Here is a 69,844-nt window from a genome sequence, read left to right on the forward strand (position 1 = left end):
TTTTCGTCCGTAGAATAACAGTTAGTTGGAATGCTGTTAACAGCATTCCCACTAAATAATAATAAGTTTCATTTATAAAGTACTTCATATTTGATTTCAAATCCCGAAGTGCTACAAGCAGTGAGCATGAACAGTATAAATACACATTACACAGCACGGTATAATTAATAAAAAGCAATAAAAAACAAACAATAGAAATACAAATAAAATCAAATAAAAGGGTGGTAAAAAGGTCTAGGCAAAGGCTCTACTCAAAAGATGGGGTTTGAGGCCTTTTTTAAAAGCCTCCACGGTCTGTGGTGCTCTCATGTGGTCGGGGAGAGCATTCCACAGACTGAGAGCAGCCGAGCAGAAGGCCCGGTCTCCCATATGTGGCGGTGTGGTGCTTGTATAAAATGTTCGGTTTGCTGACAACGCCACCTGGGGGAGTTTCGCCCCCAGGAAATTACTAAAAACTAAAGTTATCCAATTTAAAAAGGCAATCAGGTTCGTTTGAACACCACGGGCAGAGACATTGTAAAGGATATCACCACAATGGTTATTTTATTTATACATTTCTAATAATAAACAATATTACATTACATTACATTTGGCTGACGCTTTTATCCAAAGCGACTTACAATTACAGGGACATTCTCCCTGGCGGGATTTGAATTCACAACCTTCCGATCTTCATAAAAATGTAAAGTCACATTTTGACTGATGTTTAGACAGGATATCATTTTTACATAAAAACTCCTTTACTTGTTCACTCACTAGGCGTTCGAGTACCTTCGCCAGAACTGACAACTTAGAGATTGGCCTATAGTTATTTAAAATAGTTGCCTCCCCTCCTTTTAGTAAAGGCAAGACACAAGCTAACTTCCATACTTTTGGAAATGCATTTGTGCTGAGAGAGAGGTTAAAAAGAGTAGTGAGAGGAAGAGCAATAAAATCTGCAGCTATCTTTAAAAAGAAAGGTTCTACGTTGTCCGGGCCAGCCGGTTTCTTAGGATCTAACTTGGTTAATGCTTCATGAACAACATCAACAGTAAAAGGAGTAAAACTGAAAGAATTTCCCAGACCACATTGTTCAGAGTCACGGATTGGAGTGTTCACAGAAGCAGAGTTAGAAACAGAATCAAACAGAGAGCCACAGGACACAAAATGCTTATTAAAGCAATTTAACATGGTGGCCCTGTCAGATATAGTGTCAGATGCTGTGGTAAGGCAAGGAGGTAGCCCATTACGGATCTCACTGGCAGTGGTGGAGCTGGGGGGTGGCTGGGAGTGGCCATGGCCACCCCCAGCTGAATCCTGGCCACCCTATTGGCCACCCCAAACACCCTCACCACGGGGGCCCAAACAATTTTAGAACATTAAGAAAAAAATGTTTAAGTAACCTTTCATCATTCATCAATAATTAACATTAATATAACTTTATATTGATAATGCACTCACTAAACTTACAATTCATTTAACTTATTTTCTTCCAAAAGTTAATTATCCAAAGCCTCTGTACACCCCCCTCTATTTACATGTAATGGTTTGGTGCCGCCTCCGCCTCCTAACGGCACTTTCTAGCAGAGAGTGAGAGCTTGTGAGCAGGGATGCTAGTACTTACGTGTGTGCCATTGCGACAGACAAGACTAGTCTATTCTGAGAGATAGATGTATCCTACTGTATGGGCTGATTGTGCGTTAATCTGTTGGTAATGCCTTGGGGTTCCAGTGGGACGGATAACTGCGCTCTTCCTCACTCGATTCAGACGAGCGAAGGCGGGAGCTGCGTGATTGTATGTCTTCACTTCTCTCACTCACTATTTCCCTTTTTAAGGTAATTACAGTATACAAAGCACTATACATCTATCAACCCATGTTATATATGTCATCTGTATTACATCACCGTGGTTCGTTGTGAGAGGAAAGTGTTTATTTTGCACTTTGTTGTATTGTCTGAAGTTTCTTGCTAACTTGCTAACTTTGTGGTCATTGAAGCTAGCTGCTGTATACCTTGTGGTGCCGCTGAATCTGACCGTTTGTCATGTTATTAGCAGCTAAGCTAGGCACTGTTGCATTCACATGTCCATACATATGTTTTTTTACCACTGTTAAAGAGCTAAAGATAAAGGAGAATTTAGTCATAATTATTGGTCCTGAAATTTGAGTGTATTCATTGTAAATGTGCAAGCTTCATTTTAAAGATGGCTCGATTCAGACGAGTGAAGGCAGGAGCAGTGTGATTGTATGTCTTCACTTCTCTCACTCTCTATTTCCCTTTTTAAGGGTACAACACCATGTCTCAATGACTCACAAAGTCAGGCTTTCAAAAAGAAAAGAAAGGAGAGAAAGAAAAGAGAGAGGGACTAAAGGAAGACAGTATGTCACCCAGTATTTCAAGAGAAAAGGTGAGTGTGGTCCATGAGTGGTGGAAATTAGTCTGTTAGCTAAGCGTAGTCCATTTTAAATAATATTTTTTATGTTTTGTTTTTTACGAAGCTGACATTAAGTAATGTTAATATCTATATAGAAAATGCAGAGGTTTTTAATTTCACTTTGAAGGAGGTGAGCAACATTGTGTTGAATTACATGCCACAATAACATATCTGAAGGGAGACTGGAATACAATATATATATATATATCAAAACAAAAAGCTAACATCTCATTTCAATTATACATTTCAAACACAGTATTTTCCCACATATTTAAGTTATATTTATTTGGATTGATGCATTCGTTTTGAGAATGTTCCATTCAAAAATGTTATTATTAAAAAGGCATTTACACCAGAAAAGATGACTATTGAGATCTATTGTCAGGAATGTTAGTCTTATATGTATGCTCCAGAGGGCAGGACCTATAAACACATTTACTACCCAATAGCATTGTGAGGCTGAACAAAAGGACCTTTTGACTATGTAAATGTAGTCTTTTAAAAAAACAAAAACATTTACTGACTTTTTTGGATAGCTTAAAGTAATGTTGTAAGATTACAACCGGGGTCCTTCAGGGTTAAGGGCTATAGTTTATTGTTATTTACTTTAATATGTTTATTCTTAACCAATAATTGAATTTAAAAACTCTTATTTAAATGATGTGTGTGTGTCTCTGTATTCCTGATGATACACTGAGAGAATGAGCTCATAGGGCTGCTGATCACCATAAGCTAAACAGTCTGTATATTGCACTACATTTGTATAATGTAAGCTTCGTTGATACTTTACCTTCGGGAATACGAAAAAAATAGTTAGATATACTGAATATGATTTGATCTATTCCACCACTTAATCCCAAATAATGTAGAGCTGTTGTTGTAGGTGCCTTAAATAATCCCTTGTTTGTATTTTTATGTTCATATAATAGTGATTGCAATGCCACCCCAAAAATGATCACTGGTTCCATCCTGGCCACCCCACTGAAAATATCCTGGCTCCGCCACTGCTCACTGGTGGATATCGATTTTATGGCTCTTTTCATTCGCAAATACTCCCACAGATGAGTATTTATAGGGAACATTAGTTAGAATGAGATCAATTAGGGAGGATTTATTAGGTGGCTTAATGTTAGGGCGAGTAGGACTGTCAACAATCTGAGTAACATTTAAGGAGATAAAAAGGTTTTAAAAACTGATACTGCAGTTAACCAGTCCCAGTTAAAATCTCCAAGTAGCACTATTTCTTTGTAGTCTAGCAGTGATAAAAGACTTGCTAGCAAAGACAAGGAGTCCTTGACAGCTGAGGGGGGTCTGTAACAGCCCACCACCATGAGCTGTTGCCCCTTTGCCACTTCTATATTTAAGGCTAAAAATTCGAATTGCTTACTGATAGATTTGGAAACTAATGTGGATACACTTAACTTATTATTAACATAAATGGCAACGCCACCACGTTTAGTAGGCCGGTCGGTACGATACACATTATAACCATTTAAGGCAATGTCAGAGGCCAAAATAGATTTATTTAGCCGTGTTTCTGATAAAACCATGACTTCAGCGTCAGTCGAGCTTGCCCAAATGCGGATAAAATCTAGTTTACCTAACAGACTGCGCACATTCAAATGGATGAAACCCAACCCAGACCTAGCTTTAAAATCAGCAGGAGTAGCGATCTGACTACTACTAGAGGGCGGACCAGGGTTAGGTTGTACATTTCCTGACAGTAATAGCAACAAAAAAACAGGCATCTTTTCCTCTTAATCGACACACATACATTGTCATCTACTTTAGAAACACCGGAAAAGTCTGTGAGAGTGTGATTTGAGCTTAAGAAGCAGTCCTAAAGAACCATCATCGCAGGAAAACAAAAAAGACAAACATATTTTGTCGAGCAGATTGTCTGTGACAAGGCAACCGGTAATTGTTTGTGCAACACATCCGAACCTTTGCAGGGGATGCCCACTGCGGTTGGCAGAACCGACCTGAATCCAGTAGACTTCTCAGAATGACTTGAGATCTTCTCATAGTCCAAAACAGTTAACAGGCACAGCAGAATCCCGATATGGGACATTTTCCCAGACCAGCACACAGTATCCGCGATATTCCTGGAGCAAATCAGCACAGCAGCAAAGGAGCAAAGGACAGGCGAAAGCAGCAGCGTGGAAGCGCTCCGGTTCCTCCGTGGTATCCCCGGGGTGAAAGCAGGCCTCTGCAACAGCAGAACCAGGACAGGTGGAAAGCAGGCCCCAGCCGTGGTAAAATCCTCCTCCGCCATAAATTACGTTTTTGTTTACTTTTTAGAAGTCTCAAATATCCACTCTAAATCCATATCAATAGCAATGTATCACAAAAATAGCTCTCTTCCTTATTAGTGTGTAACGTTAACTATATTATGCTAGCTTGAACTCCAAAATGGATATCCTCATTTCACCACCTCCATCCACTACAATCACACGCCCCAATGTTATATTTAACTCCCTCCACCCCGCATAAAAGCACGTTAAGAAGCCCTTTCTCTCTAATTCCACAACGTTGGACGGAATAAATATTAAGAGAACGGATTAATAGGCTGTTCATGGTTAACGTGTGTTGCTAACTTTATCCGGTCCTAGCCTAATCTGTTTAGTTGTCCGGTTGAAAATTCAATCTCGAGGATTCTGGCTTCCAAGCCAATATTTCAAGGATGCTACGTCATCGAGTGGACTGTTCCAATCTCCAGCATACTTGGAATTCCAGCGAGGCCGCGTCCTTGGTTTGGGGGAAATTTCGAGGCTGCACATGGGTAGACTTCGCGTCCTTAAAATCCCCACAATGCTTTGCGCACGGACCAATTTCAAAAACCCTTGCGGAGAATTGCTGAACCGACGCAGCATACATTTAAATGTAAGTATGTAGTGGCGTAGAACATGTGTTGGTAAATATGTTACTTTGTTACATTTGTTTGTTATCACCAAAAATGTGTTCCGTGAAAGTACTGTAAAGGAAGTTCATAATTAGATAGACATTGTGAAGTATTTATTTTCGGTACAGTTTATGTTGAAACCGTTAGAAAGAGTGGCACACTTGTTAGCCTGTTCCATTCTTCTTCGTTTTCCGAAGCCATGGCTTGGAAGCATACTTGCTTCGTTTCTGAGGGAAGTGACTTGGAAGTACGCGACTACCAAGCCAGCATCCTCGTGATTGAGAAACACCCTGAGTGTGTGGCACGAGCCATTTTGTGTGCGTGCGCGAGCGAGAGAGAGCTCACGCACCGGTGGGTATCTACCGGAGATCGTTGTGGTTAGCATCTGGTGCTAGCTAGCCAAGCTAACGGATAAAAGGAGCTTTTTCAACAACAAGGTGGAGGGAGAACTCTCTCCTGTCAGACTGAGTCTCCGATAACCTCAGCTCAGGTGAAGTAAAGGACTCTGTGTTTAGTTAACTTTAGTCTAGTTATCTCAGTGGGTCTCAAACGGTTTGTTTTAAAAGGGGAGTGATTTGTAAAATATCTATAAAGAAATAGAAAATCTGTTTCATATGTATGTTGAGAGATGTATCCATAGATCTCTTAATTTTGCTCTCAAAGTGCACCAGATTGATGCCTTTAACTTCAATATTTAAAAAAAAATCTTCCCGGACCCCACTAGAGGAGGTGAGGACCCTCCTAGAGGAGGTGGAGTCCACTCGCCACTTGTAAAAATAGCGCTTTACCCCTGCCTACAACTATATGCCGTGAGCTGATTACGGAGCCTTCATTGTAACAGTCGTGGGTACACTGTGTGGGGAGTGTTGCAGTAGAAAATTCAACTGTAGCGCTGGTGCATTAATGGGAAACCCTTAATGTTCGAGCACCCTCTATGAAACGTCAAGCTACCCCACAGCACCCCCTAGAGAAAATCTCTGGCGCCGCCACTGCTCTTGAGATGTGTTATAATAAATAACGCGGTGATGAATGGCTAAACTTGAACTGCTGAGATTATTCACCTTTCTGCTGCAGGAGACAAAAGGTACAAGTCTAAATCTGCTAACACTGCCCTCAAAAAAACTAGTTACTTTATTAGTTACTAAATTATAAAACTAGTAACAAGTTACTTTACTTAAAAAATAACACAGCAAGACAATACTTTGTCCTGCGCACAGTTTACATTTGACCGTAATACTTTTTGCGTCCTTTATCCCCACAAGTTGAAAATAGTGGTTATATCTCCAAGTTGTAAACGCGCTGCTGCTCTCGCTGATACTTGCATCTGCCAGAGTGTGTGTGTGTGTGAGTGTGTGTGTGAGCATTAGCAAGTTTTCATGTGTGTATTTTCCCCATAAGGCAAGACCCGCCCAGTTCTGTCTCTGATTGGCTTACATTGAAATGTTACCCCGCGTTAACCAATCACTCCTCTCTGGTTACTTCCACTTTTCCATGGTGATGTGCGAGGACATCACTGTATTCACCTGGAAGTTACATCCGCAGGGAGATTCGGTTCAGTTCCATCACATAATGTAACGCACCCATTTAAATCACAATAACTATAACGGCGCTACTTAATGGGAATAGGTAACTAGTAATGCTATTAGTTACCGCAAAAAGTAGTTGCGTTACTTTGTAACGCGTTAGTCCCAACACTGGTTGTAGACAATAGAAGCACAAATGTTACAGTGATGTCACTGTTTCTGAAGTAAAGGAGTCCGAGTGTGTGTGGGGGGGTGTACAAGAAACCCCCTCTAAAAAGGAAACGTTGTGATTGTTACCTTTGCACACCAGAACACAGGGAACATCAAGAAAAGCATAATGGGGCATCAGATTTGGATAATCACCGTTTAAATTAAGCTCCTCGATGCACTTGCAAGTATGAGTGAAGGTCAAGAGGCCAGTGAAAAAGATGAAAATTTTAATTTAAACCTACCACAAGTCAAATATTAGGATACATATTTGAAATAATTTGTCAATGTTTAACAGCATGACAAATAATTGAATATGCATATTTTAATCAGTGCTCATCTGCTGTCCTTTTACCTGTTCAATATTAACAGGTTTCAATTTAGCGTCTTTCAGTATCAAAATACAAATGAAGTTATATATATATTTTTAATGCTCACTCCAGGCAGTCTCCAACAAATGCATAAAGTAGGCATTTTTTGAGTTTCAACAAGAATATGAATTTAAAATAGGCGCACAGTTTTGGAAAGGCATTGTTCAAGCCTCATGAGACTAAAGTTCAAGGTGCAATGTTATGATGAAGCAGTATGTCTGTATTGTATGCCTATTGCATGAAACAGTACACACAGGCAGTTGCTGTACAGTACATACTACATTTAAATATGTGATTTGGAATGGAGAATCATTTGGACCTCCCCATAACCATAGAAAACACATTCGATGGAAAAAACCTCCAATATTCACAAGAAAATACTACAAGTGTGAATTATTTTTTATATATTGTATTAGGACTTTACTTAGGGGCTCATTATAATGATGGGTCCTGAAGTCACGCTTTTGAAACCAGGGCCATCTGAAACTGCAATTTTTGATCTGTGGGAGAAAAAAAAAAAAAAATATCTCAGCCACTTTATTCAAAAGCCATTGTCCCATTTTATAATTTGAGCCAACACGTGTAAACCTTATTGTACATTAATGGATAATGAAATCAGCATGTATGAGAGCATACCCTTCATCGTGTTGTCCTGGTCTGAACACTGCACATTACAAGCTGCATCCACTGGATTTCTAGATCACTGATGACCACCTCACAGTGGACAAAGACCTACAAGATATTAATAGATTTAAGGGTTTGTTATAGACAGCGTACTTTCTTTTTCCAAACTCTGAAGCATCTAAAAATAAAAACAAGACTATTTATTCTTATGACGGATAGTACCTGGCGGTTCAAGTTATCCATGTCTTCGGCGAAGGCAAACATCGGGACCTCAAACCGCTTGAAGTTTGAAGGATAATGAACTCTGCCCTTCGGCAAAACAGAGTGGAAGATCACTGGGTGCGGGTCCCTTGAGTTTGCACAACTGAGGGAGAGAAAAAAAAGTTATTTTATTTGGGTAAAGATGTCCAAAAGTCTGCTAAATGAGCACCCTACTGTATGATTTTAAACCATCCCTTTTGTTGAGTTTGACAAACAGTTCATTGGGACAAGAAAAAATATATACAAGTTACCCGTTAACAATGAGGTCCCATCGAGGGAGGGACATCTTGTCCTCCTCCAGCGTTGCCCAGCAGTATGCCAGCTCAAGAGATACTTTAGGGTTGTTAGATCCCATCAGTTCCACCTCGAAATACAGCGGCTGTTGTAGGTAATGTGTGATGGGATTGTCCCCAACGCGCTGAAACACACTGTAGGTGTCGTCTGAAGTGACGCAGAACATGTTGACACAAATTATTAAGGATTCAGACAGGAATAGAAACGGCCTGTACACAGAACATTAAGGTGCATAATGCAAAAGAGTTTAACTTGGATGTAAATAGTCAACATCCCAGGTGCCAACTCAGTTCATTGGTTTAAAGATTAACTTTATGAAAAAAACCTTCCAATTACTTAAAGCAACTAGATTCATATAATAAGTTTCCTTTATAACAAAGTATACAAATAAACAGTACACAACACGGTAGAATGAATAAAAAGCAGTAAAAAAATAAATAAAAGGGTATAATAAATAAGATAAAAGGTCTAGGAAAAGGTTCTATTGAACAGATGGTTTTTGAGGCCTTTTTTTAAAAGCCTCCACGGTCTGTGGTGCTCCCATGTGCTCGGGGAGCATTCCACAGTCTGGGAGTAGCCGAGCAGAAAGCCCGGTCTCCCATAGTACGGAGCTTGGTCCTCGGGGGTTTGAGGAGGTTGGTATTGCTGGAGCGAGAGGTCCGCAAGGCAATATGAGGGGTGAGGAACTCCTTGAGGCAGGGGAGGGGGCAGTTCCATGGATACACTGGTGAGTGAGGAGGGAGACCTTGTATTAAATCCTCAGTTCTACAGGGAGCCAGTGTAGTGTTTTAAGGATGGGGTGATATGATTGTATTTGCGCACCCTCATCAGGATCTTAGCAGCGCTGTTTTGAATGTACTGGAGCTTCTGGATGCTTTTGTTAGGGATCCCAATGAGGAGTGCATTGCAATAGTCCAGCCTGGAGGAGACAAAGGCGTGGGCTAGCTTTTCGTCGTCAGACAGAGTGAGTGTGTTGAGAGTGAGTTTGGAGATATTCCTGAGGTGATAGGAGTTCTTGCACAGCTGTTTAATATGGGCCTCAAGGTCAGATGGGCGTCCATTTTATAGATAGAATTGGGAGGGATGGAAACCCTCTTTTAATGGTCACACATGTAGAGCACAGTGAAATGTGGTCTCTGCATTTAACCCATCCTAGTACCAGGAGTCTAGTACTAGGAGCAGTGGGCAGCTATTGTACAGCGCCCGGGGACCAATGGGAGCGAGGGGGGGAGGGAAGGGTGGTGTCTGGTGCCTTGCTCAAGGACACCAAGGCAGGGCAGGAGGTGAACTGGGACCTCTCCAAGTAGCAGTCCACACTCCATATCTTAGGTCTGTTTTCCAGACTCCTTCGTGTGTGGTGGTCTCGCGATGCTCTCCGTGTTTCCATGCAGCGGTCTTGCGATGTTTGACGCGCTTTGACCCCGTCGTGACCGGGCTCTGATGACGCGTCAGATGTGCGACACGACGGAGTGGATGGAATTTCTGTATCTCCGTGCTGGGAATATACAGTTTGAACTGTCTCCAAGTTACCCAAAATCCTGCATTTTGATAGAAAGTGTTAGCCTCTTAAGCTTTTTCAACATGTTGATATGATGGAAAGAACTCTTATTTTTAGCTTTGGGAGAGTTTCCAAATACTTAAAAAAAAAAAAAGAAAAAAAAAACTAATCCTTAGCAAGCATGCGAGAAAAAAACAAACCACACAAGGCATGAAGAACTTTCTTTACCCAAAGCAACTCTCATTTCAACCTGCATCTCGCCTCGTGCATCGTCAGCGTACGGTTCACTCCTGTGAGGTCGGGTGTTGAAGCCAATAGCCTGGTTAGTGTTGATGTCATAGTAACAGAACACCTTAAGCCTGAAAGAAGAAAACTCTTAAGTGGGAACACTTAGAACGTTCAATTGTTACCCATTGGCACCGTTAACATCTGGGATTGCACCATAGAAGGATTTATGGCGTACCAGTTGACTTCTGATAAGGAAAATATAATTTAAGAGTCTTTAAAGTTTTGTCACACGGTTAGCCTACAAAGTCTCTGTATTTGTTTTAAAGTTGTCGTCAGACTGTTAGTTTACGTAATGGTGAACATGAATGTTTACGGCTACAAATAACTGATTTTTGAAATGTATTTTTTTAAAGTTTTCCCGTCGAGTTACAAATTAGGTTTTTGTAACTGAAAATAGGCCGCCTTTAACCGTTTTGCTCCAAAAACATGCAACTGTGAATAATGTCCAAGCTGAGAATTTTTCTTTTCTGACCAAAAGTCTAAAACCCAATGACCTGAAGTGTATCATGTTAAGACAAACAGAAAGCATTAAAAAGCTGACATTTAGAAAACCGCAAGCACTTTGTTAATTAATCTTCCATGTCATTTTTCAAGCAACAGCTTTGATAATAAATTAATCATCCAACCTTCAGCTTGGTGATTCTAAGTCTCGAGATACTCACTCAAACTCCGGCTCCTTCGACTGTGAGAGCTTTCTCAATTCAAGTTCATCTGTGATGGAGATTTCATTCTCATACAGCATCATATTGGGCAAAAACTAAGAAAAGAAAAAAATTGAATCAAGTCGTTTCTCAGTTTGAATCCTATCGCAATCAGCAAGCTGTTCAGCAGCATGCTTTACCTTCCTGGTTGTCCCACAGGAGTTTGCAGTGAAGACAAAATAAGCGTACTGGTCGTTGCTGTATGTGGGGCCACAGGCGGGGTTTCTGAGGGTGAGCCGTCGGGGGTTCAGACTGGGAACAGACTCCAGGGTTATAGCCAGAGCCGTGATGGTCCCATTAGGGAAACACTCTGAAAAAGACGATCAGACATTTGTATGCATTGGAGATTTAAGCCTACATAAGAACACGTATTCTCTTTAACAAACCAATCAGCTTTGTGACGAAGTTGCAAGCCAAGGAGAAGTCTTGGATAGTTTTGTTGGTCTTCAGATATCTCAGAGTCACATCCAGTCTGCTCTTGATGGATGACGACTCAACAGCCTGAGAAGTTTTCAGAAACAATACATTATGATTTAAAGAGGACTATGATCTTGACAAATGTTGCCAAATCCCTGCACATTTAAAACTTTGGTTAAGATTCATACCTCGACCGTAGCATCAGCTGCAGAAAATGGTACAATCAAACTGAAATGTGTGTAGTTGCCCATCACGCCGTACTGCTGAGCCAGGCTCCCGGTCAGCATTCGTTTTCCAATTATGGTCTGAAAGTTGAATCCTTTGGTCCCGTATTTCACGAGGACATAGAAATTCTTATCATCACAGCGTCCTGAGACAGAGGGAGGAGCTGCAGAGGGAGGAGCTGCAAAGAGAGGAAAGTACTTTGCAACAACTGTGCACGTTTTGTTATGAATTCCTCTTATCCATGGGTACAGACCTATGTCTTCCAGTTTAGCTCTCAGATAAGCAGTGGCAGTAAATGGAGCATGCTTTGGCAGGACCAGGAAGCCAAAGGTCAGATGAAGGGTGTACATTGTAACCCCCATTTCTTTCTGTTGGGAGAAACAGATAGTTATTAGCCGACAAAAAAAGAAATAAAGAAAAAAATGCATTTCATTTCCCACGTTGAGTGTAAGGCTCACCCTTTGTCCTACGACACGGTCCGTGAAGGGCACTTCAACAGTATAGACCTTGGAGCAGCCGTTAGGGGACATTTTGTCAAAGACTTTAAAGCCTCTGGCAAAGCAGTCGGCCAAGGACAAAACCTCAGAGGGGGACCTGATGTTCTTTAGCATTACTTCAGAGCCCACCGGCCCAATCAACACCTTAAACATCATCTCCTTGGGAACAGTGGCTGTGGGTCAAAAATGAAGAAATTAAGGCAGGTTGCAATTTATGTAAAAAAAAAGTAGCATGAGTACCAAGATAATATGACTCACCGTCAATGACTTGTGGAGGTTGAAGCTGCAGGGGGGTCTCGACGGGGAGGAAGACTTTGTATCTTGTGTCCTCATTAGCGTCGTCTTCAGTCCAGAGCAACTCGAGCATCAGCTCAATCATATAAGAAGTGAAGTACTGACCATCCTGGGCATGACTCTGCATAAACAAACATCCTGAGTAAGGTCTTTCCTGAATAACATTATCAGCTACAGATTAAAAGAGAAAGGGAAATTTGTCTGGCAATGAAGCTCTAGATGTTGCAACAGTCAAACATACTCACACGATCCGTTTACATTTGTTTTGCACATACCAAAAGGATTTCAGTAGTTTTATTTTCCATGAAACAACAAAGTGTGATTGCTTGTTACACTGTGTCTCTAAAGTCTAAAATGACTTTAATATACAATTTAACTACGCTGATTTCTTCAGTGTTGTGAGAAATTCTTTAAATCCAAGAAATATAAACATCTACATTTAGCCCTTTTGTTGTATTTTAGATGTTTTTTTTGCATAGCTGCACTAAATTGTTTTATCTAACCTTGATTTGGCAACCAGCAGTCCCAATAGGAATTTCAACAATGACATAAAGGTCATCGAGAGTCAGGGAATAGCTTCTGGCCGACATCTCTGTAGCTTCGAGCTTCCTCCCATCGACGCCCATGTTCACCTCCAACAGTCTGAAGTGTTTCGAGTAAATCAGAGGGTCAATGCGCCTCGGCAGGAACCAGCGGATTGAGGTTTCAGTAAAGGAAACCCCACCTGTACACCAAAAAATCAAATAAATACAGCACTTCTTCCTGGATACAAATTCTGGTTTGTTAAATATTTTTGGCTCCATTTTTAGAAAAGTTTGATATTTTAAAAATGCTGGAATCCAAAATAATACTGGCAGATGTCTTTTTTAAATTCCTGACAGTAAAAAGTGCCCCAAATTCCCAGTGAAAAACACTACAAGACATGACATCAGTGAGTCTCTTTAAATTACCCTGAGCTTGAGGACAAGCGGCTCCTGCATAAAGTTGAGACGTCAGCTTAGTCTTCTCAAATATAATTGAGGTGCTGAGCACAGTCATCGGCACACCTGCTACCTGTGGGGGGAGATTACACAACATGTGGATGTAAATGCATACTGTGGTAACATAATAATTTCACTCCTAAAAATCTGGGGGGATATGAATAAGAACTCACTGATTTAAGAGTGCCAAGTGGATTCCAGACAAAGTAATCCATTTGAAAGGCAGTCTGGTTACATTATTTTATCTATGGCTGTAAATGTAAGCAAGTACCTAATGGGCTGCTTTAGTGATTTAACAAGTCTGCCTGAGGGGACGATATCAAGTGAGAGTTGTTTGAATCTCAGACAAACTGCAATCCACTTACATCCTTGGTGTATGTTTCACGTGAAGGATTTGGGCTTCGCAGCACCAGCCTGGTAGGAGTGCTTGAGATCCCATAACCATTTCTCTGGGCTTCGTCCACCTGCATGACCCTCTCCTCAGGAGTGAAGAACACCACTGTGGTGATTCTGAAGCCTGCGTCCATGGGTTGCTGTGAGGCAAATATCAAGACATTACATACAAGATGTTTCTAGAATAAGAAAGGAAAAAACAGCAAAATGAGCCAATCTTACCTCAGCAGCTTTTCGGGGATGCGAGTCGGGGTATGCAGGCAGGTTATAATCATTTGGAGCTGCTTTTTTCACAGACACCTAGAAATGAGGCCACTCCATAAGTGATAATCAATCTCTGCAGTGACATGAAATGTACCGGCCTTGACACTCATATGAGGTATCAAGCCACTAATCATATAGACTGGAACATGGCATGCTGCGTTCACTTGCCTCCATGTAGTTGGGTTTACAGATAATTTCCCGGGAGGCCCATGAAGAGTAGTAGCAAGTTTCTTCCACCAGGTAAAACTTGTCTTCAATCACATTGTCAGACTGTAGCCGCAGACCTAGTTTTGTTGTGAATGCTTTATCATCCTAAAAACACATGGAAACAACTCTCAATTAATTGCCACGTCAAAAGAAACATTTGGTGCTGCGTCAAAAACTAGCATTCAGTCGTTTTTACCACATTTTGAGCAAAACAGTTTTGGACGGAGGCATAGATCACAGCGTTTCCCAGGTGGTATTTCTTGATGGTGAAGCCACACTGAGAAGATAAACTTGGTGTGAGGATGATTGAAGAGTTATCTGAGGAAACAAACAAGAAAAGTTTGAATAAAAAATTAGATTAAGTTAAGAAAAAGCAATATACTTGAAATGTCAGCTTACTTATGACAGCGGACACTTCAAGAGAACTTCCTCCAAGTCGACTGACATCCACACGCAGCAAGTTTCCAAGGCATTGAGAGTTGATTTCTGGGATTAAACATTTATATTAGATAGCAGCGCACAAGTGTGTTGAAAAATATCACAAAATGGTAAAAACATACTTATTGTGGGCTTATTTTGTGCCTCAATGTTAACAACTGCAACAAGGAGAATGAACCACCTGAAAAAGATTGAATACCTTTTAAATGTAAAGAAAAATAAACCTTAATTTAAAATATATACATAAGAAACAAAACTACAAACCCCAATCCAGCTAAACAACCCATGGCAAGTTGTGGCAGACTGGTGAAGGTCCCTGGTTTTTGCACTTTTTAAATGAAGTTGTTGAGGATGAGGGAGGGTCCTGCTCAGCAGATATAACCACACACAGGTGGATCACATTAATGCCTGATGAGGTGATTGAGCAGGCCTGTGTGTGTATAGAAATATCGTTCATTAAAAAAGAAGCTGAAGCAATAATACTGAAGCATGGCCAAAGCAGTCGGATGAAGTTAAAAATGACTGAGAACAGCTAAATCTGTTAATCAGCTACCTAGTTTAGAGATTAGTAAGTATTTGGCATGAACATTTTGGCCCAGGGCTGCCAACATTTGAGTTCAGTTTGGAATGAGATTTGTGTTTTTGGTGAACCGAAAAAAGAAAGTTCATGTGTTACAAATGTATTGGGGGGTCCTCACCTCCTCTAGGGGGGTCCGGGGACACGCTCCCCCGGGAAGATGTTCTTTTTAAATATTGAAGTTAAATGCATCAACCTGGTGCATTTTGAGAGCAAAATGAATTTATGGATACATCTCTCAACACCCATATGAAACAGAACTGTAAACAGATGTTCTTTTTCTTTATGGATATTTTACAAATCACTCACCTTTTTAACTGTATTTTTGTTTTACTGTCATATAGTATTTCATAACTGTTTTTCATTTACTCTCATAAATGGTGACCAAAACGTTTGAGACCCACTGAGATAACTAGACTAAAGTTAACTACCGTATTTTCCGGACTATAAGTCGCTCCTGAGTATAAGTCGCATCAGCCAATAAATGCGTCGTGAAGAGGAAAAAAACGTATATAGGTCGCACCGGACTATAAGTCGTATTTATTCAGATATTTATTTTCAAATCCAAGCCAATAACAGACATTTACGGTAAACTGGAAAGGGAAGTTATTAACTACACAGGTCCGGTATGTTAACGCAACACATACCTTCTACCTGGAGGCCGGCTCTGCGAGTCGGGCTAGGGTGGCATGCTTCTACCCCTTGACGCGCTCCGACGGAGGACTGCTGGGACAGACGGGGCATCTCGGACGCACCCACTGAGCATTCGGCCGCTGGGCTGGTAGGGGTGGACCCTGCGCCGCACCGGACACAAGACGGCGGGCTAACAACAGACGGCTAACAAGCTAACAAGACGGCTAACAACAGATGGCTAACAAGCAGCTAACCCGGAAGAACCGTCCGCTCTCTTCTTCGTTTTTTTCAGTGGTACAGGAGCAGCATATAGTTGTCACAAGCCGAGAGCGCACTCTCACGGCTGTAGACAGTTCTTGTCAAAAAGTATGAATTCGCATTTATTCAGACATTTATTTCACACTTAACAATTTAACACAAACGGTTATTCAGTTAATTTAACACAGAACAGGCTGAATGTCCGGTATGTTACCGGTAATTTAACACAAACAGTTATTCAGTTAATTTAACACAGAACAGGCTGAATGTCCGGTATGTTAACGTAACATATGTACAGTTATTCAGCTACACAATAGCATAAGGAACATCGCTGGGAGGCTGAAAAAAAGAGGCTAAATTAACACGACGAGCCAAGTCTCGGTAAGCAAGTTAACGAAGCTCCCGATCTCATTCCACTTCACTGAATCCATTGAATTCTTCATTCTCGGTGTCGCTGCGGAACAACTCCGCCAACTCCGGAGGAAGACGAAGCACTGTCTCCTCTTCTGCGGGGCTGTCGTCAGACGCAGCATTATTTCCCGTTATCCCAGCCTTTCTGAATCCGGACAGTATGGTTTCGGTTGTCACAGAAGTCCATGCTTTGTCGATCCATCCAAGGACTTGCTGGAAAGTTGCATGGCGCATCCTTCCCGTTGCCGTGAAGCTGTGCTCTCCATCCACCATCCACTCCTCCCACAGGCGACGCAAGACAGCCTTGAAGCTCCGGTTCACGGAGATGTCGAGTGGCTGGAGTACTTTTGTTAAGCCTCCAGGGATGATGACAGGTATGGAGTTGCAAGCTTTTATTTTATCTTTGAACAGTTGCGTTATGTGCGCTCGCATACTGTCCATCACAAGCAGGGCTTTGCGTGTTTTAAAGAAGCCGTCGGGACGCTTAGTGTAGCACTTTGTAAGCCAAACATTCATCATTTCTGTATCCATCCATCCTTTCTCATTCACGGCCACGGCAATTGTGGGGGGGAAGTCGTCTTTTGGCATGGTTTTGCGCTTGAAAATGACCATCGGTGGTAATTTCGATCCGTCTCCACAACATGCAAGCACCACGGTGAAGTGTGATTTCTCATGACCAGTTGTCACTATATTCACACTTTTCTGCCCTTTCTCTGCGACACTTCGGCCCATGGGGATGTCAAACGTGAGGGGGACTTCATCCATGTTTATAATGTGATCCGGTGACACGTTGTGTTCAGTCACCTGCTTTGCAACAAACTCACGGAAACTGTCGATCTTGGCCTGAAAATCTGCTGGCAGTTTCTGACATACAGTTGTCCGTGCTCTGATAGAGAGCCGGTTCCGTTGCATGAAACGGTAACACCAGGACGGCCCGCCTCTGAAGTCGTTTATATTCATGTCTTTGGCAACTGCCAGGGCGTGGAGACGTACATGCACCGTTGACATGCCTCTCCCGGCAGCACGTTGCTCTAAAACCCATCTATATAGTCGTTCCTCCAGCTCTGGCCATCTCGCCCTCAGCCCGCGATTCGCTTTTTTTGTTTTTTTCATGGCGGCAAGAGCAACCTCTGCTTTTCTCCAGTCTCTCACAAGTTTCTCGTTGACTCCAAACTTTCTCTCTGCTGCTCTATTGCCGTTTTCGGATGCATATTTCACAACCTGCAGTTTGTAATCTGCAGCATACGATTTTCTTTTTGGAGGCATTTCGATTTTGTTCAGTCTTTCTTTTCTTTTAATGTTAATGTTATTTTTTTCGGTGGTACAGGGGCAGCATATAGTTGTCACAAGCCTAGAGCGCCCTCTGGTGGCTGTAGACGGTTCATGTCAGTCAGCATGAATTGACATTTAAAACATATATACGTCGCTCCTGACTATAAGTCGCAGGACCAGCCAAACTAGGAAAAAAAGTGCGACTTATAGTCCGGAAAATACGGTATCTAAACAGAGTCCCTTACCTCACTGAGCTGTAGTTATCTCTCTCAGTCTGACAGGACAGAGCTCTCCCTTTCCTTGTTTTAGAAACAGCTTCTAGTATCCGTTAGCGCAGCTAGCTAACCAGATGCTAACAACAACAATGCAAATAGTGAGTTTGGTAAAAATATACTGTATAATAGTAAAGTTATTTAAGATGATGCCATATTTATTGAAGATGATACATTATCGATATTCCCCAAAATTATTCAAAAGCATATTCTTCCAAACTCCTTGCTGTAGTATCAATCAATCAATGTTTATTTATATAGCCCAATATCACAAATGTTACATTTGTCTCAGTGGACTTCACAGTTTGTACAGAATATCAGTATGACAATACGACACCCTCTGTTCTTAGACCCTCACATCGTACAAGGAAAAACTTCCAGAGAAAACCCACAGTTTAAAGGGAAAAATGGGAGAAACCTCAGGGAGAGCAACAGAGGAGGGATCCCTCTCCCAGGACGGACAGACGTGCAATAGATGCCGTGTGTAAATTGAAAAGATAATGGATGGAAATGCATGTGTGTATAATAGGAAGATGAATCCACGAGGATATCCATCCAGGACTTATGATCCAGGACCACAGCCAAGACTCAAGATCCAGGACTCGCGATCCATGAAACAGGACCGCAGGATCATCCATGACTCCGGATCCCGGCGTATATAGACACCAAAAAGAAAGAAATTTGGGGAAGCTGGGTTAATCGGAACATGAGAGTACACAGGTATAGACAGAGAGAAGGAAGAAGTAAGATGTCCCCCGACAAACTAAGCCTATATCAGCAAAACTAGGGGCTGAATCTAATCAGCCCTAACTATAAGCTTTATCAAAAAGGAAGGTCTTAAGCGCACTCTTAAAAACGGATAGGGGGTCTGCCGTCCGAACACAAACTGGAAGCTGATTCCACAAAAGTGGAGCTTGATAAGAAAAGGCTCTGGCTCCCATTGTACTTTTAGAGACTCTAGGAACAACCAACAACCCTGCATTCTTGGAACGCAATGCCCTAGTGGGACAATAGGGTATAATGAGTTCTTTAAGGTAAGATGGCGCCTGCCCATTAAGGGCTTTGTAGGCGAGAAGAAGAATTTTAAATTCTATCCTGTGTTCTATAGGGAGCCAGTGTAAGGCAGCCAGAACAGGAGTAATGTGGTCCCTTTTCCTAACTCTGGTTAGTACACGAGCTGCAGCATTTTGAATCAGCTGAAGCGACTTGACTGACTTCTTGGTACACCCTGATAATAAGGAGTTACAATAATCCAGCCTTGAAGTAACAAATGCATGGACTAGTTTCTCTGCATCGTTTTGAGGCAAGATATGCCTGATTTTTGCAATGTTACGTAGATGGAAGTAGGCGGTCCTTGAAATAGATTTTATGTGGTTGTTAAAGGATAAATCCTGATGAAATATAACACCAAGATTCCTTTCAGTCTCACTGGAGGCCAAATTAATGCCATCCATAGTTAGTATATCTTTAGATAATTTGTTTCGTAGATTCTTCGGGCCAAGTACAATAACTTCAGTTTTGGTCGTGTTTAACATAAACATTTTTAAGGTCATCCACGTTTTTAAGTCCTTGAGGCAGTCTTGAATTTTATTTAGATGATTAATTTCATCAGGCTTGATTGATAAATATAGTTGAGTATCATCCGCATAACAATGAAAGTTTACAGAATGATTCCTTATAATATTGCCGAACGGAAGCATATATAGTGTGAACAAAATAGGTCCAAGCACTGAGCCCTGTGGCACTCCATGGCTAACTTTGGTTTGCATGGAAGATTCATGACATAGTATGACACACAGGAGACTATTGATGTGTGTAGTGAGTTTGGTAGTAGAATATAACAATTCAAAATAAAATACCTTTGAAGTCTCATATATGAGCTATCATCCCTGTCCCCAAAGGTCTTTTATTTTGAAACTACATCAGAAGGTCCTGATTTTTTCTGAGTGACTACATGGGGTGTCCTGCTATCACCCTGGAGTGAGATGGATCTATGATACTGGACAGTTTTTGTTTTATTCTCATTTAAAAACAGGGATGATAGCTCATATATGAGACTTCAAAGGTCTTTTATTTTGAAACTGTACATCAGAATGTCCTGATTTCTTCTGAGTGACTAGATGGAGTGTCCTGCTATCAACCTGGAGTGAGATGGATCTATGATACTGGACAGTTTTTGTTTTATTCTCATCTAAAAACATGGATGATAACTCATACAATAGAGATTTCAAAGGTATTTTATTTTGAAACTCTACATCAGAATGTCCTGATTTTTTCTGAGTGACTAGATGGGATGTCCTGCTATCACCCTGAAGGGAAATGAGTCTTTGATACTGGACACTTTTTGTTTTATTCTCATCTAAACACAGAGGGAGGATTTTTTTTGACTCTACCGTAATGCATAGGATATTCGCGCATCGCAATATCACGTGAGGGCTGGCTTGACTAGGTTTTTCCGAGTGGAGGCTGGCTTGACCGCAGTCTAAACTAGAGAGAGAATCGCTGTCAAGGGGGCTACAACTACAACAAGATGAACATATTTGACCGTGATTTAATTGTAATACACGTTTCAAAATGATGCCGAAGTAACAACATACTGATACCAGATAGTAAAAACCATGAATTAAGGCTTTGACAAGTCTGCAGACAGACGGCAGGCGAAAAACCTTTTAAAATGCGTGTTTTCTAATGGAGATTTGGCTAAGCTAACGTTGTAAATGCTCCGACCGTCCACACTCACAACGGCCTATACAGACATAAATAAACCAGCGACTGTATTCGCCATGACACAGACAGTATGTGGTTTGTACTTGTTTAACTTTTGTCTAGTTTCTGAACAGATATGAAGAGCTGTGAGCTCCGAGTGCTAAGAGCTAACGGCTGTGTTGTTTTTCTGGGCAGCTCATTGAAGATGACGTCACGGCTCCGCCTACACTGCGTTACTATAGATACTACCCCAGTTCCTCACGAGTCTAAAAAACAACTCACGTCAACGCACGTAAGCGCCGATATTTGACGGCGCTGATTGGCTGAAATTATGTTTCGGCGGCACAGTTTACTATTGAGACTTTTGCAACGTGCTGGTTGCTGCTGTTTGGCTCGGGTGCAGCGCCCCGTAATGATAAACTAATGCCAGGGGCTAGGCCAGGCAGGAAACATGTGACTTATCAGTAACTTTAGACATCGTAACACAATTTTAAACAAGATTTTATTGTAGATTATACATTTTACTGATACCAATTGTATGATATTTACCTTGTTCATTAAAAATAAAAAATAAAAATATTTTTGAAATATATATATATATTGGAATGTGGGAAGAGGTGGGGCGGCGCCCCTAGCGCCCCTATGGGTCGGCCGCCACTGCTCAGAGTCCCTTACCTCACTGAGCTGTAGTTATCTCTCTCAGTCTGACAGGACAGAGCTCTCCCTTTCCTTGTTTTAGAAACAGCTTCTAGTATCCGTTAGCGCAGCTAGCTAACCAGATGCTAACAAAAACAATGCAAATAGTGAGTTTGGTAGAAATATACTGTATAATAGTAAAGTTATTTAAGATGATGCCATATCTATTGATTATACATTATAAATATTCCCCAAAGTTATTCAAAAGCATATTCTTCCAAACTCCTTGCTGTAGTATGACACACATTAGACTATTGATGTGTGTAGTGAGTTTGGTAGTAATAAGCTGTATAATAGTGATTGAATATTATTGTATTCTCTTTTTTCGGAGTTGCACTTTGCAGACGGTCCCTGAGCACTCGTTTCTTCTCCGGCTGCGGATAGAGACCAATGTAATGTGCCCAGCTCGGAGGACGGCGCGTATTGGCTTTTTTAAAATCAAAATGTGATTGATTGATTTGAGATTACAAGTTGTAAATGCGCTGCTGCTCTCGCTGATACTTGCATCTGCCAGTGTGTCTGTGTGTCTGTGTGTGTGCTGGTGGTGGTGAGCATTGCCGTGTGTTAGCATTAGCAAGTGTTCGTGTGTGTATTTTCCCCATAAGGCAAGACCCGCCCAGCTCTGTCTCTGATTGGCTTACATTGAAATGTTACCCCGCGTTAACCAATCACTCCTCTCTGGTTACTTCCACTTTTCCATGGTGATGTGCGAGGACATCACTGTATTCGCCTGTAAGTTACATCCGCAGGGAGATTCGGTTCAGTTCCATCACATAATGTAACGCACCCATTTAAATCACAGTAACTATAACTGCATTACTTAATGGGAATAGGTAACTAGTAACGCCATTAGTTACCGCAAAAAGTAGTTGCGTTACAGTAACGCATTACTGTGTGTACTCTGTGTTAGTCCCAACACTGGTTGTAGCCAATAGAAGCGCAAATGTTAGTGATGTCACTGTTTCTGTAGTAAAGGAGTCCAATGGAGTGTGTGTGTGTGGGGGGGGGGTTTGTACAAGAAACCCCCTCTAAAAAGGAAACGTTGGGATTGTTACCTTTGCACACCAGAACACAGGGAACATCAAGAAAAGCATAATGATTTGGATAATCACCGTTTCAATTAAGCTCCTCGATGCACTTGCAAGTATGAGTGAAGGTCAAGAGACCAATGAAAAAGATGAACATTTTAATTTAAACCTACCACAAGTCAAATATTAGGATACATATTTGAAATAATTTGTCAATGTTTAACAGCATGACAAATAATTGAATATGCATATTTTAATCAGTGCTCATCTGCTGTCCTTTTACCTGTTCAATATTAACAGGTTTCAATTTTAGTGTCTTTCAGTATCAAAATACAAATGAAGTTATATATATATATTTTTAATGCTCACTCCAAGCAGTCTCCAACAAATGCATAAAGTAGGCATTTTTTGAGTTTCAACAAGAATATGATTGTAAAACAGGCGCACACTTTTGGAAAGGCATTGTTCACGCCTCATGAGACTAAAGTTCAAGGTGCAATGTTATGATGAAGCAGTATGTCTGTATTGTATGCCTATTGCATGAAACAGTACACACAGGCAGTTGCTGTACAGTATATATTACATTTAAATATATGTGATTTGGAATGGAGAACCAGTTTGGACCTCCCCATAACCATAGAAAACACAATAGATGGAAAAAACTTCCAATATTCATAAGAAAATACTACAAGTGTGAATTATTTTAAAAATATTGTATTAGGACTTTACTTAGGGGCTCATTATAATGATTGGTCCTGAAGTCACGCTTTTGAAACCAGGGCCATCTGAAACTGCAAGTTTTTGATCTGTGGGAGAAAAAAAATAAAAAAAATATATCTCAGCCACTTTATTCAAAAGCCATTGTCCCATTTTATAATTTGAGCCAACACGTGTAAACCTTATTGTACATTAATGGATAATGAAATCAGCATGTATGAGAGCATACCCTTCATCGTGTTGTCCTGGTCTGAACACTGCACATTACAAGCTGCATCCACTGGATTTCTAGATCACTGATGACCACCTCACAGTGGACAAAGACCTACAAGATATGAACAGATTTAAGGGTTTCTTATAGACAGCGTACTTTCTTTTTCCAAACTCTGAAGCATCTAAAAATAAAAACAAGACTATTTATTCTTATGACGGATAGTACCTGGCGGTTCAAGTTATCCATGTCTTCGGCGAAGGCAAACATCGGGACCTCAAACCGCTTGAAGTTTGAAGGATAATGAACTCTGCCCTTCGGCAAAACAGAGTGGAAGATCACTGGGTGCGGGTCCCTTGAGTTTGCACAACTGAGGGAGAGAAAAAAAAGTTATTTTATTTTGGTAAAGATGTCCAAAAGTCTGCTAAATGAGCACCCTACTGTATGATTTTAAACCATCCCTTTTGTTGAGTTTGACAAACAGTTCATTGGGACAAGAAAAAATATATACAAGTTACCCGTTAACAATGAGGTCCCATCGAGGGAGGGACATCTTGTCCTCCTCCAGCGTTGCCCAGCAGTATGCCAGCTCAAGAGATACTTTAGGGTTGTTAGATCCCATCAGTTCCACCTCGAAATACAGCGGTTGTTGTAGGTAATGTGTGATGGGATCGTCCCCAACGCGCTGAAACACACTGTAGGTGTCATCTGAAGTGAAGCAGAAAATGTTGACACAAATTATTAAGGATTCAGACAGGAATAGAAACGGCCTGTACACAGAACATTAAGGTGCATAATGCAGAAGAGTTTAACTTGGATGTAAATAGTCAACATCCCAGGTGCCAACTCAGTTCATTGGTTTAAAGATTAACTTTATGAAAAAAAACATTCCAATTACTTAAAGCAACTAGATTCATATAATAAGTTTAATTTATAACAAAGTATAAAAATAAAAACAGTACACAACACGGTAGAATGAATAAAAAGCAGTAAAAAAACAAATAAAAGGGTATAATAAATAAGATGAAAAGTCTAGGAAAAGGCTCTATTGAACAGATGGCTTTTGAAGCCTTTTTTTAAAAGCCTCCACGGTCTGTGGCGCTCCCATGTGCTCGGGGAGCATTCCACAGTTCGGGAGCAGCCGAGCAAAAAGCCCGGTCTCCCATAGTACGGAGCTTGGTCCTCGGGGGTTTGAGGAGGTTGGTATTGCTGGAGCGAGAGGTCCGCAAGGAAATATGAGGGGTGAGGAACTCCTTGAGGTAGGGGGGGAGGGGGCAGTTCCATGGATACACTGGTGAGTGAGGAGGGAGACCTTGTATTAAATCCTCAGTTCTACGGGGAGCCAGTGTAGTGTTTTAAGGATGGGGTGATATGATTGTATTTGCGCACCCTCATCAGGATCTTAGCAGCGCTGTTTTGAATGTACTGGAGCTTCTGGATGCTTTTGTTAGGGATCCCAATGAGGAGTGCATTGCAATAGTCCAGCCTGGAGGAGACAAAGGCGTGGGCTAACTTTTCGGCGTCAGACAGAGTGAGTGTGGGGCAGAGTTTGGAGATATTCCTGAGGTGATAGGAGTTCTTGCACAGCTGTTTAATATGGGCCTCAAGGTCAGATGGGCGTCCATTTTATAGATAGAATTGGGAGGGATGGAAACCCTCTTTTAATGGTCACACATGTAGAGCACACAGTGAAATTTGGCCTCTGCATTTAACCCATCCTAGTACCAGGAGTCTAGTACTAGGAGCAGTGGGCAGCTATTGTACAGCGCCCGGGGACCAATGGGAGTGAGGGGGGGGAAGGGTGGTGTCTGTTGCCTTGCTCAAGGACACCAAGGTTGGGCAGGAGGTGAACTGGGACCTCTCCAAGTAGCAGTCCACCCTCCATATCTTAGGTCTGTTTTCCAGACTCCTTCGTGTGTGGTGGTCTCGCGATGCTCTCCGTGTTTCCATGCAGCGGTCTTGCGATGTTTGACGCGCTTTGACCCCGTCGTGACCGGGCTCTGATGACGCGTCAGATGTGCGACACGACGGAGTGGATGGAATTTCTGTATCTCCGTGCTGGGAATATACAGTTTGAACTGTCTCCAAGTTACCCAAAATCCTGCATTTTGATAGAAAGTGTTAGCCTCTTAAGCTTTTTCAACATGTTGATATGATGGAAAGAACTCTTATTTTTAGCTTTGGGAGAGTTTCCAAATACTTAAAAAAAATAAAATAAAAAAAAAACCTAATCCTTAGCAAGCATGCGAGAAAAAAAAAAAAAAACCACACAAGGCATGAAGAACTTTCTTTACCCAAAGCAACTCTCATTTCAACCTGCATCTCGCCTCGTGCATCGTCAGCGTACGGTTCACTCCTGTGAGATCGGGTGTTGTAGCCAATAGCCTGGTTAGTGTTGATGTCATAGTAACAGAACACCTTAAGCCTGAAAGAAGAAAACTCTTAAGTGGGAACACTTAGAACGTTCAATTGTTACCCATTGGCACCGTTAACATCTGGGATTGCACCATAGAAGGATTTATGGCGTACCAGTTGACTTCTGATAAGGAAAATATAATTTAAGAGTCTTTAAAGTTTTGTCACATGGTTAGCCTACAAAGTCTCTGTATTTGTTTTAAAGTTGTCGTTAGACTGTCAGTTTACGTAATGGTGAACATGAATGTTTACGGCTACAAATAACTGATTTTTGAAATGTATTTTTTTTTAAGTTTTCCCGTCGAGTTACAAATTAGGTTTTTGTAACTGAAAAAGGCCGCCTTTAACCGTTTTGCTCCAAAAACATGCAACTGTGAATAATGTCCAAGCTGAGAATTTCTCTTTTCTGACTTAAAGTCTAAAACCCAATGACCTGAAGTGTATCATGTTAAGACAAACAAAGCATTAAAAAGCTGACATTTAGAAAACCGCAAGCACTTTGTTAATTAATCTTCCATGTCATTTTTCAAGCTACAGCTTTGATTATAAATTAATCATCCAACATTAGGCTTGGTGATTCCAAGTCTTGATATACTCACTCAAACTCCGGCTCCTTCGACTGTGAGAGCTTTCTCAATTCAAGTTCATCTGTGATGGAGATTTCATTCTCATACAGCATCATATTGGGCAAAAACTAAGAAAAGAAAAAAATTGAAAGAAGTCATTTCTCAGTTTGAATCCTATCGCAATCAGCAAGCTGTTCAGCAGCATGCTTTACCTTTCTGGTTGTCCCACAGGAGTTTGCAGTGAAGACAAAATAAGCGTACTGGTCGTTGCTGTATGTGGGGCCACAGGCGGGGTTTCTGAGGGTGAGCCGTCGGGGGTTCAGACTGGGAACAGACTCCAGGGTTATAGCCAGAGCCGTGATGGTCCCATTAGGGAAACACTCTGAAAAAGACGACCAGACATTTGTATGCATTGGAGATTTAAGCCTACATAAGAACACGTATTCTCTTTAACAAACCAATCAGCTTTGTGACGAAGTTGCAAGCCAAGGAGAAGTCTTGGATAGTTTTGTTGGTCTTCAGATATCTCAGAGTCACATCCAGTCTGCTCTTGATGGATGACGACTCAACAGCCTGAGAAGTTTTCAGAAACAATACATTATGATTTAAAGAGGACTATGATCTTGACAAAAGTTGCCAAATCCCTGCACATTTAAAACTTTGGTTAAGATTCATACCTCGACCGTAGCATCAGCTGCAGAAAATGGTACAATCAAACTGAAATGTGTGTAGTTGCCCATCACGCCGTACTGCTGAGCCAGGCTCTCGGTCAGCATTCGTTTTCCAATTATGGTCTGAAAGTTGAATCCTTTGGTCCCGTATTTCACGAGGACATAGAAATTCTTATCATCACAGCTGCCTGAGACAGAGGGAGGAGCTGCAGAGGGAGGAGCTGCAAAGAGAGGAAAGTACTTTGCAACAACTGTGCACGTTTTGTTATGAATTTCTCTTATGCATGGGTACAGACCTATGTCTTCCAGTTTAGCTCTCAGATAAGCAGTGGCAGTAAATGGCGCATGCTTTGGCAGGACCAGGAAGCCAAAGGTCAGATGAAGGGTGTACATTGTAACCCCCATTTCTTTCTGTTGGGAGAAACAGATAGTTATTAGCCGACAAAAAAATATAAAGAAATTAATGCATTTCATTTCCCACGTTGAGTGTAAGGCTCACCCTTTGTCCTACGACACGGTCCGTGAAGGGCACTTCAACAGTATAGACCTTGGAGCAGCCGTTAGGGGACATTTTGTCAAAGACTTTAAAGCCTCTGGCAAAGCAGTCGGCCAAGGACAAAACCTCAGAGGGGGACCTGATGTTCTTTAGCATTACTTCAGAGCCCACCGGCCCAATCAACACCTTAAACATCATCTCCTTGGGAACAGTGGCTGTAGGTCAAAAATGAAGAAATTAAGGCAGGTTGCAATTTATGTAAAAAAAGTAGCATGAGTAGAAGATAATATGACTCACCGTCAATGACTTGTGGAGGTTGAAGCTGCAGGGGGGTCTCGACGGGGAGGAAGACTTTGTATCTTGTGTCCTCATTAGTGTCATCTTCAGTCCAGAGCAACTCGAGCATCAGCTCAATCATATAAGAAGTGAAGTACTGACCATCCTGGGCATGACTCTGCATAAACAAACACCCTGAGTAAGGCCTTTCCTGAATAACATTATCAGCTACAGATTTAAAAGAAAAAGGGAAATTTGATTGGCAATGAAGCTCTAGATGTTGCAACAGTCAAACATAATCACACGATCCGTTTACATTTGTTTTGCACATACCAACAGGATTTCAGTAGTTTTATTTTCCATGAAACAACAAAGTGTGATTGCTTGTTAAACTGTGTCTCTAAAGTCTAAAATGACTTGAATATACAATTTAACTACACCGATTTCTCCACTGTTGTGAGAAATTCTTTAAATCCAAGAAATATAAACATCTACATTTAGCCCTTTTGTAGTATTTCAGATGTTTTTTTTGCATAGCTGCACTAAATTGTTTTATCTAACCTTGATTTGGCAACCAGCAGTCCCAATAGGAATTTCAACAATGACGTAAAGGTCATCGAGAGTCAGGGAATAGTTTCTGGCCGACATCTCTGTAGCTTCGAGCTTCCTCCCATCGACGCCCATGTTCACCTCCAACAGTCTGAAGTGTTTCGAGTAAATCAGAGGGTCAATGCGCCTCGGCAGGAACCAGCGGATTGAGGTTTCAGTAAAGGAAACCCCACCTGTACACCCAAAAAAATCTAATAAATAAAGCACTTCTTCCTGGATACAAATTCTGGTGACTTAGATACTTTTGGCACCATTTTTAGAAAAGTTTGATATTTTAAAAATGCTGGAATCCGAAATAATACTGGCAGTTTAAATTCCTGACAGTAAAAAGTGCCCCAAATTCCCAGTGAAAAACACTACAAGACATGACATCAGTGAGTCTCTTTAAATTACCCTGAGCTTGAGGACAAGCGGCTCCTGCATAAAGTTGAGACGTCAGCTTAGTCTTCTCAAATATAATTGAGGTGCTGAGCACAGTCATCGGCACACCTGCTACCTGTGGGGGGAGATTACACAACATGTGGATGTAAATGCATACTGTGGTAACATAATTTCACTCCTGAAAATCTGGGGGGATATGAATAAGAACTCACTGATTTAAGAGTGCCAACTGGATTCCAGACAAAGTAATCCATTTGAAAGGCAGTCTGGTTACATTATTTTATCTATGGCTGTAAGTGTAAGCAAGTACCTAATGGGCTTTAGTGATTTAACAAGTCTGCTTGAGGGGAAGATATCAAGTGAGAGTTTTTTGAATCTCAGAAAAACTGCAATCCACTTACATCCTTGGTGTATGTTTCACGTGAAGGATTTGGGCTTCGCAGCACCAGCCTGGTAGGGGTGCTTGAGATCCCATAACCATTTCTCTGGGCTTCATCCACCTGCATGACCCTCTCCTCAGGAGTGAAGAATACCACTTTGGTGATTCTGAAGCCTGCGTCCATGGGCTGCTGTGAGGCAAATATCAAGACATTACATACAAGGTGTTTCTAGAATAAGAAAAGAAAAAACGGCAAAATGAGCCAATCTTACCTCAGCAGCTTTTCGGGGATGCGAGTCGGGGTATGCAGGCAGGTTATAATCATTTGGAGCTGCTTTTTTCACAGACACCTAGAAATGAGGCCACTCCATAAGTGATAATCAATCTCTGCAGTGACATGAAATGTACCAGCCTTGACACTCATATGAGGTATCAAGCCACTAATCATATAGACTGGAACATGGCATGCTGCGTTCACTTGCCTCCATGTAGTTGGGTTTACAGATAATTTCCCGGGAGGCCCAGGAAGAGTAGTAGCAAGTTTCTTCCACCAGGTAAAACTTGTCTTCAATCACATTGTCAGACTGTAGCCGCAGACCTAGTTTTGTTGTGAATGCTTTATCATCCTAAAAAAACATGGAAACAACTCTCAATTAATTGCCACGTCAAAAGAAACATTTGGTGCTGCGTCAAAAACTAGCATTCAGTCGTTTTTACCACATTTTGAGCAAAACAGTTCTGGATGGAGGCATAGATCACAGCGTTTCCCAGGTGGTATTTCTTGATGGTGAAGCCACACTGAGAAGATAAACTTGGTGTGAGGATGATTGAAGAGTTATCTGAGGGAACAAACAAGAAAAGTTTGAATTAAAAATTAGATTAAGTTAAGAAAAAGCAATATACTTGAAATGTCAGCTTACTTATGACTGCGGACACTTCAAGAGAACTTCCTCCAAGTCGACTGACATCCACACGCAGCAAGTTTCCAAGGCATTGAGAGTAGATTTCTGGGATTAAACATTTATATTAGATAGCAGCGCACAAGTGTGTTGAAAAATATCACAAAATGGCAAAAACATACTTATTGTGGGCTTATTTTGTGCCTCAATGTTAACAACTGCAACAAGGAGAATGAACCACCTGAAAAAGATTGAATACCTTTTAAATGTAAAGAAAAATAAACCTTAATTTAAAATATATACATAAGAAACAAAACTACAAACCCCAATCCAGCTAAACAACCCATGGCAAGTTGTGGCAGACTGGTGAAGGTCCCTGGTTTTTGCACTTTTTAAATGAAGTTGTTGAGGATGAGGGAGGGTCCTGCTCAGCAGATATAACCACACACAGGTGGATCACATTACTGCCTGATGAGGTGATTGAGCAGGCCTGTGTGTGTATAGAAATATCGTTCATTAAAAAAGAAGCTGAAGCAATAATACTGAAGCATGGCCAAAGCAGTCGGATGAAGTTAAAAATGACTGAGAACAGCTAAATCTGTTAATCAGCTACCCAGTTTAGAGATTAGTAAGTATTTGGCATGAACATTTTAGCCCAGGGCTGCCAACATTTGAGTTCAGTTTGGAGTGAGATTTGTGTTTTTGGTGAACCGAAAAAAGAAACGTTCATGTGTTACAAATGTATTGGGGGGTCCTCACCTTCTCTAGGGGGGTCCGGGGACATGCTCCCCCGGGAAGATTTTATTTTTAAATATTGAAGTTAAATGCATCAACCTGGTGCATTTTGAGAGCAAAATGAATTTATGGATACATCTCTCAACACCCATATGAAACAGAACTGTAAACAGATGTTCTTTTTCTTTATGGATATTTTACAAATCACTCACCTTTTTAACTGTATTTTTGTTTTACTGTCATATAGTATTTCATAACTGTTTTTCCTTTACTCTCATAAATGGTGACCAAAACGTTTGAGACCCACTGAGATAACTAGACTAAAGTTAACTATCTAAACAGAGTCCCTTACCTCACTGAGCTTTAGTTATCTCTCTCAGTCTGACAGGACAGAGCTCTCCCTTTCCTTGTTTTAGAAACAGTTTCTTGTATCCGTTAGCGCAGCTAGCTTACCAGATGCTAACAACAACAATGCAAATAGTGAGTTTGGTAGAAATATACTGTATAATAGTAAAGTTATTTAAGATGATGCCATATTTATTGAAGATTATACATTATAAATATTCCCCAAAATTATTCAAAAGCATATTCTTCCAAACTCCTTGCCGTAGTATCAATCAATCAATGTTTATTTATATAGCCCAATATCACAAATGTTACATTTGTCTCAGTGGACTTCACAGTTTGTACAGAATATCAGTATGACAATACGACACCCTCTGTCCTTAGACCCTCACATCGTACAAGAAAAAACTTCCAGAGAAAACCCACAGTTTAAAGGGAAAAATGGGAGAAACCTCAGGGAGAGCAACAGAGGAGGGATCCCTCTCCCAGGACGGACAGACGTGCAATAGATGCCGTGTGTAAATTGAAAAGATAATACATTTGCAACATAGGTAGTCCAAATGTTTGGAAATGCATGTGTGTATAATAGGAAGATGAATCCACGAGGATATCCATCCAGGACTTATGATCCAGGACCACAGCCACGACTCAAGATCCAGGACTCGCGATCCATGACACAGGACCGCAGGATCATCCATGACTCCGGATCCCGGCGTATATAGACACCAAAAAGAAAGAAATTTGGGGAAGCTGGGTTAATCGGAACATGAGAGTACACAGGTATAGACAGAGAGAAGGAAGAAGTAAGATGTCCCCCGACAAACTAAGCCTATATCAGCAAAACTAGGGGCTGAATCTAATCAGCCCTATCTATAAGCTTTATCAAAAAGGAAGGTCTTAAGCGCACTCTTAAAAACGGATAGGGTGTCTGCCGCCCGAACACAAACTGGAAGCTGATTCCACAAAAGTGGAGCTTGATAAGAAAAGGCTCTGGCTCCCATTGTACTTTTAGAGACTCTAGGAACAACCAACAACCCTGCATTCTTGGAACGCAATGCCCTAGTAGGACAGTAGGGTATAATGAGTTCTTTAAGGTAAGATGGCGCCTGCCCATTAAGGGCTTTGTAGGCCAGAAGAAGAATTTTAAATGCTATCCTGTGTTCTATAGGGAGCCAGTGTAAGGCAGCCAGAACAGGAGTAATGTGGTCCCTTTTCCTAACTCTGGTTAGTACACGAGCTGCAGCATTTTGAATCAGCTGAAGCGACTTGACTGACTTCTTGGTACACCCTGATAATAAGGAGTTACAATAATCCAGCCTTGAAGTAACAAATGCATGGACTAGTTTCTCTGCATCGTTTTGAGGCAAGATATGCCTGATTTTTGCAATGTTACGTAGATGGAAGTAGGCGGTCCTTGAAATTGATTTTATGTGGGTGTTAAAGGATAAATCCTGATCAAATATAACACCAAGATTCCTTACAGTCTCACTGGAGGCCAAATTAATGCCATCCATAGTTAGTATATCTTTAGATAATTTGTTTCGTAGATTCTTCGGGCCAAGTACAATAACTTTTTGAAAAATAACGTTTTGGTCGTGTTTAACATAAACATTTTTAAGGTCATCCACGTTTTTAAGTCCTTGAGGCATTCTTGAATTTTATTGAGATTAATTTCATCAGGCTTGATTGATAAATATAGTTGAGTATCATCCGCATAACAATGAAAGTTTACAGAATGATTCCTTATAATATTGCCTAACAGAAGCATATATAGTGTGAACAAAATAGGTCCAAGCACTGAGCCCTGTGGCACTCCATGGCTAACTTTGGTTTGCATGGAAGATTCATGACATAATATGACACACAGGAGACTATTGATGTGTTTAGTGAGTTTGGTAGTAGAATATAACAATTCAAAATAAAATACCTTTGAAGACTTATATATGCTATATTCCCTGTCCCCAAAGGTCTTTTATTTTGAAACTGTACATCAGAAGGTCCTGATTTTTTCTGAGTGACTACATGGGGTGTCCTGCTATCACCCTGGAGGGAGATGGATATATGATACTGGACAGTTTTTGTTTTATTCTCATCTAAAAACAGGGATGATAGCTCATATATGAGACTTCAAAGGTCTTTTATTTTGAAACTGTACATCAGAATGTCCTGAATTTTTCTGAGTGACTACATGGGGTTTCCTGCTATCACCCTGGAGTGAGATGGATCTATGATACTGGACAGTTTTTGTTTTATTCTCATCTAAAAACATGGATGATAGCTCATATGAGAGACTTCAAAGGTCTTTTATTTTGAAACTACATCAGAATGTCCAGATTTTTTCTGAGTGACTAGATGGATTGTCCTGCTATCAACCTGGAGTGAGATGGATCTATGATACTGGACAGTTGTTGTTTTATTCTCATCTAAAAACATGGATGATAACTCATACAATAGAGATTTCAAAGGTATTTTATTTTGAAACTCTACATCAGAATGTCCTGATTTTTTCTGAGTGACTAGATGGGATGTCCTTCTATCACCCTGAAGTGAAATGAGTCTTTGATACTGGACAATTTTTGTTTTATTCTCATCTAAACATAGAGGGAGGATTTTTTTTGACTCTACCGTAATGCATAGGATATTCGCGCACCGCAATATCACGTGAGGGCTGGCTTGACTAGGTTTTTCCGAGTGGTGGCTATGATGCCGAACCATCATAGCCGCCTTCTCCCACAGCTGGCCACGAAAGAGGGAACTAAAAAAAAGCAGCAAGAGTTGGGACTACCTGAGCATAGTCTCATAACGGTAAGCTTGGCAAATCATTATTCTATCCAAATTATAGGCTATCCTGTCCTTTGCTTAGGTTAGGTTAATAAGGATATGTAATGTTTGTGGTGCACAATAATGAAGAGATGGTGGTTTTATATCAGAACGTTTACTGAGTGTAGTTCAAGGTCACATTACACAACACAACTGTCAACTGTCAAACCTGCTCGTAACCTAGGCTACTGCCTGTGACGTGATGGCGTCACTGCCTAGTACAGTAGTTTGGATTACTACAGGATACACCTCTAATTATTTGTTATTAATAATTATAATTTATAGCTTACATGCTTGCTTGCTTGCTGTAACTATGCATGCTTCTGTTATTAGCTTATATTATTAGGCTATTATTATTATAGGCCATTATTAATACTATATTTCCATGTGCAGGACTGCCCTACTCGCTGGGGTTCGAAGCAAAAAATGATTAGTCGGATCATTGAGCAAGCTCGAGCCATTCGACAGGTGCTGGCAGATGACAGACGGGCATCAATCCACCTGACATGGCAAGACGTTGATGTCCTTAAAGCGGTCAACGATGGACTAGAACCAGTGAGCACATTCACAGATGCGCTGTCGGGTGATGCGTATGTGACCAGCTCATCCATCCTCCCCATTCTCCAACTCCTAAAGGAGGACATTCTGGCTCCATCGGAAAGTGATGTGGAGTTGACCGCTCAGCTGAAGTCGGGGATGTTGGCAAAGCTGGAGGCCAAATATGCCAATGACTCTGTGCAAAAACTGCTGCGAAACTGCACCTTTGTAGACCCCCGCTACCGTGAATATTACAGCAATGTGGATGAGACAAAAAGGGAGATTGAGACGGAGATGATAGTGCTGGGAAGGCAGACGAGTCAAGTTAAAATCAGAGTGGAGGAAGGAGAGAGCACGTTTGCGCAACAAGATGCGGGAGAAGAGCAGCCGGCCAAGAAGAAGAAAGCAACGCTGGCCAGTCTGCTGGCAAGAAGAGCGGTTGCAGCGAGACCAGTCCTCACTGTAGTGGAGCGAGCACACGCAGAGCTGGTTGTCTACACACAGGAGGACGCAATCGATACGGGGGAAAACCCGCTTCAGTGGTGGAAAGTAAATGAGACACGCTTACCGTTGCTTTCCATGGTGGCCCGCAAATACCTCTGCATATGTGCGTCTAGTGCAGCGTCTGAGCGTATTTTCAGCACCGCAGGGAACACGGTGACACCACAACGCGCACAAATAAAGCCAGACAAAGTAAATATGCTTGTCTTTTTAGCAAGGAACCTAGATTGAGGTCCGCGAGATAGATGCGCCAAATGTGAATTTGATTTGCCTTTTCATATTCGGCTACAAACCATATGCCTGCTTGTAGGCTTACATTTTTTGTTATTCAGCCTTTTTATCAGGCGGCGGCCGACGGGCCAAGTTAAGCTGTCCTCATAGCCTAAATTATTTCCAGTTGTATCCTAGTTTATTCCCCTTATTTTCATTCTCCGTTGAGAACATTTATGCCATTGATTTATTGTTTTTAATATTAGGCTACAAACCGCCCTATTTATAGGCTAAGGGGATTTCATTTTTAATTAGGGCCTAAGTTTAAGTTATTCAGCCTTTTTATTTGTATAATTAGGCGGGCCCTATTTTTCTATCTTGCTTGTTCAGCCAAAAGTGCCATTTGTACTATTTTGCCCTTATTGATAGGCAAGTAATTTTCATTCTCCGTTGAGAACATTTGAACATGTGTTTGCATCTGTGTAAATAAAGTTATCTGAAACATATAGAAGTTGCAACTGTGTTTTAATTGATCGAAAAATTTGACGAATTTATTACAACGGGGAAAAAATTAAAATGAAACGAATTTATTACAACAGGGATGATTTAAGAACTATATTATGTACACTGTGCAGTAGCCTACCATATACGATATGGCATATCCAATATCTTTTTTAAAAATTCTTTATGTATGATGATATATTGTTAACTTAGCTCACAATGGAAACAACGTCGGACATCTACACAAACGCGTCCTGTATCCGATCTCAAAATGTGCCATTTGCACAATGTGTCATGTACACAGCACTTGTTTTGCACTTGCGTGCACGTCGCGGCACTTTGCAAGCGTCTACCGGCTCGGGCTGCATATAATATCCCGTTCGAATTTTTTTTTTTGCCGCCGTTCGAACGCTACCTCACTCAAGTCGACCCAAGTCATACCGTCATATACCGTATACCACGGTATGAAAAAAATGATACCGCCCATGCCTACTGTGAGCTCTGAGTGCTAAGAGCTAACGGCTGTGTTGTTTTTCTGGGCAGCTCATTGAAGATGACGTCACGGCTCCGCCTACACTGCGTTACTATAGATACTACCCCAGTTCCTCACGAGTCTAAAAAACAACTCCCGTCAACGCACGTAAGCGCCGAGTGAGCGCCCTCGTGACCAAAATATTTGACGGCGCTGATTGGCTGAAATTATGTTTCGGCGGCACAGTTTACTATTGAGACTTTTGCAACGTGCTGGTTGCTGCTGTTTGGCTCGGGGGCAGCGCCCCGTAATGATAAACTAATGCCAAGGGCAAGGCCAGGCAGGAAACATGTGACTTATAAGTAACTTTAGACATCGTAACACAATTTTAAACAAGATTTTATTGTAGATTATACATTTTACTGATACCAATTGTATGATATTTACCTTGTTCATTAAAAATAAATATATATATTTTTGAAATATATATATTTATTAATATTTTTTTTTGTATGTGGGTAGAGGTGGGGCGTGGCCCCTAGCGCCCCTATGGGTCGGCCACCACTGCTCAGAGTCCCTTACCTCACTGAGCTGTAGTTATCTCTCTCAGTCTGACAGGACAGAGCTCTCCCTTTCCTTGTTTTAGAAACAGCTTCTAGTATCCGTTAGCGCAGCTAGCTAACCAGATGCTAACAATGCAAATAGTGAGTTTGGTAGAAATATACTGTATAATAGTAAAGATATTTAAGATAATGCCATATCTATTGATTATACATTATAAATATTCCCCAAAATTATTCAAAAGCATATTCTTCCAAACTCCTTGCTGTAGTATGACACACAGGAGACTATTGATGTGTGTAGTTTGTTTGGTAGTAATAAGCTGTATAATAGTGATTGAATATTATTGTATTCTCTTTTTTCGGAGTTGCACTTTGCAGACGGTCCCTGAGCACTCGTTTCTTCTCCGGCTGCGGATAGAGACCAATGTAATGTGCCCAGCTCGGAGGACGGCGCGTATTGGCTTTTTTAAAATCAAAATGTGATTGATTGATTTGAGATTACAAGTTGTAAATGCGCTGCTGCTCTCGCTGATACTTGCATCTGGCAGTGTGTCTGTGTGTGTGTGCTGGTGGTGGTGAGCATTGCCATGTGTTAGCATTAGCAAGTGTTCGTGTGTGTATTTTCCCCATAAGGCAAGACCCGCCCAGCTCTGTCTCTGATTGGCTTACATTGAAATGTTACCCCTGGTTACTTCCACTTTTCCATGGTGATGTGCGAGGACATCACTGTATTCGCCTGTAAGTTACATCCGCAGGGAGATTCGGTTCCATCACATAATGTAACGCACCCATTTAAATCACAGTAACTATAACTGCATTACTTAATGGGAATAGGTAACTAGTAACGCTATTAGTTACCGCAAAAAGTAGTTGCGTTACAGTAACGCATTACTGTGCGACGCGTTAGTCCCAACACTGGTTGTAGCCAAGAGAAGCGCAAATGTTAGTGATGTCACTGTTTCTGAAGTAAAGGAGTCCAATGGAGTGTGTGTGTGTGGGGGGGGGTGGTGTACAAGAAACCCCCTCTAAAAAGGAAACGTTGGGATTGTTACCTTTGCACACCAGAACACAGGGAACATCAAGAAAAGCATAATGGGGCATCAGATTTGGATAATCACCGTTTCAATTAAGCTCCTCGATGCACTTCCAAGTATGAGTGAAGGTCAAGAGACCAGTGAAAAAGATGAACATTTTAGTTTAAACCTACCACAAGTCAAATATTAGGATACATATTTGAAATAATTTGTCAATGTTTAACAGCATGACAAATAATTGAATATGCATATTTTAATCAGTGCTCATCTGCTGTCCTTTTACCTGTTCAATATAAACAGGTTTCAATTTTAGTGTCTTTCAGTATCAAAATACAAATGAAGTTATATATATATTTTTAATGCTCACTCCAAGCAGTCTCCAACAAATGCATAAAGTAGGCATTTTTTGAGTTTCAACAAGAATATGAATGTAAAACAGGCGCACACTTTTGGAAAGGCATTGTTCACGCCTCATGAGACTAAAGTTCAAGGTGCAATGTTATGATGAAGCAGTATGTCTGTATTGTATGCCTATTGCATGAAACAGTACATACAGGCAGTTGCTGTACAGTACATACTACATTTAAATATATGTGATTTGGAATGGAGAACCAGTTTGGACCTCCCCATAACCATAGAAAACACAATAGATGGAAAAAACCTCCAATATTCACAAGAAAATACTACAAGTGTGAATTATTTTTAAAATATTGTATTAGGACTTTACTTAGGGGCTCATTATAATGATTGGTCCTGAAGTCACGCTTTTGAAACCAGGGCCATCTGAAACTGCAAGTTTTTGATCTGTGGGAGAAAAAAAATAAATATATATATCTCAGCCACTTTATTCAAAAGCCATTGTCCCATTTTATAATTTGAGCCAACACGTGTAAACCTTATTGTACATTAATGGATAATGAAATCAGCATGTATGAGAGCATACCCTTCATCGTGTTGTCCTGGTCTGAACACTGCACATTACAAGCTGCATCCACTGGATTTCTAGATCACTGATGACCACCTCACAGTGGACAAAGACCTACAAGATATGAACAGATGTAAGGGTTTGTTATAGACAGCGTACTTTCTTTTTCCAAACTCTGAAGCATCTAAAAATAAAAACAAGACCATTTATTCTTGTGACTGATAGTACCTGGCGGTTCAAGTTATCCATGTCTTCGGCGAAGGCAAACATCGGGACCTCAAACCGCTTGAAGTTTGAAGGATAATGAACTCTGCCCTTCGGCAAAACAGAGTGGAAGATCACTGGGTGCGGGTCCCTTGAGTTTGCACAACTGAGGGAGAGAAAAAAAAGTTATTTTATTTGGGTAAAGATGTCCAAAAGTCTGCTAAATGAGCACCCTACTGTATGATTTTAAACCATCCCTTTTGTTGAGTTTGACAAACAGTTCATTGGGACAAGAAAACATATATACAAGTTACCCGTTAACAATGAGGTCCCATCGAGGGAGGGACATCTTGTCCTCCTCCAGCGTTGCCCAGCAGTATGCCAGCTCAAGAGATACTTTAGGATTGTTAGATCCCATCAGTTCCACCTCGAAATACAGCGGCTGTTGTAGGTGCTGTGTGATGGGATCATCCCCAACGCGCTGAAACACACTGTAGGTGTCATCTGAAGTGAAGCAGAACATGTTGACACAAATTATTAAGGACTCAGACAGGAATAGAAACGGCCTGTATACAGAACATTAAGGTGCATAATGCAGAAGAGTTTAACTTGGATGTAAATAGTCAACATCCCAGGTGCCAACTCAGTTCATTGGTTTAAAGATTAACTTTATGAAAAAAACATTCCAATTACTTAAAGCAACTAGATTCATATAATAAGTTTAATTTATAACAAAGTATAAAAATAAAAACGGTACACAACACGGTAGAATGAATAAAAAGCAGTAAAAAACAAATAAAAGGGTATAATAAATAAGATGAAAAGTCTAGGAAAAGGCTCTATTGAACAGATGGCTTTTGGGGCCTTTTTTTTAAAAAAGCCTTCATGGTCTGTGGTGCTCCCATGTGCTCGGGGAGCATTCCATGGATACACTGGTGGGTGAGGAGGGAGACCTTGTATTCAATCCTCAGTTCTACGGGGAGCCAGTGTAGTGTTTTAAGGATGGGGTGATATGATTGTATTTGCGCACCCTCATCAGGATCTTAGCAGCGCTGTTTTGAATGTACTGGAGCTTCTGGATGCTTTTGTTAGGGATCCCAATGAGGAGTGCATTGCAATAGTCCAGCCTGGAGGAGACAAAGGTGTGGGCTAGCTTTTCGTCGTCAGAAAGAGTGAGTGTGGGGCGGAGTTTGGAGATATTCCTGAGGTGATTGGAGTTCTTGCACAGCTGTTTAATATGTGCCTCAAGGTCAGATGGGTGTCCATTTTATAGATAGAATTGGGAGGGATGGAAACCCTCTTTTAATGGTCACACATGTAGAGCACAGTGAAATTTGGTCTCTGCATTTAACCCATCCTAGTACCAGGAGTCTAGTACTAGGAGCAGTGGGCAGCTAGTGTACAGCGCCCGGGGACCAATGGGAGTGAGGGGGGAAGGGTGGTGTCTGATGCCTTGCTCAAGGGCACCAAGGCAGGGCAGGAGTTGAACTGAGACCTCTCCAAGTAGCAGTCCACACTCCATATCTTAGGTCTGTTTTCCAGACTCCTTCGTGTGTGGTGGTCTCGCGATGCTCTCCGTGTTTCCATGCAGCGGTCTTGCGATGTTTGACGCGCTTTGACCCCGTCGTGACCGGGCTCTGATGACGCGTCAGATGTGCGACACGACGGAGTGGATGGAATTTCTGTATCTCCGTGCTGGGAATATACAGTTTGAACTGTCTCCAAGTTACCCAAAATCCTGCATTTTGATAGAAAGTGTTAGCCTCTTAAGCTCTTTCAACATGTTGATATGATGGAAAGAACTCTTATTTTTAGCTTTGGGAGAGTTTCCAAATACTTAAAAAAAAAAAAAAAACACCTAATCCTTAGCAAGCATGCGAGAAAAAAACAAACCACACAAGGCATGAAGAACTTTCTTTACCCAAAGCAACTCTCATTTCAACCTGCATCTCGCCTCGTGCATCGTCAGCGTACGGTTCACTCCTGTGAGATCGGGTGTTGAAGCCAATAGCCTGGTTAGTGTTGATGTCATAGTAACAGAACACCTTAAGCCTGAAAGAAGAAAACTCTTAAGTGGGAACACTTAGAACTGTTCAATTGTTACCCATTGGCACCGTTAACATCTGGGATTGCACCATAGAAGGATTTATGGCGTACCAGTTGACTTCTGATAAGGAAAATATAATTTAAGAGTCTTTAAAGTTTTGTCACGTGGTTAGCCTACAAAGTCTCTGTATTTGTTTTAAAGTTGTCGTTAGACTGTCAGTTTACGTAATGGTGAACATGAATGTTTACGGCTACAAATAACTGATTTTTGAAATGTATTTTTTTTAAGTTTTCCCGTCGAGTTACAAATTAGGTTTTTGTAACTGAAAAAGGCCGCCTTTAACCGTTTTGCTCCAAAAACATGCAACTGTGAATAATGTCCAAGCTGAGAATTTCTCTTTTCTGACTTAAAGTCTAAAACCCGATGACCTGAAGTGTATCATGTTAAGACAAACAAAGCATTAAAAAGCTGACATTTAGAAAACCGGAAGCACTTTGTTAATTAATCTTCCATGTCATTTTTCAAGCTACAGCTTTGATTATAAATTAATCATCCAACCTTCAGCTTGGTGATTCCAAGTATCGAGATACTCACTCAAACTCCGGCTCCTTCGACTGTGAGAGCTTTCTCAATTCAAGTTCATCTGTGATGGAGATTTCATTCTCATACAGCATCATATTGGGCAAAAACTAAGAAAAGAAAAAAATTGAAAGAAGTCATTTCTCAGTTTGAATCCTATCGCAATCAGCAAACTGTTGAGCAGCATGCTTTACCTTTCTGGTTGTCCCACAGGAGTTTGCAGTGAAGACAAAATAAGCGTACTGGTCGTTGCTGTATGTGGGGCCACAGGCGGGGTTTCTGAGGGTGAGCCGTCGGGGGTTCAGACTGGGAACAGACTCCAGGGTTATAGCCAGAGCCGTGATGGTCCCATTAGGGAAACACTCTGAAAAAGACGACCAGACATTTGTATGCATTGGAGATTTAAGCCTACATAAGAACACGTATTCTCTTAACAAACCAATCAGCTTTGTGACGAAGTTGCAAGCCAAGGAGAAGTCTTGGATAGTTTTGTTGGTCTTCAGATATCTCAGAGTCACATCCAGTCTGCTCTTGATGGATGACGACTCAACAGCCTGAGAAGTTTTCAGAAACAATACATTATGATTTAAAGAGGACTATGATCTTGACAAAAGTTGCCAAATCCCTGCACATTTAAAACTTTGGTTAAGATTCATACCTCGACCGTAGCATCAGCTGCAGAAAATGGTACAATCAAACTGAAATGTGTGTAGTTGCCCATCACGCCGTACTGCTGAGCCAGGCTCCCGGTCAGCATTCGTTTTCCAATTATGGTCTGAAAGTTGAATCCTTTGGTCCCGTATTTCACGAGGACATAGAAATTCTTATCATCACAGCTGCCTGAGACAGAGGGAGGAGCTGCAGAGGGAGGAGCTGCAAAGAGAGGAAAGTACTTTGCAACAACTGTGCACGTTTTGTTATGAATTTCTCTTATGCATGGGTACAGACCTATGTCTTCCAGTTTAGCTCTCAGATAAGCAGTGGCAGTAAATGGCGCATGCTTTGGCAGGACCAGGAAGCCAAAGGTCAGATGAAGGGTGTACATTGTAACCCCCATTTCTTTCTGTTGGGAGAAACAGATAGTTATTAGCCGACAAAAAAAAATAAAGAGATTAATGCATTTCATTTCCCACGTTGAGTGTAAGGCTCACCCTTTGTCCTACGACACGGTCCGTGAAGGGCACTTCAACAGTATAGACCTTGGAGCAGCCGTTAGGGGACATTTTGTCAAAGACTTTAAAGCCTCTGGCAAAGCAGTCGGCCAAGGACAAAACCTCAGAGGGGGACCTGATGTTCTTTAGCATTACTTCAGAGCCCACCGGCCCAATCAACACCTTAAACATCATCTCCTTGGGAACAGTGGCTGTAGGTCAAAAATGAAGAAATTAAGGCAGGTTGCAATTTATGTAAAAATAGTAGCATGAGTAGAAGATAATATGACTCACCGTCAATGACTTGTAGAGGTTGAAGCTGCAGGGGGGTCTCGACGGGGAGGAAGACTTTGTATCTTGTGTCCTCATTAGTGTCGTCTTCAGTCCAGAGCAACTCGAGCATCAGCTCAATCATATAAGAAGTGAAGTACTGACCATCCTGGGCATGACTCTGCATAAACAAACATCCTGAGTAAGGTCTTTCCTGAACAACATTATCAGCTACAGATTAAAAAGAAAAAGGGAAATTTGTCTGGCAATGAAGCTCTAGATGTTGCAACAGTCAAACATACTCACACAATCCGTTTACATTTGTTTTGTACATACCAACAGGATTTCAGTAGTTTTATTTTCCATCAAACAACAAAGTGTGATTGCTTGTTACATTGTGTCTCTAAAGTCTAAAATGACTTTAATATACAATTTAACTTTCCACTGTTGTGAGAAATTCTTTAAATCCAAGAAATATAAACATCTACATTTAGCACTTTTGTAGTATTTCAGATGGTTTTTTTGCATAGCTGCACTAAATTGTTTTATCTAACCTTGATTTGGCAACCAGCAGCCCCAATAGGAATTTCAACAATGACATAAAGGTCATCGAGAGTCAGGGAATAGCTTCTGGCCAACATCTCTGTAGCTTCGAGCTTCCTCCCATCGACGCCCATGTTCACCTCCAACAGTCTGAAGTGTTTCGAGTAAATCAGAGGGTCAATGCGCCTCGGCAGGAACCAGCGGATTGAGGTTTCAGTAAAGGAAACCCCACCTGTACATCAAAAAAAATCAAATAAATAAAAGCACTTCTTCCTGGATACAAATTCTGGTGAGTTAAATATTTTTGGCTCCATTTTTAGAAAAAATTGATATTTAAAAAATGCTGGAATCCGAAATAATACTGGCAGATGTCTTTTTTAAATTCATGCCACTAAAAAGTGCACCAAATTCCCAGTGAAAAACACTACAAGACATGACATCAGTGAGTCTCTTTAAATTACCCTGAGCTTGAGGACAAGCGGCTCCTGCATAAAGTTGAGACGTCAGCTTAGTCTTCTCAAATATAATTGAGGTGCTGAGCACAGTCATCGGCACACCTGCTACCTGTGGGGGGAGATTACACAACATGTGGATGTAAATGCATACTGTGGTAACATAATAATTTCACTCCTAAAAATCTGGGGGGATATGAATAAGAACTCACTGATTTAAGAGTGCCAACTGGATTCCAGACAAAGTAATCCATTTGAAAGGCAGTCTGGTTACATTATTTTATCTATGGCTGTAAGTGTAAGCAAGTACCTAATGGGCTGCTTTAGTGATTTAACAAGTCTGCCTGAGGGGAAGATATCAAGTGAGAGTTTTTTTTAATCTCAGACGAACTGCAATCCACTTACATCCTTGGTGTATGTTTCACGTGAAGGATTTGGGCTTCGCAGCACCAGCCTGGTAGGAGTGCTTGAGATCCCATAACCATTTCTCTGGGCTTCGTCCACCTGCATGACCCTCTCTTCAGCAGTGAAGAACACCACTTTGGTGATTCTGAAGCCTGCGTCCATGGGCTGCTGTGAGGCAAATATCAAGACATTACATACAAGATGTTTCTAGAATAAGAAAAAAAAAAAAAAGGCAAAATGAGCCAATCTTACCTCGGCAGCTTTTCGGGGATGCGAGTCGGGGTATGCAGGCAGGTTATAATCATTTGGAGCTGCTTTTTTCACAGACACCTAGAAATGAGGCCACTCCATAAGTGATAATCAATCTCTGCAGTGACATGAAATGTACCAGCCTTGACACTCATACGAGGTATCAAGCCACTAATCATATAGACTGGAACATGGCATGCTGCGTTCACTTGCCTCCATGTAGTTGGGTTTACAGATAATTTCCCGGGAGGCCCATGAAGAGTAGTAGCAAGTTTCTTCCACCAGGTAAAACTTGTCTTCAACCACATTGTCAGACTGTAGCCGCAGACCTAGCTTTGTTGTGAATGCTTTATCATCCTAAAAAAACATGGAAACAACTCTCAATTAATTGCCACGTCAAAAGAAACATTTGGTGCTGCGTCAAAAACTAGCATTCAGTCGTTTTTACCACATTTTGAGCAAAACAGTTTTGGACGGAGGCATAGATCACAGCGTTTCCCAGGTGGTATTTCTTGATGGTGAAGCCACACTGAGAAGATAAACTTGGTGTGAGGATGATTGAAGAGTTATCTGAGGAAACAAACAAGAAGAGTTTGAATTAAAAATTTGATTAAGTTAAGAAAAAGCAATATACTTGAAATGTCAGCTCACTTATGACAGCGGACACTTCAAGAGAACTTCCTCCAAGTCGACTGACATCCACACGAAGCAAGTTTCCAAGGCATTGAGAGTTGATTTCTGGGATTAAACATTTATATTAGATAGCAGCGCACAAGTGTGTTGAAAAATATCACAAAATGGCAAAAACTTACTTATTGTGGGCTTATTTTGTGCCTCAATGTTAACAACTGCAACAAGGAGAATGAACCACCTGAAAAAGATTGAATACGTTTTAAATGTAAAGAAAAATAAACCTTAATTTAAAATATATACATAAGAAACAAAACTACAAACCCCAATCCAGCTAAACAACCCATGGCAAGTTGTGGCAGACTGGTGAAGGTCCCTGGTTTTTGCACTTTTTAAATGAAGTTGTTGAGGATGAGGGAGGGTCCTGCTCAGCAGATATAACCACACACAGGTGGATCACATTACTGCCTGATGAGGTGATTGAGCAGGCCTGTGTGTGTATAGAAATATCGTTCATTAAAAAAGAAGCTGAAGCAATAATACTGAAGCATGGCCAAAGCAGTCGGATGAAGTTAAAAATGACTGAGAACAGCTAAATCTGTTAATCAGCTACCCAGTTTAGAGATTAGTAAGTATTTGGCATTAACATTTTAGCCCAGGGCTGCCAACATTTGAGTTCAGTTTGGAGTGAGATTTGTGTTTTTGGTGAACCGAAAAAAGAAACGTTCATGTGTTACAAATGTATTGGGGGGTCCTCACCTCCTCTAGGGGGGTCCGGGGACATGCTCCCCCGGGAAGATTTTATTTTTAAATATTGAAGTTAAATGCATCAACCTGGTGCATTTTGAGAGCAAAATGAATTTATGGATACATCTCTCAACACCCATATGAAACAGAACTGTAAACAGATGTTCTTTTTCTTTATGGATATTTTACAAATCACTCACCTTTTTAACTGTATTTTTGTTTTACTGTCATATAGTATTTCATAACTGTTTTTCATTTACTCTCATAAATGGTGACCAAAACGTTTGAGACCCACTGAGATAACTAGACTAAAGTTAACTATCTAAACAGAGTCCCTTACCTCACTGAGCTGTAGTTATCTCTCTCAGTCTGACAGGACAGAGCTCTCCCTTTCCTTGTTTTAGAAACAGCTTCTAGTATCCGTTAGCACAGCTAGCTAACCAGATGCTAACAACAACAATGCAAATAGTGAGTTTGGTAGAAATATACTGTATAATAGTAAAGTTATTTAAGATGATGCCATATTTATTGAAGATTATACATTATCGATATTCCCCAAAATTATTCAAAAGCATATTCCTCCAAACTCCTTGCTGTAGTATCAATCAATCAATGTTTATTTATATAGCCCAATATCACAAATGTTACATTTGTCTCAGTGGACTTCACAGTTTGTACAGAATATCAGTATGACAATACGACACCCTCTGTCCTTAGACCCTCACATCGTACAAGGAAAAACTTCCAGAGAAAACCCACAGTTTAAAGGGGAAAATGGGAGAAACCTCAGGGAGAGCAACAGAGGAGGGATCCCTCTCCCAGGACGGACAGACGTGCAATAGATGCCGTGTGTAAATTGAAAAGATAATGTTTGGAAATGCATGTGTGTATAATAGGAAGATGAATCCACGAGGATATCCATCCAGGACTTATGATCCAGGACCACAGCCACGACTCAAGATCCAGGACTCGCGATCCATGACACAGGACCGCAGGATCATCCATGACTCCGGATCCCGGCGTATATAGACACCAAAAAGAAAGAAATTTGGGGAAGCTGGGTTAATCGGAACATGAGAGTACACAGGTATAGACAGAGAGAAGGAAGAAGTAAGATGTCCCCCGACAAACTAAGCCTATATCAGAAAAACTAGGGGCTGAATCTAATCAGCCCTAACTATAAGCTTTATCAAAAAGGAAGGTCTTAAGCGCACTCTTAAAAACGGATAGGGTGTCTGCCGCCCGAACACAAACTGGAAGCTGATTCCACAAAAGTGGAGCTTGATAAGAAAAGGCTCTGGCTCCCATTGTACTTTTAGAGACTCTAGGAACAACCAACAACCCTGCATTCTTGGAACGCAATGCCCTAGTAGGACAGTAGGGTATAATGAGTTCTTTAAGGTAAGATGGCGCCTGCCCATTAAGGGCTTTGTAGGCCAGAAGAAGAATTTTAAATTCTATCCTGTGTTCTATAGGGAGCCAGTGTAAGGCAGCCAGAACAGGAGTAATGTGGTCCCTTTTCCTAACTCTGGTTAGTACACGAGCTGCAGCATTTTGAATCAGCTGAAGCGACTTGACTGACTTCTTGGTACACCCTGATAATAAGGAGTTACAATAATCCAGCCTTGAAGTAACAAATGCATGGACTAGTTTCTCTGCATCGTTTTGAGGCAAGATATGCCTGATTTTTGCAATGTTACGTAGATGGAAGTAGGCGGTCCTTGAAATTGATTTTATGTGGGTGTTAAAGGATAAATCCTGATCAAATATAACACCAAGATTCCTTACAGTCTCACTGGAGGCCAAATTAATGCCATCCATAGTTAGTATATCTTTAGATAATTTGTTTCGTAGATTCTTCGGGCCAAGTACAATAACTTCAGTTTTGGTCGTGTTTAACATAAACATTTTTAAGGTCATCCACGTTTTTAAGTCCTTGAGGCAGTCTTGAATTTTATTGAGATGATTAATTTCATCAGGCTTGATTGATAAATATAGTTGAGTATCATCCGCATAACAATGAAAGTTTACAGAATGATTCCTTATAATATTGCCTAATGGAAGCATATATAGTGTGAACAAAATAGGTCCAAGCACTGAGCCCTGTGGCACTCCATGGCTAACTTTGGTTTGCATGGAAGATTCAATACATAGTATGACACACAGGAGACTATTGATGTGTGTAGTGAGTTTGGTAGTAGAATATAAAAATTCAAAATAAAATACCTTTGAAGTCTCATATATGAGCTATCATCCCTGTCCCCAAAGGTCTTTTATTTTGAAACTGTACATCAGAAGGTCCTGATTTTTTCTGAGTGACTAGATGGGGTGTCCTGCTATCACCCTGGAGTGAGATGGATCTATGATACTGGACAGTTTTTGTTTTATTCTCATCTAAAAACAGGGATGATAGCTCATATATGAGACTTCAAAGGTCTTTTATTTTGAAACTGTACATCAGAATGTCCTGATTTCTTCTGAGTGACTAGATGGAGTGTTCTGCTATCAACCTGGAGTGAGATGGATCTATGATACTGGACAGTTTTTGTTTTATTCTCATCTAAAAACATGGATGATAACTCATACAATAGAGATTTCAAAGGTATTTTATTTTGAATCTCTACATCAGAATGTCTTGATTTTTTCTGAGTGACTAGATGGGATGTCCTGCTATCACCCTGAAGTGAAATGAGTCTTTGATACTGGACAATTTTTGTTTTATTCTCATCTAAACATAGAGGGAGGATTTTTTTTGACTCTACCGTAATGCATAGGATATTCGCGCATCGCAATATCACGTTAGGGCTGGCTTGACTAGGTTTTTCCGAGTGGAGGCCGACTTGACCGCAGTCTAAACTAGAGAGAGAATCGCTGTCAAGGGGGCTACAACTACAACAAGATGAACATATTTGACCGTGATTTAATTGTAATACACGTTTCAAAATGATGCCGAAGTAACAACATACTGATACCGGATAGTAAAAATCATGAATTAAGGCTTTGACAAGTCTGCAGACAGACGGCAGGCGAAAAACCTTTTAAAATGCGTGTTTTCTAATGGAGATTTGGCTAAGCTAACGTTGTAAATGCTCCGACCGTCCACACTCACAACGGCCTATACAGACATAAATAAACCAGCGACTGTATTCGCCATGACACAGACAGTATGTGGTTTGTACTTGTTTAACTTTTGTCTAGTTTCTGAACAGATATGAAGAGCTGTGAGCTCCGAGTGCTAAGAGCTAACGGCTGTGTTGTTTTTCTGGGCAGCTCATTGAAGATGACGTCACGGCTCCGCCTACACTGCGTTACTATAGATACTACCCCAGTTCCTCACGAGTCTAAAAAACAACTCACGTCAACGCACGTAAGCGCCGATATTTGACGGCGCTGATTGGCTGAAATTATGTTTCGGCGGCACAGTTTACTATTGAGACTTTTGCAACGTGCTGGTTGCTGCTGTTTGGCTCGGGTGCAGCGCCCCGTAATGATAAACTAATGCCAAGGGCAAGGCCAGGCAGGAAACATGTGACTTATCAGTAACTTTAGACATCGTAACACAATTTTAAACAAGATTTTATTGTAGATTATACATTTTACTGATACCAATTGTATGATATTTACCTTGTTCATTAAAAATAAAAAATAAATATATTTTTTAAATTTATATATATATATATATATATATATATTTTTTGAATGTGGGAAGAGGTGGGGCGGCGCCCCTAGCGCCCCTATGGGTCGGCCGCCACTGCTCAGAGTCCCTTACATCACTGAGCTGTAGTTATCTCTTTCAGTCTGACAGGACAGAGCTCTCCCTTTCCTTGTTTTAGAAACAGCTTCTAGTATCCGTTAGCGCAGCTAGCTAACCAGATGCTAACAACAACAATGCAAATAGTGAGTTTGGTAGAAATATACTGTATAATAGTAAAGTTATTTAAGATAATGCCATATTTATTGAAGATTATACATTATAAATATTCCCCAAAATTATTCAAAAGCATATTCTTCCAAACTCCTTGCTGTAGTATGACACACATTAGACTATTGATGTGTGTAGTTTGTTTGGTAGTAATAAGCTTTATAATAGTGATTGAATATTATTGTATTCTCTTTTTTCGGAGTTGCACTTTGCAGACGGTCCCTGAGCACTCGTTTCTTCTCCGGCTGCGGATAGAGACCAATGTAATGTGCCCAGCTCGGAGGACGGCGCGTATTGGCTTTTTTAAAATCAAAATGTGATTGATTGATTTGAGATTACAAGTTGTAAATGCGCTGCTGCTCTCGCTGATACTTGCATCTGCCAGTGTGTCTGTGTTTCTGTGTGTGTGTGCTGGTGCTGGTGAGCATTGCCGTGTGTTAGCATTAGCAAGTGTTCGTGTGTGTATTTTCCCCATAAGGCAAGACCCGCCCAGCTCTGTCTCTGATTGGCTTACATTGAAATGTTACCCCGCGTTAACCAATTACTCCTCTCTGGTTACTTCCACTTTTCCATGGTGATGTGCGAGGACATCACTGTATTCGCCTGTAAGTTAAATCCGCAGGGAGATTCGGTTCAGTTCCATCACATAATGTAACACACCCATTTAAATCACAGTAACTATAACTGCGTTACTTAATGGGAATAGGTAACTAGTAACGCTATTAGTTACCGCAAAAAGTAGTTGCGTTACAGTAACGCATTACTGTGTGTACTCTGTTAGTCCCAACACTGGTTGTAGCCAATAGAAGCGCAAATGTTAGTGATGTCACTGTTTCTGAAGTAAAGGAGTCCAATGGAGTGTGTGTGTGGGGGGGGGAGAGGTAGTGTAAAAGAAACCCCCTCTAGAAAGGAAACGTTGGGATTGTTACCTTTGCACACCAGAACACAGGGAACATCAAGAAAAGCATAATGGGGCATCAGATTTGGATAATCACCGTTTCAATTAAGCTCCTCGATGCACTTCCAAGTATGAGTGAAGGTCAAGAGACCAGTGAAAAAGATGAACATTTTAGTTTAAACCTACCACAAGTCAAATATTAGGATACATATTTGAAATAATTTGTCAATGTTTAACAGCATGACAAATAATTGAATATGCATATTTTAATCAGTGCTCATCTGCTGTCCTTTTACCTGTTCAATATTAACAGGTTTCAATTTTAGTGTCTTTCAGTATCAAAATAAAAATGAAGTTATATTTATATATTTTTAATGCTCACTCCGGGCGGCACCAAAGTTGTTCTGGAAAACTGTCCGACACCTCAGGAGGGGGAAGCAGGGAACCATCCAAGCTGTGTACAGTAAGGATGGGACGTTGTTGACCTCAACTGATGGAGTGTTAGGGCGTTGGAAGGAGCACTTTGAGGAACTCCTGAACCCGACAACTCCGCCCTCTATGTTAGAGGCAGAGTTGGAGTATGAAGGGGGATCGACACCAATCTCCCGGGGGGAGGTCACTGAGGTCGTCAAACAACTTCACAGTGGCAAAGCCCCGGGGGTGGATGAGATCCGCCCAGAAATGCTGAAGGCTCTGGGTGTTGAGGGACTGTCATGGTTGACACGTCTCATCAACGTTGCGTGGAAGTCGGAAACAGTACCGAAGGAGTGGCAGACCGGAGTGGTGGTCCCCCTTTTCAAAAAGGGGGATCAGAGGGTGTGTGCCAATTACCGAGGAATCACACTACTCAGCCTCCCCGGGAAAGTTTACTCTAAGGTACTCGATAGGAGGGTCAGGCCGATTGTCGAACCTCAGATTGAGGAGGAACAATGCGGATTCCGTCCTGGTCGTGGAACGGCGGATCAGCTTTTTACTCTCGCAAGGATCCTGGAGGGGGCCTGGGAGTATGCTTATCCAGTCTACATGTGTTTTGTAGACTTGGAGAAGGCGTATGACCGGGTTCCCAGGGAGTCACTGTGGGAGGTGCTGCGGGAGTATGGGGTGAGGGGGTCTCTACTCAGGGCCATCCAATCTCTGTACTCCCAAAGCGAGAGCTGTGTCCGGGTCCTCGGCAGTAAGTCGGACCCATTTCAGGTGAGGGTTGGCCTCCGCCAGGGCTGCGCTTTGTCACCAATCCTGTTTGTAATATACATGGATCGGATTTCGAGGCGTAGTCGTGGGGGAGGGGGTCTGCAGTTCGGTGGACTAAGGATTGCACCACTGCTTTTTGCAGATGATGTGGTTCTGATGGCTTCATCGGTCTGCGACCTTCAGCACTCACTGGATCGGTTCGCAACCGAGTGTGAAGCGGCTGGGATGAGGATCAGCACCTCCAAATCTGAGGCCATGGTTCTCAGCAGGAAACCGATGGACTGTCCACTCCAAGTAGGGAATGAGTCCTTACCCCAAGTGAAGGAGTTCAAGTATCTCGGGGTCTTGTTCTCGAGTGAGGGAACAATGGAGCGTGAGATGGGTCGGAGAATCGGAGCAGCGGGAGCGGTACTGCAGTCTCTTTACCGCACCGTTGTGACGAAAAGGGAGCTGAGCCAGAAGGCAAAGCTCTCTGTCTACCGGGCCATTTTCGTTCCTACCCTCACCTATGGTCATGAAGGATGGGTCATGACCGAAAGAACGAGATCGCGGGTACAAGCGGCCGAGATGGGTTTTCTCCGCAGGGTGGCTGGTGTCTCCCTTAGGGATAAGGTGAGAAGTTCGGTCATCCGGGAGGGACTCGGAGTTGAACCGCTCCTCCTTCGCGTCGAAAGGAGCCAGTTGAGGTGGTTCGGGCACCTAGTTAGGATGCCACCTGGGCGCCTCCCTAGGGAGGTGTTCCAGGCACGTCCAGCTGGGAAGAGACCAAGGGGTAGACCTAGAACCAGATGGAGGGATTATATCTCTTCTCTGGCCTGGGAGCGCCTTGGGATCCCCCAGTCAGAGCTGGTTGATGTGACCAGGGAAAAGAAAGTTTGGGGCTCTCTGCTGGAACTGCTACCTCCGCGACCCGACCACGGATAAGCGGGAGAAGATGGATGGATGGATGGACTCCAGGCAGTCTCCAACAAATGCATAAAGTAGTCATTTTTCGAGTTTCAACAAGAATATGAATGTAAAACAGGCGCACACTTTTGGAAAGGCATTGTTCAAGCCTCATGAGACTAAAGTTCAAGGTGCAATGTTATGATGAAGCAGTATGTCTGTATTGTATGCCTATTGCATGAAACAGTACACACAGGCAGTTGCTGTACAGTACATACTACATTTAAATATATGTGATTTGGAATGGAGAACCAGTTTGGACCTCCCCATAACCATAGAAAACACAACAATAGATGGAAAAAACCTCCAATATTCACAAGAAAATACTACAAGTGTGACTTATTTTTAAAATATTTTATTAGGGCTTTATTTAGGGGCTCATTATAATGATTGGTCCTGAAGTCACGCTTTTGAAACCAGGGCCATCTGAAACTGCAAGTTTTTGATCTGTGGGAGAAAAAAGAAAATATATATATATATCTCAGCGACTTTATTCAAAAGCCATTGTCCCATTTTATAATTTGAGCCAACACGTGTAAACCTTATTGTACATTAATGGATAATGAAATCAGCATGTATGAGAGCATACCCTTCATCGTGTTGTCCTGGTCTGAACACTGCACATTACAAGCTGCATCCACTGGATTTCTAGATCACTGATGACCACCTCACAGTGGACAAAGACCTACAAGATATGAACAGATTTAAGGGTTTGTTATAGACAGCGTACTTTCTTTTTCCAAACTCTGAAGCATCTAAAAATAAAAACAAGACTATTCTTAGGACTGATAGTACCTGGCGGTTCAAGTTATCCATGTCTTCGGCGAAGGCAAACATCGGGACCTCAAACCGCTTGAAGTTTGAAGGATAATGAACTCTGCCCTTCGGCAAAACAGAGTGGAAGATCACTGGGTGCGGGTCCCTTGAGTTTGCACAACTGAGGGAGAGAAAAAAAAGTTATTTTATTTGGGTAAAGATGTCCAAAAGTCTGCTAAATGAGCACCCTACTGTATGATTTTAAACCATCCCTTTTGTTGAGTTTGACAAACAGTTCATTGGGACAAGAAAACATATATACAAGTTACCCGTTAACAATGAGGTCCCATCGAGGGAGGGACATCTTGTCCTCCTCCAGCGTTGCCCAGCAGTATGCCAGCTCAAGAGATACTTTAGGATTGTTAGATCCCATCAGTTCCACCTCGAAATACAGCGGCTGTTGTAGGTGCTGTGTGATGGGATCATCCCCAACGCGCTGAAACACACTGTAGGTGTCATCTGAAGTGAAGCAGAACATGTTGACACAAATTATTAAGGACTCAGACAGGAATAGAAACGGCCTGTATACAGAACATTAAGGTGCATAATGCAGAAGAGTTTAACTTGGATGTAAATAGTCAACATCCCAGGTGCCAACTCAGTTCATTGGTTTAAAGATTAACTTTATGAAAAAAACATTCCAATTACTTAAAGCAACTAGATTCATATAATAAGTTTAATTTATAACAAAGTATAAAAATAAAAACGGTACACAACACGGTAGAATGAATAAAAAGCAGTAAAAAACTAATAAAAGGGTATAATAAATAAGATGAAAAGTCTAGGAAAAGGCTCTATTGAACAGATGGCTTTTGAGGCCTTTTTTTTAAAAAGCCTTCATGGTCTGTGGGGCTCCCATGTGCTCGGGGAGCATTCCATGGATACACTGGTGGGTGAGGAGGGAGACCTTGTATTCAATCCTCAGTTCTACGGGGAGCCAGTGTAGTGTTTTAAGGATGGGGTGATATGATTGTATTTGCGCACCCTCATCAGGATCTTAGCAGCGCTGTTTTGAATGTACTGGAGCTTCTGGATGCTTTTGTTAGGGATCCCAATGAGGAGTGCATTGCAATAGTCCAGCCTGGAGGAGACAAAGGTGTGGGCTAGCTTTTCGTCGTCAGAAAGAGTGAGTGTGGGGCGGAGTTTGGAGATATTCCTGAGGTGATTGGAGTTCTTGCACAGCTGTTTAATATGGGCCTCAAGGTCAGATGGGTGTCCATTTTATAGATAGAATTGGGAGGGATGGAAACCCTCTTTTAATGGTCACACATGTAGAGCACAGTGAAATGTGGTCTCTGCATTTAACCCATCCTAGTACCAGGAGTCTAGTACTAGGAGCAGTGGGCAGCTAGTGTACAGCGCCCGGGGACCAATGGGAGTGAGGGGGGAAGGGTGGTGTCTGATGCCTTGCTCAAGGGCACCAAGGCAGGGCAGGAGTTGAACTGAGACCTCTCCAAGTAGCAGTCCACACTCCATATCTTAGGTCTGTTTTCCAGACTCCTTCGTGTGTGGTGGTCTCGCGATGCTCTCCGTGTTTCCATGCAGCGGTCTTGCGATGTTTGACGCGCTTTGACCCCGTCGTGACTGGGCTCTGATGACGCGTCAGATGTGCGACACGACGGAGTGGATGGAATTTCTGTATCTCCGTGCTGGGAATATACAGTTTGAACTGTCTCCAAGTTACCCAAAATCCTGCATTTTGATAGAAAGTGTTAGCCTCTTAAGCTCTTTCAAAATGTTGATATGATGGAAAGAACTCTTATTTTTAGCTTTGGGAGAGTTTCCAAATACTTAAAAAAAAACCTAATCCTTAGCAAGCATGCGAGAAAAAAACAAACCACACAAGGCATGAAGAACTTTCTTTACCCAAAGCAACTCTCATTTCAACCTGCATCTCGCCTCGTGCATCGTCAGCGTACGGTTCACTCCTGTGAGATCGGGTGTTGAAGCCAATAGCCTGGTTAGTGTTGATGTCATAGTAACAGAACACCTTAAGCCTGAAAGAAGAAAACTCAAGTTTGAACACTTAGAACTGTTCAATTGTTACCCATTGGCACCGTTAACATCTGGGATTGCACCATAGAAGGATTTATGGCGTACCAGTTGACTTCTGATAAGGAAAATATAATTTAAGAGTCTTTAAAGTTTTGTCACGTGGTTAGCCTACAAAGTCTCTGTATTTGTTTTAAAGTTGTCGTTAGACTGTCAGTTTACGTAATGGTGAACATGAATGTTTACGGCTACAAATAACTGATTTTTGAAATGTATTTTTTTTAAGTTTTCCCGTCAAGTTACAAATTAGGGTTTTGTAACTGAAAAAGGCCGCCTTTAACCGTTTTGCACCAAAAACATGCAACTGTGAATAATGTCCAAGCTGAGAATTTCTCTTTTCTGACTTAAAGTCTAAAACCCAATGACCTGAAGTGTATCATGTTAAGACAAACAGAAAGCATTAAAAAGCTGACATTTAGAAAACTGCAAGCACTTTGTTAATTAATCTTCCATGTCATTTTTCAAGCTACAGCTTTGATAATAAATTAATTATCCAACATTAGGCTTGGTGATTCCAAGTCTTGAGATACTCACTCAAACTCCGGCTCCTTCGACTGTGAGAGCTTTCTCAATTCAAGTTCATCTGTGATGGAGATTTCATTCTCATACAGCATCATATTGGGCAAAAACTAAGAAAAGAAAAAAATTGAAAGAAGTCATTTCTCAGTTTGAATCCTATCGCAATCAGCAAACTGTTCAGCAGCATGCTTTACCTTTCTGGTTGTCCCACAGGAGTTTGCAGTGAAGACAAAATAAGCGTACTGGTCGTTGCTGTATGTGGGGCCACAGGCGGGGTTTCTGAGGGTGAGCCGTCGGGGGTTCAGACTGGGAACAGACTCCAGGGTTATAGCCAGAGCCGTGATGGTCCCATTAGGGAAACACTCTGAAAAAGACGACCAGACATTTGTATGCATTGGAGATTTAAGCCTACATAAGAACACGTATTCTCTTTAACAAACCAATCAGCTTTGTGACGAAGTTGCAAGCCAAGGAGAAGTCTTGGATAGTTTTGTTGGTCTTCAGATATCTCAGAGTCACATCCAGTCTGCTCTTGATGGATGACGACTCAACAGCCTGAGAAGTTTTCAGAAACAATGCATTATGATTTAAAGAGGACTATGATCTTGACAAAAGTTGCCAAATCCCTGCACATTTAAAACTTTGGTTAAGATTCATACCTCGACCGTAGCATCAGCTGCAGAAAATGGTACAATCAAACTGAAATGTGTGTAGTTGCCCATCACGCCGTACTGCTGAGCCAGGCTCCCGGTCAGCATTCGTTTTCCAATTATGGTCTGAAAGTTGAATCCTTTGGTCCCGTATTTCACGAGGACATAGAAATTCTTATCATCACAGCTGCCTGAGACAGAGGGAGGAGCTGCAGAGGGAGGAGCTGCAAAGAGAGGAAAGTACTTTGCAACAACTGTGCACGTTTTGTTATGAATTTCTCTTATGCATGGGTACAGACCTATGTCTTCCAGTTTAGCTCTCAGATAAGCAGTGGCAGTAAATGGCGCATGCTTTGGCAGGACCAGGAAGCCAAAGGTCAGATGAAGGGTGTACATTGTAACCCCCATTTCTTTCTGTTGGGAGAAACAGATAGTTATTAGCCGACAAAAAAAAATAAAGAGATTAATGCATTTCATTTCCCACGTTGAGTGTAAGGCTCACCCTTTGTCCTACGACACGGTCCGTGAAGGGCACTTCAACAGTATAGACCTTGGAGCAGCCGTTAGGGGACATTTTGTCAAAGACTTTAAAGCCTCTGGCAAAGCAGTCGGCCAAGGACAAAACCTCAGAGGGGGACCTGATGTTCTTTAGCATTACTTCAGAGCCCACCGGCCCAATCAACACCTTAAACATCATCTCCTTGGGAACAGTGGCTGTCGGTCAAAAATGAAGAAATTAAGGCAGGTTGCAATTTATGTAAAAATAGTAGCATGAGTAGAAGATAATATGACTCACCGTCAATGACTTGTAGAGGTTGAAGCTGCAGGGGGGTCTCGACGGGGAGGAAGACTTTGTATCTTGTGTCCTCATTAGTGTCGTCTTCAGTCCAGAGCAACTCGAGCATCAGCTCAATCATATAAGAAGTGAAGTACTGACCATCCTGGGCATGACTCTGCATAAACAAACATCCTGAGTAAGGTCTTTCCTGAACAACATTATCAGCTACAGATTAAAAAGAAAAAGGGAAATTTGTCTGGCAATGAAGCTCTAGATGTTGCAACAGTCAAACATACTCACACAATCCGTTTACATTTGTTTTGTACATACCAACAGGATTTCAGTAGTTTTATTTTCCATCAAACAACAAAGTGTGATTGCTTGTTACATTGTGTCTCTAAAGTCTAAAATGACTTTAATATACAATTTAACTTTCCACTGTTGTGAGAAATTCTTTAAATCCAAGAAATATAAACATCTACATTTAGCACTTTTGTAGTATTTCAGATGGCTTTTTTGCATAGCTGCACTAAATTGTTTTATCTAACCTTGATTTGGCAACCAGCAGCCCCAATAGGAATTTCAACAATGACATAAAGGTCATCGAGAGTCAGGGAATAGCTTCTGGCCAACATCTCTGTAGCTTCGAGCTTCCTCCCATCGACGCCCATGTTCACCTCCAACAGTCTGAAGTGTTTCGAGTAAATCAGAGGGTCAATGCGCCTCGGCAGGAACCAGCGGATTGAGGTTTCAGTAAAGGAAACCCCACCTGTACACCAAAAAATCAAATAAATAAAGCACTTCTTCCTGGATACAAATTCTGGTGAGTTAAATATTTTTGGCTCCATTTTTAGAAAAAAATTGATATTTAAAAAATGCTGGAATCCGAAATAATACTGGCAGATGTCTTTTTTAAATTCATGCCACTAAAAAGTGCACCAAATTCCCAGTGAAAAACACTACAAGACATGACATCAGTGAGTCTCTTTAAATTACCCTGAGCTTGAGGACAAGCGGCTCCTGCATAAAGTTGAGACGTCAGCTTAGTCTTCTCAAATATAATTGAGGTGCTGAGCACAGTCATCGGCACACCTGCTACCTGTGGGGGGAGATTACACAACATGTGGATTTAAATGCATACTGTGGTAACATAATAATTTCACTCCTAAAAATCTGGGGGGATATAAACAAGAACTCACTGATTTAAGAGTGCCAACTGGATTCCAGACAAAGTAATCCATTTGAAAGGCAGTCTGGTTACATTATTTTATCCATGGCTGTAAGTGTAAGCAAGTACCTAATGGGCTGCTTTAGTGATTTAACAAGTCTGCCTGAGGGGAAGATATCAAGTGAGAGTTTTTTTTAATCTCAGACGAACTGCAATCCACTTACATCCTTGGTGTATGTTTCACGTGAAGGATTTGGGCTTCGCAGCACCAGCCTGGTAGGAGTGCTTGAGATCCCATAACCATTTCTCTGGGCTTCGTCCACCTGCATGACCCTCTCTTCAGGAGTGAAGAACACCACTTTGGTGATTCTGAAGCCTGCGTCCATGGGCTGCTGTGAGGCAAATATCAAGACATTACATACAAGATGTTTCTAGAATAAGAAAAAAAAAAAAAGGCAAAATGAGCCAATCTTACCTCGGCAGCTTTTCGGGGATGCGAGTCGGGGTATGCAGGCAGGTTATAATCATTTGGAGCTGCTTTTTTCACAGACACCTAGAAATGAGGCCACTCCATAAGTGATAATCAATCTCTGCAGTGACATGAAATGTACCGGCCTTGACACTCATATGAGGTATCGAGCCACTAATCATATAGACTGGAACATGGCATGCTGCGTTCACTTGCCTCCATGTAGTTGGGTTTACAGATAATTTCCCGGGAGGCCCATGAAGAGTAGTAGCAAGTTTCTTCCACCAGGTAAAACTTGTCTTCAATCACATTGTCAGACTGTAGCCGCAGACCTAGTTTTGTTGTGAATGCTTTATCATCCTAAAAAAACATGGAAACAACTCTCAATTAATTGCCACGTCAAAATAAACATTTGGTGCTGCGTCAAAAACTAGCATTCAGTCGTTTTTACCACATTTTGAGCAAAACAGTTTTGGACGGAGGCATAGATCACAGCGTTTCCCAGGTGGTATTTCTTGATGGTGAAGCCACACTGAGAAGATAAACTTGGTGTGAGGATGATTGAAGAGTTATCTGAGGAAACAAACAAGAAAAGTTTGAATAAAAAATTAGATTAAGTTAAGAAAAAGCAATATACTTGAAATGTCAGCTCACTTATGACAGCAGACACTTCAAGAGAACTTCCTCCGAGTCGACTGACATCCACACGCAGCAAGTTTCCAAGGCATTGAGAGTTGATTTCTGGGATTAAACATTTATATTAGATAGCAGCGCACAAGTGTGTTGAAAAATATCACAAAATGGTAAAAACATACTTATTGTGGGCTTATTTTGTGCCTCAATGTTAACAACTGCAACAAGGAGAATGAACCACCTGAAAAAGATTGAATACCTTTTAAATGTAAAGAAAAATAAACCTTAATTTAAAAATATATACATAAGAAACAAAACTACAAACCCCAATCCAGCTAAACAACCCATGGCAAGTTGTGGCAGACTGGTGAAGGTCCCTGGTTTTTGCACTTTTTAAATGAAGTTGTTGAGGATGAGGGAGGGTCCTGCTCAGCAGATGTAACCACACACAGGTGGATCACATTAATGCCTGATGAGGTGATTGAGCAGGCCTGTGTGTGTATAGAAATATCGTTCATTAAAAAAGAAGCTGAAGCAATAATACTGAAGCATGGCCAAAGCAGTCGGATGAAGTTAAAAATGACTGAGAACAGCTAAATCTGTTAATCAGCTACCCAGTTTAGAGATTAGTAAGTATTTGGCATGAACATTTTGGCCCAGGGCTGCCAACATTTGAGTTCAGTTTGGAATGAGATTTGTGTTTTTGGTGAACCGAAAAAAGAAAGTTCATGTGTTACAAATTTATTGGGGGGTCCTCACCTCCTCTAGGGGGGTCCGGGGACATGCTCCCCCGGGAAGATTTTCTTTTGAAATATTGAAGTTAAATGCATCAACCTGGTGCATTTTGAGAGCAAAATGAATTTATGGATACATCTCTCAACACCCATATGAAACAGAACTGTAAACAGATGTTCTTTTTCTTTATGGATATTTTACAAATCACTCACCTTTTTAACTGTATTTTTGTTTTACTGTCATATAGTATTTCATAACTGTTTTTCATTTACTCTCATAAATGGTGACCAAAACGTTTGAGACCCACTGAGATAACTAGACTAAAGTTAACTATCTAAACAGAGTCCCTTACCTCACTGAGCTGTAGTTATCTCTCTCAGTCTGACAGGACAGAGCTCTCCCTTTCCTTGTTTTAGAAACAGCTTCTAGTATCCGTTAGCGCAGCTAGCTAACCAGATGCTAACAACAACAATGCAAATAGTGAGTTTGGTAAAAATATACTGTATAATAGTAAAGTTATTTAAGATGATGCCATATTTATTGAAGATGATACATTATCGATATTCCCCAAAATTATTCAAAAGCATATTCTTCCAAACTCCTTGCTGTAGTATCAATCAATCAATGTTTATTTATATAGCCCAATATCACAAATGTTACATTTGTCTCAGTGGACTTCACAGTTTGTACAGAATATCAGTATGACAATACGACACCCTCTGTTCTTAGACCCTCACATCGTACAAGGAAAAACTTCCAGAGAAAACCCACAGTTTAAAGGGAAAAATGGGAGAAACCTCAGGGAGAGCAACAGAGGAGGGATCCCTCTCCCAGGACGGACAGACGTGCAATAGATGCCGTGTGTAAATTGAAAAGATAATGGATGGAAATGCATGTGTGTATAATAGGAAGATGAATCCACGAGGATATCCATCCAGGACTTATGATCCAGGACCACAGCCAAGACTCAAGATCCAGGACTCGCGATCCATGAAACAGGACCGCAGGATCATCCATGACTCCGGATCCCGGCGTATATAGACACCAAAAAGAAAGAAATTTGGGGAAGCTGGGTTAATCGGAACATGAGAGTACACAGGTATAGACAGAGAGAAGGAAGAAGTAAGATGTCCCCCGACAAACTAAGCCTATATCAGAAAAACTAGGGGCTGAATCTAATCAGCCCTAACTATAAGCTTTATCAAAAAGGAAGGTCTTAAGCGCACTCTTAAAAACGGATAGGGGGTCTGCCGTCCGAACACAAACTGGAAGCTGATTCCACAAAAGTGGAGCTTGATAAGAAAAGGCTCTGGCTCCCATTGTACTTTTAGAGACTCTAGGAACAACCAACAACCCTGCATTCTTGGAACGCAATGCCCTAGTGGGACAATAGGGTATAATGAGTTCTTTAAGGTAAGATGGCGCCTGCCCATTAAGGGCTTTGTAGGCGAGAAGAAGAATTTTAAATTCTATCCTGTGTTCTATAGGGAGCCAGTGTAAGGCAGCCAGAACAGGAGTAATGTGGTCCCTTTTCCCAACTCTGGTTAGTACACGAGCTGCAGCATTTTGAATCAGCTGAAGCGACTTGACTGACTTCTTGGTACACCCTGATAATAAGGAGTTACAATAATCCAGCCTTGAAGTAACAAATGCATGGACTAGTTTCTCTGCATCGTTTTGAGGCAAGATATGCCTGATTTTTGCAATGTTACGTAGATGGAAGTAGGCGGTCCTTGAAATAGATTTTATGTGGGTGTTAAAGGATAAATCCTGATCAAATATAACACCAAGATTCCTTTCAGTCTCACTGGAGGCCAAATTAATGCCATCCATAGTTAGTATATCTTTAGATAATTTGTTTCGTAGATTCTTCGGGCCAAGTACAATAACTTCAGTTTTGGTCGTGTTTAACATAAACATTTTTAAGGTCATCCACGTTTTTAAGTCCTTGAGGCAGTCTTGAATTTTATTTAGATGATTAATTTCATCAGGCTTGATTGATAAATATAGTTGAGTATCATCCGCATAACAATGAAAGTTTACAGAATGGTTCCTTATAATATTGCCGAACGGAAGCATATATAGTGTGAACAAAATAGGTCCAAGCACTGAGCCCTGTGGCACTCCATGGCTAACTTTGGTTTGCATGGAAGATTCATGACATAGTATGACACACAGGAGACTATTGATGTGTGTAGTGAGTTTGGTAGTAGAATATAAAAATTCAAAATAAAATACCTTTGAAGTCTCATATGAGCTATCATCCCTGTCCCCAAAGGTCTTTTATTTTGAAACTGTACATAAGAAGGTCCTGATTTTTTCTGAGTGACTACATGGGGTGTCCTGCTATCACCCTGGAGTGAGATGGATCGATGATACTGGACAGTTTTTGTTTTATTCTCATTTAAAAACAGGGATGATAGCTCATATATGAGACTTCAAAGGTCTTTTATTTTGAAACTGTACATCAGAATGTCCTGATTTCTTCTGAGTGACTAGATGGAGTGTCCTGCTATCAACCTGGAGTGAGATGGATCTATGATACTGGACAGTTTTTGTTTTATTCTCATCTAAAAACATGGATGATAACTCATACAATAGAGATTTCAAAGGTATTTTATTTTGAAACTCTACATCAGAATGTCCTGATTTTTTCTGAGTGACTAGATGGGATGTCCTGCTATCACCCTGAAGGGAAATGAGTCTTTGATACTGGACACTTTTTGTTTTATTCTCATCTAAACACAGAGGGAGGATTTTTTTTGACTCTACCGTAATGCATAGGATATTCGCGCATCGCAATATCACGTGAGGGCTGGCTTGACTAGGTTTTTCCGAGTGGAGGCTGGCTTGACCGCAGTCTAAACTAGAGAGAGAATCGCTGTCAAGGGGGCTACAACTACAACAAGATGAACATATTTGACCGTGATTTAATTGTAATACACGTTTCAAAATGATGCCGAAGTAACAACATACTGATACCGGATAGTAAAAACCATGAATTAAGGCTTTGACAAGTCTGCAGACAGACGGCAGGCGAAAAACCTTTTAAAATGCGTGTTTTCTAATGGAGATTTGGCTAAGCTAACGTTGTAAATGCTCCGACCGTCCACACTCACAACGGCCTATACAGACATAAATAAACCAGCGACTGTATTCGCCATGACACAGACAGTATGTGGTTTGTACTTGTTTAACTTTTGTCTAGTTTCTGAACAGATATGGAGAGCTGTGAGCTCCGAGTGCTAAGAGCTAACGGCTGTGTTGTTTTTCTGGGCAGCTCATTGAAGATGACGTCACGGCTCCGCCTACACTGCGTTACTATAGATACTACCCCAGTTCCTCACGAGTCTAAAAAACAACTCACGTCAACGCACGTAAGCGCCGATATTTGACGGCGCTGATTGGCTGAAATTATGTTTCGGCGGCACAGTTTACTATTGAGACTTTTGCAACGTGCTGGTTGCTGCTGTTTGGCTCGGGTGCAGCGCCCCGTAATGATAAACTAATGCCAGGGGCTAGGCCAGGCAGGAAACATGTGACTTATCAGTAACTTTAGACATCGTAACACAATTTTAAACAAGATTTTATTGTAGATTATACATTTTACTGATACCAATTGTATGATATTTACCTTGTTCATTAAAAATAAAAAATAAATATATTTTTGAAATATATATATATATATTTTGGAATGTGGGAAGAGGTGGGGCGGCGCCCCTAGCGCCCCTATGGGTCGGCCGCCACTGCTCAGAGTCCCTTACCTCACTGAGCTGTAGTTATCTCTCTCAGTCTGACAGGACAGAGCTCTCCCTTTCCTTGTTTTAGAAACAGCTTCTAGTATCCGTTAGCGCAGCTAGCTAACCAGATGCTAACAAAAACAATGCAAATAGTGAGTTTGGTAGAAATATACTGTATAATAGTAAAGTTATTTAAGATGATGCCATATCTATTGATTATACATTATAAATATTCCCCAAAGTTATTCAAAAGCATATTCTTCCAAACTCCTTGCTGTAGTATGACACACATTAGACTATTGATGTGTGTAGTGAGTTTGGTAGTAATAAGCTGTATAATAGTGATTGAATATTATTGTATTCTCTTTTTTCGGAGTTGCACTTTGCAGACGGTCCCTGAGCACTCGTTTCTTCTCCGGCTGCGGATAGAGACCAATGTAATGTGCCCAGCTCGGAGGACGGCGCGTATTGGCTTTTTTAAAATCAAAATGTGATTGATTGATTTGAGATTACAAGTTGTAAATGCGCTGCTGCTCTCGCTGATACTTGCATCTGCCAGTGTGTCTGTGTGTCTGTGTGTGTGCTGGTGGTGGTGAGCATTGCCGTGTGTTAGCATTAGCAAGTGTTCGTGTGTGTATTTTCCCCATAAGGCAAGACCCGCCCAGCTCTGTCTCTGATTGGCTTACATTGAAATGTTACCCCGCGTTAACCAATCACTCCTCTCTGGTTACTTCCACTTTTCCATGGTGATGTGCGAGGACATCACTGTATTCGCCTGTAAGTTACATCCGCAGGGAGATTCGGTTCAGTTCCATCACATAATGTAACGCACCCATTTAAATCACAGTAACTATAACTGCATTACTTAATGGGAATAGGTAACTAGTAACGCTATTAGTTACCGCAAAAAGTAGTTGCGTTACAGTAACGCATTACTGTGTGTACTCTGTGTTAGTCCCAACACTGGTTGTAGCCAATAGAAGCGCAAATGTTAGTGATGTCACTGTTTCTGTAGTAAAGGAGTCCAATGGAGTGTGTGTGTGGGGGGGGGGGGGTTTGTACAAGAAACCCCCTCTAAAAAGGAAACGTTGGGATTGTTACCTTTGCACACCAGAACACAGGGAACATCAAGAAAAGCATAATGATTTGGATAATCACCGTTTCAATTAAGCTCCTCGATGCACTTACAAGTATGAGTGAAGGTCAAGAGACCAGTGAAAAAGATGAACATTTTAATTTAAACCTACCACAAGTCAAATATTAGGATACATATTTGAAATAATTTGTCAATGTTTAACAGCATGACAAATAATTGAATATGCATATTTTAATCAGTGCTCATCTGCTGTCCTTTTACCTGTTCAATATTAACAGGTTTCAATTTAGTGTCTTTCAGTATCAAAATACAAATGAAGTTATATATATATATTTTTTTAATGCTCACTCCAGGCAGTCTCCAACAAATGCATAAAGTAGTCATTTTTTGAGTTTCAACAAGAATATGAATTTAAAAAACAGGCGCACACTTTTGGAAAGGCATTGTTCAAGCCTCATGAGACTAAAGTTCAAGGTGCAATGTTATGATGAAGCAGTATGTCTGTATTGTATGCCTATTGCATGAAACAGTACACACAGGCAGTTGCTGTACAGTACATACTACATTTAAATATATGTGATTTGGAATGGAGAACCAGTTTGGACCTCCCCATAACCATAGAAAACACAATAGATGGAAAAAACCTCCAATATTCACAAGAAAATACTACAAGTGTGAATTATTTTTAAAATATTGTATTAGGACTTTACTTAGGGGCTCATTATAATGATTGGTCCTGAAGTCACGCTTTTGAAACCAGGGCCATCTGAAACTGCAAGTTTTTGATCTGTGGGAGAAAAAAAAAAATATATATATCTCAGCCACTTTATTCAAAAGCCATTGTCCCATTTTATAATTTGAGCCAACACGTGTAAACCTTATTGTACATTAATGGATAATGAAATCAGCATGTATGAGAGCATACCCTTCATCGTGTTGTCCTGGTCTGAACACTGCACATTACAAGCTGCATCCACTGGATTTCTAGATCACTGATGACCACCTCACAGTGGACAAAGACCTACAAGATATGAACAGATGTAAGGGTTTGTTATAGACAGCGTACTTTCTTTTTCCAAACTCTGAAGCATCTAAAAATAAAAACAAGACTATTTATTCTTATGACGGATAGTACCTGGCGGTTCAAGTTATCCATGTCTTCGGCGAAGGCAAACATCGGGACCTCAAACCGCTTGAAGTTTGAAGGATAATGAACTCTGCCCTTCGGCAAAACAGAGTGGAAGATCACTGGGTGCGGGTCCCTTGAGTTTGCACAACTGAGGGAGAGAAAAAAAAGTTATTTTATTTGGGTAAAGATGTCCAAAAGTCTGCTAAATGAGCACCCTACTGTATGATTTTAAACCATCCCTTTTGTTGAGTTTGACAAACAGTTCATTGGGACAAGAAAAAATATATACAAGTTACCCGTTAACAATGAGGTCCCATCGAGGGAGGGACATCTTGTCCTCCTCCAGCGTTGCCCAGCAGTATGCCAGCTCAAGAGATACTTTAGGATTGTTAGATCCCATCAGTTCCACCTCGAAATACAGCGGCTGTTGTAGGTGCTGTGCGATGGGATCATCCCCAACGCGCTGAAACACACTGTAGGTGTCATCTGAAGTGAAGCAGAACATGTTGACACAAATTATTAAGGACTCAGACAGGAATAGAAACGGCCTGTATACAGAACATTAAGGTGCATAATGCAGAAGAGTTTAACTTGGATGTAAATAGTCAACATCCCAGGTGCCAACTCAGTTCATTGGTTTAAAGATTAACTTTATGAAAAAAACATTCCAATTACTTAAAGCAACTAGATTCATATAATAAGTTTAATTTATAACAAAGTATAAAAATAAAAACGGTACACAACACGGTAGAATGAATAAAAAGCAGTAAAAAACAAATAAAAGGGTATAATAAATAAGATGAAAAGTCTAGGAAAAGGCTCTATTGAACAGATGGCTTTTGAGGCCTTTTTTTAAAAAAGCCTTCATGGTCTGTGGGGCTCCCATGTGCTCGGGGAGCATTCCATGGATACACTGGTGGGTGAGGAGGGAGACCTTGTATTCAATCCTCAGTTCTACGGGGAGCCAGTGTAGTGTTTTAAGGATGGGGTGATATGATTGTATTTGCGCACCCTCATCAGGATCTTAGCAGCGCTGTTTTGAATGTACTGGAGCTTCTGGATGCTTTTGTTAGGGATCCCAATGAGGAGTGCATTGCAATAGTCCAGCCTGGAGGAGACAAAGGTGTGGGCTAGCTTTTCGTCGTCAGAAAGAGTGAGGGGCGGAGTTTGGAGATATTCCTGAGGTGATTGGAGTTCTTGCACAGCTGTTTAATATGGGCCTCAAGGTCAGATGGGTGTCCATTTTATAGATAGAATTGGGAGGGATGGAAACCCTCTTTTAATGGTCACACATGTAGAGCACAGTGAAATTTGGTCTCTGCATTTAACCCATCCTATTACCAGGAGTCTAGTACTAGGAGCAGTGGGCAGCTAGTGTACAGCGCCCGGGGACCAATGGGAGTGAGGGGGGAAGGGTGGTGTTTGATGCCTTGCTCAAGGGCACCAAGGCAGGGCAGGAGTTGAACTGAGACCTCTCCAAGTAGCAGTCCACACTCCATATCTTAGGTCTGTTTTCCAGACTCCTTCGTGTGTGTGGTGGTCTCGCGATGCTCTCCGTGTTTTCATGCAGCGGTCTTGCGATGTTTGACGCGCTTTGACCCCGTCGTGACTGGGCTCTGATGACGCGTCAGATGTGCGACACGACGGAGTGGATGGAATTTCTGTATCTCCGTGCTGGGAATATACAGTTTGAACTGTCTCCAAGTTACCCAAAATCCTGCATTTTGATAGAAAGTGTTAGCCTCTTAAGCTTTTTCCACATGTTGATATGATGGAAAGAACTCTTATTTTTAGCTTTGGGAGAGTTTCCAAATACTTAAAAAAAAACCTAATCCTTAGCAAGCATGCGAGAAAAAAACAAACCACACAAGGCATGAAGAACTTTCTTTACCCAAAGCAACTCTCATTTCAACCTGCATCTCGCCTCGTGCATCGTCAGCGTACGGTTCACTCCTGTGAGATCGGGTGTTGAAGCCAATAGCCTGGTTAGTGTTGATGTCATAGTAACAGAACACCTTAAGCCTGAAAGAAGAAAACTCAAGTTTGAACACTTAGAACTGTTCAATTGTTACCCATTGGCACCGTTAACATCTGGGATTGCACCATAGAAGGATTTATGGCGTACCAGTTGACTTCTGATAAGGAAAATATAATTTAAGAGTCTTTAAAGTTTTGTCACGTGGTTAGCCTACAAAGTCTCTGTATTTGTTTTAAAGTTTTCTTTAGACTGTCAGTTTACGTAATGGTGAACATGAATGTTTACGGCTACAAATAACTGATTTTTGAAATGTATTTTTTTTAAGTTTTCCCGTCAAGTTACAAATTAGGTTTTTGTAACTGAAAAAGGCCGCCTTTAACCGTTTTGCACCAAAAACATGCAACTGTGAATAATGTCCAAGCTGAGAATTTCTCTTTTCTGACTTAAAGTCTAAAACCCAATGACCTGAAGTGTATCATGTTAAGACAAACAGAAAGCATTAAAAAGCTGACATTTAGAAAACTGCAAGCACTTTGTTAATTAATCTTCCATGTCATTTTTCAAGCTACAGCTTTGATAATAAATTAATTATCCAACATTAGGCTTGGTGATTCCAAGTCTTGAGATACTCACTCAAACTCCGGCTCCTTCGACTGTGAGAGCTTTCTCAATTCAAGTTCATCTGTGATGGAGATTTCATTCTCATACAGCATCATATTGGGCAAAAACTAAGAAAAGAAAAAAATTGAAAGAAGTCGTTTCTCAGTTTGAATCCTATCGCAATCAACAAGCTGTTCAGCAGCATGCTTTACCTTTCTGGTCGTCCCACAGGAGTTTGCAGTGAAGACAAAATAAGCGTACTGGTCGTTGCTGTATGTGGGGCCACAGGCGGGGTTTCTGAGGGTGAGCCGTCGGGGGTTCAGACTGGGAACAGA

At 41.2% G+C, this 69,844-nt stretch overlaps 6 protein-coding genes across 8 annotated transcripts in view; 1 reads left to right on the forward strand and 5 right to left on the reverse strand.

Annotated features, from left to right (window-relative positions):
- Positions 1-1,750: 1,750 nt before the first annotated feature.
- Positions 1,751-38,214, forward strand: LOC307015838 (E3 SUMO-protein ligase ZBED1-like). 2 transcript variants are annotated; one of them, XM_079644739.1, is made up of 3 exons: positions 1,751-1,815; positions 2,265-2,386; positions 31,940-38,214. In XM_079644739.1, the coding sequence occupies exon 3, from the start codon at positions 34,597-34,599 to the stop codon at positions 35,437-35,439; it is 843 nt and encodes a 280-aa protein (XP_079500865.1). In that variant the 5' UTR covers positions 1,751-1,815; positions 2,265-2,386; positions 31,940-34,596; the 3' UTR covers positions 35,440-38,214. The 2 variants fall into 2 exon arrangements, with proteins under 2 accessions (XP_079500865.1, XP_079500866.1); XM_079644740.1 differs by having other exon boundaries at positions 1,760-1,774.
- On the reverse strand, positions 7,804-15,154 carry LOC307015834 (uncharacterized protein). The gene is made up of 21 exons (XM_079644734.1): positions 15,062-15,154; positions 14,920-14,978; positions 14,759-14,845; positions 14,556-14,677; positions 14,321-14,464; positions 14,111-14,188; positions 13,861-14,028; positions 13,466-13,568; positions 13,019-13,239; positions 12,480-12,636; positions 12,183-12,394; positions 11,978-12,092; positions 11,688-11,902; positions 11,469-11,583; positions 11,223-11,392; positions 11,044-11,138; positions 10,322-10,452; positions 8,553-8,742; positions 8,263-8,404; positions 8,053-8,148; positions 7,804-7,916 (listed from the first exon to the last, which is right to left on the reverse strand). Exons 1-20 carry the CDS (start codon positions 15,082-15,084, stop codon positions 8,056-8,058), a joined length of 2,640 nt encoding a protein of 879 aa, XP_079500860.1. The 5' UTR covers positions 15,085-15,154; the 3' UTR covers positions 7,804-7,916; positions 8,053-8,055.
- Positions 23,343-30,690, reverse strand: LOC307015835 (uncharacterized protein). Of its 2 annotated transcripts, none has more exons than XM_079644736.1 (21): positions 30,595-30,690; positions 30,453-30,511; positions 30,292-30,378; positions 30,089-30,210; positions 29,854-29,997; positions 29,644-29,721; positions 29,394-29,558; positions 29,005-29,107; positions 28,564-28,784; positions 28,024-28,180; positions 27,730-27,941; positions 27,527-27,641; positions 27,237-27,451; positions 27,018-27,132; positions 26,772-26,941; positions 26,593-26,687; positions 25,873-26,003; positions 24,097-24,286; positions 23,807-23,948; positions 23,597-23,692; positions 23,343-23,456 (listed from the first exon to the last, which is right to left on the reverse strand). In XM_079644736.1, exons 1-20 carry the CDS (start codon positions 30,615-30,617, stop codon positions 23,600-23,602), a joined length of 2,637 nt encoding a protein of 878 aa, XP_079500862.1. In that variant the 5' UTR covers positions 30,618-30,690; the 3' UTR covers positions 23,343-23,456; positions 23,597-23,599. The 2 variants fall into 2 exon arrangements, with proteins under 2 accessions (XP_079500862.1, XP_079500861.1); XM_079644735.1 differs by having other exon boundaries at positions 29,394-29,561.
- A 466-nt stretch (positions 38,215-38,680) lies between the features above and the next one.
- On the reverse strand, positions 38,681-45,855 carry LOC307015837 (uncharacterized protein). Its single transcript, XM_079644738.1, has 21 exons — positions 45,768-45,855; positions 45,626-45,684; positions 45,465-45,551; positions 45,262-45,383; positions 45,027-45,170; positions 44,817-44,894; positions 44,565-44,732; positions 44,169-44,271; positions 43,719-43,939; positions 43,189-43,345; positions 42,895-43,106; positions 42,692-42,806; positions 42,402-42,616; positions 42,183-42,297; positions 41,938-42,107; positions 41,759-41,853; positions 41,039-41,169; positions 39,432-39,621; positions 39,142-39,283; positions 38,932-39,027; positions 38,681-38,792 (listed from the first exon to the last, which is right to left on the reverse strand). Exons 1-20 carry the CDS (start codon positions 45,788-45,790, stop codon positions 38,935-38,937), a joined length of 2,640 nt encoding a protein of 879 aa, XP_079500864.1. The 5' UTR covers positions 45,791-45,855; the 3' UTR covers positions 38,681-38,792; positions 38,932-38,934.
- Positions 45,856-53,481: 7,626 nt separating this feature from the next.
- LOC307017448 (uncharacterized protein) lies at positions 53,482-60,650 on the reverse strand. Its single transcript, XM_079647060.1, has 21 exons — positions 60,557-60,650; positions 60,414-60,472; positions 60,253-60,339; positions 60,050-60,171; positions 59,815-59,958; positions 59,605-59,682; positions 59,354-59,521; positions 58,958-59,060; positions 58,510-58,730; positions 57,980-58,136; positions 57,686-57,897; positions 57,483-57,597; positions 57,193-57,407; positions 56,974-57,088; positions 56,728-56,897; positions 56,549-56,643; positions 55,829-55,959; positions 54,232-54,421; positions 53,942-54,083; positions 53,736-53,831; positions 53,482-53,593 (listed from the first exon to the last, which is right to left on the reverse strand). Exons 1-20 carry the CDS (start codon positions 60,577-60,579, stop codon positions 53,739-53,741), a joined length of 2,640 nt encoding a protein of 879 aa, XP_079503186.1. The 5' UTR covers positions 60,580-60,650; the 3' UTR covers positions 53,482-53,593; positions 53,736-53,738.
- A 5,827-nt stretch (positions 60,651-66,477) lies between these two features.
- LOC307017449 (uncharacterized protein) overlaps positions 66,478-69,844 on the reverse strand; it is a 6,258-nt gene continuing 2,891 nt past the window's right edge. The window contains exons 10-16 of the mRNA XM_079647061.1: positions 69,722-69,844; positions 69,543-69,637; positions 68,823-68,953; positions 67,228-67,417; positions 66,938-67,079; positions 66,728-66,823; positions 66,478-66,589 (exon numbers count right to left, since the gene is read on the reverse strand). The exon at positions 69,722-69,844 is cut by the window's right edge and continues 47 nt beyond it. Of these exons, the coding sequence (XP_079503187.1) occupies positions 66,731-66,823; positions 66,938-67,079; positions 67,228-67,417; positions 68,823-68,953; positions 69,543-69,637; positions 69,722-69,844 (774 nt within the window). The 3' untranslated portion in view covers positions 66,478-66,589; positions 66,728-66,730. The remainder of the gene's footprint in view (positions 66,590-66,727; positions 66,824-66,937; positions 67,080-67,227; positions 67,418-68,822; positions 68,954-69,542; positions 69,638-69,721) is intronic.

The sequence above is a fragment of the Notothenia rossii genome, assembly GCF_949606895.1.
Source record: "Notothenia rossii genome assembly, chromosome: 8".
Taxonomy (NCBI): Eukaryota; Metazoa; Chordata; class Actinopteri; order Perciformes; family Nototheniidae; genus Notothenia; species Notothenia rossii.

Coding starts and splice junctions, on each gene's coding strand:
- LOC307015838 (XM_079644739.1), top strand. CDS start 34,597: ATGATTAGTCGGATCATTGAGCAAGCTCGAGCCATTCGACAGGTGCTG.
- LOC307015834 (XM_079644734.1), bottom strand. CDS start 15,084: ATGGGTTGTTTAGCTGGATTGGG. Junction 11,584..11,687: donor CAGCTGATGCTACGGTCGAG/GTATGAATCTTA, acceptor AAAACTTCTCAG/GCTGTTGAGTCGTCATCCAT. Junction 10,453..11,043: donor TCGAAGGAGCCGGAGTTTGA/GTGAGTATCTCG, acceptor TTCTTCTTTCAG/GCTTAAGGTGTTCTGTTACT.
- LOC307015837 (XM_079644738.1), bottom strand. CDS start 45,790: ATGGGTTGTTTAGCTGGATTGGG. Junction 43,107..43,188: donor ACCTCTACAAGTCATTGACG/GTGAGTCATATT, acceptor TTTGACCTACAG/CCACTGTTCCCAAGGAGATG. Junction 42,807..42,894: donor ACCGTGTCGTAGGACAAAGG/GTGAGCCTTACA, acceptor TTCTCCCAACAG/AAAGAAATGGGGGTTACAAT.
- LOC307015835 (XM_079644735.1), bottom strand. CDS start 30,617: ATGGGTTGTTTAGCTGGATTGGG. Junction 26,942..27,017: donor CTTCGTCACAAAGCTGATTG/GTTTGTTAAAGA, acceptor CGTCTTTTTCAG/AGTGTTTCCCTAATGGGACC. Junction 26,004..26,592: donor TCGAAGGAGCCGGAGTTTGA/GTGAGTATATCA, acceptor TTCTTCTTTCAG/GCTTAAGGTGTTCTGTTACT.
- LOC307017448 (XM_079647060.1), bottom strand. CDS start 60,579: ATGGGTTGTTTAGCTGGATTGGG. Junction 60,340..60,413: donor ACAAAATAAGCCCACAATAA/GTATGTTTTTAC, acceptor GTTTAATCCCAG/AAATCAACTCTCAATGCCTT. Junction 57,598..57,685: donor ACCGTGTCGTAGGACAAAGG/GTGAGCCTTACA, acceptor TTCTCCCAACAG/AAAGAAATGGGGGTTACAAT.